The sequence below is a fragment of the Chiloscyllium plagiosum genome, unplaced genomic scaffold (assembly GCF_037043375.1).
Source record: "Chiloscyllium plagiosum isolate Xiang-an unplaced genomic scaffold, Cpla_swu_hap1 HiC_scaffold_15, whole genome shotgun sequence".
In the NCBI taxonomy this organism is placed as follows: domain Eukaryota; kingdom Metazoa; phylum Chordata; class Chondrichthyes; order Orectolobiformes; family Hemiscylliidae; genus Chiloscyllium; species Chiloscyllium plagiosum.
This window is the reverse complement of record NW_028270153.1, coordinates 23,616,571-23,688,659: the sequence shown is the minus strand read 5'-3', so window position 1 is coordinate 23,688,659 and position 72,089 is coordinate 23,616,571. Positions and strand designations below refer to the sequence as shown.

Here is a 72,089-nt window from a genome sequence, read left to right as displayed (position 1 = left end):
TCGCATAAGCCCTTCTTCAGGAGGGCTTATGCCCGAACCGTCGATTCTCCTGTTCCTTGGATGCTGCCTGACCTGCTGCGCTTTTCCAGCAACACATTTTCAGCCAAGATGTTACAGGCTCAATGGTACAACTCTGAGGGAAATACAGGAGAAAAATGACCTCAGGGTTCATGTGCAGGATTCTCTGAAGGCGGCCAGACAAGTTGAAATAGTTGTTAAGAAGGCTTATAGGATCCTTGGGTTATAAATAAAGGCAAAGAGTATAAAAGCGAGCAAGTCATAGAGATGTACAGCATGGAAACAGACCCTTCGGTCCAACTCGTCCATGCTGACCAGATATCCCAACTCAATCTAGTCCCACCTGCCAGCACCTGGCCCATATCCCTCCAAAGCCCTCCTATTCATATACCCATCCAGATGCCTTTGTCTGTGTGGAGTTTGCACATTCTCCCCGTTTCCTCCGGGTGCTCTGGTTTCCTCCAACAGTCCAAAAATGTGCAGGATAGGTGAACTGGCCATGCTAAATTGCCCGTAGTGTTAGGTGAAGGAGTAAATGTAGGGAATGGGTCTGGGTGGATTGCACTTCTGCGCGTCGGTGTGGACTTGTTGGGCCGAATGGCCTTTTTCCACACTGTAAGTAATCTAATCTAAGTAATCTAATCTAATCTAAATGTTGCAATTGTACCAGGCTCCACCACTTCCTCTGGCAGCTCATTCCATACACGTATCACCCTCTGCGCGAAAAAGTTGCCCCTTAGGTCTCTTTTATATCTTTCCCCTCTCACCCTAAAACTATGCCCTCTAGTCCTGGACTCCCACACCCCAGGAAAAATACATTGTCTATTTATCTTATCCATGCCCCTCATGATTTTATAAACCCGTATAAGGACACCCTTCAGCCTCCGATGCTCCAGAGAAAACAGCTCTCTAGCCTATTCAACCTCTCCCTATAGCTCAAATCCTCCAACCCTGGCAACACCCTTGTAGATCTTTTCTGAATCTTTTCAAGTTTCACATCTTTCCAATAGGAAGGAGACCAGAATTGCATGCAATATTCCAACAGTGGCCTAACCAATGTCCTGTACAGCCGCAACATGACCTCCCAACTCCTGCACTCAGTACTCTGACCAATAAAGGAAAGCATACCAAATGCCTTCTTCACTATCCTATCTACCTGTGACTCCACTTTCAAGGAGCTATGAACCTGCACTCCAAGGTCTCTTTGCTCATCAACACTCCCGAGGACCTTACCATTAAGTGTATAAGTCCTTCTAAGATTTACTTTCCCAAAATGCAGCAGCTCACATTTATCTAAATTAAACTCCATCTGCTACTTCTCAGCCCATTGGCCCATCTGGTCAAGAGCCTGTTATAATCCGAGGTAACTTTCTTCGCTGTTCACTGCACCTCCAATTTTTGGTGTCATCTGCAGACTTACTAACTATACCTCTTATGCTCACATCCAAATCATTTATATAAATAATGAAAGGTAGTGGACCCAGCACTGATCCTTGTGGCACTCCACTGGTCACAGGCCTCCAGTCTGAAAAACAACCCTCCACCACCACCCTCTGTCTTGTATCTTTCAGCCAGTTCTGTATTCAAATGGCTAGTTCTCCCTGTATTCCATGAGATCTAACCTTGCTAACCAGTCTCCGATGGGGACCCTTGTTGAATACCTTACGGAAGTCCATATAGATCACGTCCACTGTTCTTCCCTCATCAATCCTCTTTGTTGCTTCTTCAAAAAACATCAAGTTTGTGAGACATGATTTCCCACACACAAAGCCATATTGATTATCCCTAATCAGTCCTTGCCTTTCCAAATACATGTACATCCTGTCCCTCAGGATTCCCTCTTACAATTTGCCCACCATTGACGTCAGGCTCACTGGTCTATAGTTCCCTGGCTTGTTCTTACCATCTTTCTTATACTGTAGCACCACGTTAGCCAACCTCCAGTCTTCCGGCACCTCACCTGTGATTATCGATAATAAAAATATCTCAGCAAGAGGTCCAGCAATCACTTTCCTAGCTTCTAGGGCACACTTGATTAGGTCCTGGGGATTTATTCACTTTTATGTGTTTCAAGATATCCAGCACTTCCTCCTACAAATAATTAGTCAGGCCTGATTTGGAGTATTACGTTCAGATCTGGGCATATTATTTAAGCAAGGATAGTAAAGTCCTGGAGACAGTTAAAAGAAGATTTACTAGAATACCATTAAAGAGGGATTTTAGATACAAGGAAAGATGAGAGAGATTGGGCTTATTCTCCTTGAAGCAGAGAAGACTAAGAGGTGACCTTTATTGGGTGTTTTCTATAGACCTCAAATAGCGGCAGAGATGGATGTTACATCTGCACCATTCTTGGAAAGGTGCAGATGTAACAGAGTTGTTGTTATGGGTGACTTCAATTTCCCCAATATTGATAGCATCCCCTTAATGCTGATGGTCTGGATGGAGCTGCTTTTGTCAGGTGTGTCCAGAAAGGATTCCTGATTTAATATATAGGTAGGCCGACTAGGGTGGAGGCCATATTGGATTTGGTGCTAAGCAAAGAGCCAAGCCAGGTTTCAGATCTCTCGATGGGAAAGCATTTCGGTGACAGTGACCACAACTACCTCACCTTTACCATAGCCATGGAGAGGGATAAGAACAGACAGAATGGGAAGGTATTTAATTGGGGGAGGTGAAATTATACTGCTATTAGACAGGAGATGTGGAGTATAAATTAGGAACAATTATTCTATGGGAAATGCAAAACAGAAATGTGGAGGTTGTTTAAGGAACACTTTGTTGGATAACTTTGTTCCACTGGGACAGGTAAGGAATGGTAAGATGAAAGGAGCCTTGGATGACAAGAAAAGAGAAGATTCTCATCAAGAGGAAGAAGAAAATTTACTTAAGGTTGAGGAAGCAAGGATCTGGCACAGCTTTAGAGTATTTCTGGGTTGGTAGAAAATAACTCAAAAATGGACTGAGGCGAGCTAGGAGGGGGCATGAGAAAGCCTTGGTGGGAAGGATTAAGGAAATCCAAAAGGCGTTCTACACGTACGTGAGGACTAAGAGAATGATAAGGCAGAGGGGGAGACGATCAGGGATAGTGGAGGGAACTTGTGCCTGGAGTCAGGAGAGGTAGGGGAAGGTCTAAATAAGTTTTTTGCTACAATATTCACTAGAGAGAAGGACCTTGTTGACAGTGAGAACACCGTGGACCAGGCTAGTAGGCTTGAACAGAGTGATATTAAGAAGGTGGATGTGCTGGAAATTCTGGGAAGCAGCAAGAAGTTAAGTTCCCAAGGCCGGACCAGATATATCCAGGAAGTATATACGGGAAGTGATGAATGAGATTGCTGTGCCTCTGGAGATGACCTTTGCATCCTCACTCTCCACAATGGTAGTACCAGGTGATTGGAGGGATGCGAATATTGTTCCTTTGTTCAAGAAAGGGGATAGGAAATCCCTGGGATTTACAGACCAGTCAATCTTACGTCTGTGGTAAGCAAGGTACTGAAAAGAATTCTGAGAGATGGGATTTATGACTATTTGGAAAAACATAGTTTGTTTAAACATAGTCAGCATAGCTTTGCATCACAAGCCTTATTGAGATCTTTGAGGATGTGACAAGACAATTTGACAAAGGTTGAGCAAAGGATGTGGTGTATATGGATTTCAGTAAGGCATTTGATAAGATAAGTTCATTCAGGAAGTTAAGAGATATGAGATACAGGGAAATTTGACTGTCTGAATACAGAATTGGCTGGCCAAAAGAACAGCGAGTGGTAGTGGATGGAAAGTATTCCATCTGGAAGTCGGTGACCAGAGTGGCCCGCAGGGATCTATTCTTGAGCCTTTGCTCTTTGTAGTTTTCATAAATTACTTAGATGAAGCAGTGGAAGGATGGGTTAGTAAGTTTGCTGATGACACAAATGTCAATGGTGTTGTAAATAGTATTGAGGGCTGTTGCAGACTACAACAAGATACTGACAGGATGCAGAGCTGAGCTGAGAAGTGGCAGATGGAGTTGAACCTGGATAAATGCAAAGTGATTAATTTTGGAAGGTCAAATTTGAATGCTGAATACAGGGTTAAAGCCAAATACCTTGCAGTGTGGAGGAACAGCAGGATCTTGGGGCCAACATATATAGATCTCACAAAGCTACAACCCAAGTTTATAGGGCTATTAAGAAGGTGTATGGTGTTTTGGTTTTCATTAACAGGGAGATTAAGTTTAAGAGCCACGAGATTTTGCTGCAGCTGTATAAAACCCTGGTTAGACCACTTGGAATATTGTGTCCAGCTCTGGTCGCCTCATTATAGGAAGAATGTAGATGCTTTAGAGTGGGTGCAGAGGATATTTACCAGGATGCTGCCTGGATTGGAGGGCTGGTCTTATGAAGAGAGTTTGACTAAGCTAGGGCCTTTCACACTGGAGAGAAGGAAGAGAGATGACTTGACAGAGGTGTATAAGGTAATGAGAGACATAGATAGAGTAGATAGTCAGAGACTTTTCCCTAGGGCAGAGATGATTGTCACGAGGGAGAATAATTTTATGGTGATTGGAGGAAGGTGTAGGGAAAATGTCAGAGGTAGGTTCTTTATGCAGTGAGTGGTGGTTGTGTGGAATGCACTGCCAGTGGAGGTAGTAGAATCAGAGACATTAGGGATATTTAAGCAACTGCTAGACTAGCACATGGGCAGCAGTAAATTGAGGGTGTGTAGGTTAGGTTGATCTTAGATTAAGATAAATACTCAGCACAACATCATGGGCCAAAGTGCCTGTACTGTGCTGTACTGTCCTATGTTCTATGTAATTTAGGAGTTCAAAAGTAAAACCAAATTTGACAATGAACAAAAGATATTCTGATTCAACAAGTTAGTATATCAATAACTAAGGGTCACAATTTCAAGATTGCCAGCAAGAGAGCTAGGAGTGAGAGCAGGAGAAACTTTGTTACTCGGAGAGTTTTTAGTATTTGGAATGAGTTGTCTGGGATTGTCGCGGAGGTGGATTCCATAGGAGGTTTCAGAAAAGAGCTGGGTTTCTATTTGAAACTGATGAAGTTAAAGGACTACAGAGATAGGGCTGAAGAATGGGACTAGCTGGGAGCTCTTTTGGAAGCCAGTACAAACATGATGGATCAAATGGCCTCCTACTGTACTGTAAAACTCTTATGATTTATGTTAAGTTGACAACGTTTATAAAAGGAGAAAGTGAGGTCTGCAGATGCTGGAGATCAGAGATGGAAATGTGTTGCTGGAAAAGCGCAGCAGGTCAGGCAGCATCTAGGGAACAGGAGAATCGACGTTTCGGGCATTAGCCCTTCTTCAGGAATTCCTGAAGAAAGGCTAATGCCCGAAACGTCGATTCTCCTGTTCCCTAGATGCTGCCTGACCTGCTGCGCTTTTCCAGCAACACATTTCCATCGACGTTTATAAAAGTTCTATGGCAAGATTTACTCTCAGCAGTGTTTTCATCGTTGCCAGTTGGATCCAAGTTAAGAGCAATTTCTTTTTGCTATGGCTACATGCTGACTCATAACTCAATTTAAAATGCCAAGCTCATTTCATATTAGGCCCCTTGCTTGCAGTCTGACATAGGATTTCTGATTTAAGACTCTGTAGTTTGAGGAGCGGTTACATGCATTATAGACAATTATTCATTCACAATTACACAGACGCAGCAAGGGGACAGTCAATGATGGTCAATAAATGTCAGTCTTGCCAGGAACACTTAAACCCATTGAATTAATTTAAAAAATATTTCTGTCAGACTGTGTTTTGCACAGCTTCAAGTGATTCTTGCAGATTATTCCATTGAGATAGTCGATACCTTGTGAAATCAATGTTGTTAGCACTGTAGCAAATGAATTGTGAGGGTACACAATGTGGAAAACAGCAATGTGCTGCATTCTGGTAAGTTTAAATGTTCCAAAACTTATTTGATTAACTACAGAGAGAAGGTGAGTGTGTACAAGGGAGTAGAATGAGTGAGGAGGAAGGGTAGTTGAGCAGATAAAGGGCTAGGATGGATGCTGGAGTAGGAAGAGTATGGAGGTATAGTGGGTGAGGGGTAAGGTGCATTAGAAAAAGTGATAGGGACAGTGGAAGGTAGGGATGGTGGCAGAGTGGTAGTTGGGTGGATCAATTGGGTGAACTGATAGGATGGCAGATAGCTGAAGAGGTTGATAGCCTAAGGACAGTTGTGTGAAGTGGGTGGGAAAGGAGTAGTTGGGTCAGGCTGGTGGGGAAATGTGAGGGGGTCATTGGGGAGTTAAATGTTCAATGGATAAATTGGGAATGGGGACTAAGAAGATATTGGGATGTCAGTGTGAGTAATTTGGGGAATCACTTACAGTCATAGAGCCATAGAATCCGACAACATGGAGGCAGGCCCTTTGGCCCAAACTGGTCCAAGCGGCCATGTGTGTAGTTAATTAGGTGTGAGACTGAGTGAGGCAAGTGCTAAGTGTGTCATCACAATGCTGACTCGTGCCTTGTAAATGGCAGGTAGGAGACAGGACATGTGTTACCCACTGCAGAATTTAGCCTCAGAATGTAGCTATAACTTTGTGTATATGTATATGGCTGGGCTAGTTCTGTTTCTGGTAAATATCAACAGCCTAGAAAGTTGATAGTTAGAGATTCATGAATGGCAATGCCAATGAACATCAAGAGGTGATACTTAGATTCTCACTTATTTGAGATGGGCATTACCTTAACTTGCCATTTAACTGCTCAAGCCTGGATGTCGTCCATGTTTTGCTGCGTATAGACACAGACCTCATCAGTCTCGGAGATGTTGCAAATGATACTGATCATTGTGAAATACTGGAGACTATCCTCACTTAATATGGTGGACAGAAGGTTATTGATGAAGTAGCTGAAGTTGGTTGGCCCCAGGACACTATGGTGCAGAACACCTGCAGTGATGTTTTGGAACTGAGATAATTGACCTCCAACAACATCCTCCTTTGTGCTAGGTATGAATATAACAAGTTTCTCCCAGTTCTCATTGACTATAATTTTATCATAGTTCCTCAGTGCCACACTCAGATGTGATACAATGGTGATATTAAGAGCATGTCTCCTAACAGTGTACTGGCATACTGACTGCTAGACAGAACACAACATCCTCCTACATTGTTCATTGAATCAGGATTGAATCTCTGACTTGGTGGTAATGGTAGAGTGAGGCATATATTATGCCGTGAGGTTACAGACAGTAGTTGAATACAATTCTGCAGTTGCTGATGCCTCATGAATGCTCACTTTTGAGTTGGAAGATTGAAATCTGTCACATTTAGCACAATGTAGTGCCACTTAACAAACTTTCAATCTCAACCCAAAATTGAGTACAATAACTCATTGAAATTGCTGTTCAAATAAATGGTTAAAACAAAACATTTTGCATTTAAGATTTGAATTTTTGGGATGATCTAACGTAATCTGATAACAGTATCATCAGGATCTGAACAATTTGATATTGGATCAAAACCTTTGGTTAGTTTACAATTAGCAATGCTAATGGCCTCGAATATACAGTTAGAAAAGAGGTGAAGTGTTCACCTTTGACTCTGACAAAAGCTTCCCACAAAGATTTATTGTTCACTGTGGCATGGATTTCTCCTTGAATTTAGTGCCAAGCCTAGGGGCTCTCCAGACATTAATAAGAATACTACATCAGACAGTATATGATGCCAATTCCATTGAGGCATTATTGTAGACCATAAACCAGGATGAAAAATGTAAGAATCCTTCACTTTCAATTTCAAATTTTCAGAGTGAAATAAATTACTTATAGAGTCATAGAGATGTACAGCATGGAAACAAACCCTTTGGTCCAATGCTGACCAGATATCCCAACCCAATCTAGTCCCACCTGCCAGCACCTGGCCCATATCCCTCCAAACCCTTCCTATTCATATACCCATCCAAATGTCACTTAAATGTTGCAATTGTACCAGCCTCCACCACTTCCTCTGGCAGCTCATTCCATACACGTACCAAACTCAGCATGAATAAGCTGCCCATAGGTCTCTTTTGTATCTTTCCCCTCTCACCCTAAACCTATGCCCTCTAGTTATGGACTCCCCCCCCCCCCAGGGGAAAGACTTTGTCTATTTACTCAATCCATGCCCCTTATAATTTTGTAAACCTCTATAAGGTCACCCCTCAGCCTCCAATGCTCCAGGGAAAACATCCCAGCCTGTTCAGTCTCTCCCTATAGCTCAAATCCTCCAACCCTGGCAACATCCTTGTAAATCTTTTCTGAACCCTTTCAAGTTTCACAACATGTTTCCGATAGGATGGAAAACAGAATTGCATGCAATATTCCAACAGTGGCCTAACCAATTCCCTTTAAAGCCGCAACATGACCTCCCAACTCCTGTACTCAATACTCTGACCAATAAAAGAAAGCATACCAAACGCCTTCTTCACTACCCTATCTATCTGCGCCTCCACTTTCAAGGAGCTATGAACCTGCACTCCAAGGTCTCTTTGTTCAGCAACACTCCCTAGGACCTTACCACTAAGTGTATAAGTCCTGCTAAGATTTGCTTTCCCAAAATGCAGCACCTCGCATTTATCTGAATTAAACTCCATCTGCCACTAAGATAGAAGCTTAAATATCATAAACAAACTTTATTTAACAAAATACAAAGAGCTGCCGATGCTGTAAATCAGCAACAAAAACAGAAATTATTGTAAAAACTCACTTTGGATCCAGTGACCTTCTTTTGTTCTGAAAAAGGGTCGCTGGACTGAAACATTAACTCTGCTTTCTCTCCACAGATGCTGCCAGATCTGCAAAAATTTTCCAGCAACTTCTGTTTTAGTTTGTTAAAAAAAACTGGCCCAGAGCTTCTGAATGGATTTGGAACAATTCTGACCAATGCCAATCAGAGGAAAAGTGCTCTTTGACCTGCCACTGCTTTTTGCAAGCAGTATTTCAATGCTGGCCACTCGAGCAAAGCAAGCTGGGTAGGTCTCATTATGAAGGCACATTGTCCCAACATGATACTGGAGGAGCTGAGATGTCTCTTAAAAGCAGCAACAAGCAGCATAGAGTCATAAAGATGTACAGCACGAAAACAGACCTTTTGATCTAATGTGTCAATGCCAACCAGATATACTAAATTCATCTAGTCCCATTTTCCAACACTTGGCTCATATACCCCGAGACTCTTCCTATTCATATATCCATCCAGATGCCTTTTAAATGTTGTAATTGTACCAGCCTCCACCACTTTCTCTGGCAGCTCATTCCATAAATGCACTACGCTCTGCATGAGAAAGATGCCCTATAGGTCCCTATAAAATCTTTCCCATCTCACTTCAAACCTGTGCCCTCTAGTTTTGGACTCCCCTTTCCTGGGGAAAAGACCTTACCTATTCACCCTATCCATGCCTCATGATTTTATAAACCTCTAGAAGGTCACCCCTTAGCCTTTGATGCTCAGGCAAAATAGCCCCAGCCTACTCAGCCTCTCCCTATAGTTCAAACTGTCCAACCCTGGCAACATTATTGTAAGTCTTTTCTGAAAACTTTCAAGTTTCACAACATCTTTCCAATAGCAAGGTGACCATAACTGAATGCAACATTCCAAAAGTGGCTGAACCAATTTCCTGTACTGCTGCAACGTGTCCTCCCAACTCCTCTACAACTGCAAAGCTAGCAGCTTTCAATTTTTAAATAGTTATTTTTATTATACTTTCCTAGTTTCTTTTAGATGTTTTGTATTGCTATTCATATTGACTCACTGCTAATGTAATATTTCAAAAGTTTCTTCTTGACATTCAAGGACACTGTTGCTGATAATTCTAGGCATAGTTAGCCTGTCTTATTTCCCAGTTATAATTCTTAGTGAATGGGTGTGAGTGAATGAGGTATGTGGATAAAGTGTTGTGGGGGTTAGGTATATGGGTAAGGGGTTAGGGTGACATCTGGTAGTGTGGTTGTGGATAGGTGGTGGCCTGGAAACTGAAGCAGAGTGCATTGAATTGGGAAGACTTTTGAGCGATGGTGTCAGACAGAAAATTTTATAGTTAGCCAGGTGCTGGAACAGATTTCAATCCCTCTAGTGTTTCCTTGGTAACTAAATCGGGTAAATGAGTTGAAACTTTCAAGTGTCTCACTCTAATGCAGAGCTGGTGATGTCTTCAAAGCGTTCCAGACACCAGGTAATTGACATTGAACAATTTCTACAGTCAGGTGTGCAAGAACATCTGCATAGTGTTAATTGACATCTCCTGCCTACGCTGCTGCAACTATCTTTCTATTCGAAGATCTGAGTCATTACTCTGAAAATGTGATAATTTGTATCGCAGCAGTGAATTTGACATATCACAAATAGAAATGTAAAATTAGTTTTCAGGGTACTGTGACTAATTGTCAATTAATATGAACTAGTACATTATTAAAAATCTAATTGCACCTTATTCAACACACATGAATGACAGCATAAAAAAAGTGAGTTACCGTCAGTTTGGAGCTTTTCATTGATTGGGAAAATTTGAAATTCTGAAAGGTTTAGAATCATGGATTGAACATTTTGTATCTCTACATGTAACTACATATATGTGAACGCCAGAAGTTGCTACTCCAGTAGTTTAAGGAGAATAATGATTGTGAGTATTGATAACTTCACCATTACTATCTCAAAGTGCAGTCCAATTTTATGCAGAAGCTGAATGTGTGACTTTTTAAACTAAAGTGCATAATTCTGATGTCAATTTGCCTCACTTGAATAGTCCAAGTTAGCTAAGATTAAATTTCCTACATGGTGTGATACTACATGTGTTTCTACATGGTGTAATCGGCAAGTTACTTCAGGTAAGCATGCTTATAATAATTTGTTCAGGTTGCTTTATATAGGTTCTACCTGATATCAAAGTTATTTCAGTTGGGACTCTACAGATATTCTTTTTCTTATGCATTTTAGTACAAATAAAATCTAAGCCCCCAATCTCATCAAAATGTCTTGTAAAATAATTGGTCAATAACAGAAAAATAGTTTATATTGTAAGTTGCCTGTTCATCAATGCTTTGAGTCTCATTCCAGCATCAAAATGAATTGAGACAGTGAAGTAATGATCAAATTGATCAGTTTATTGCATAAGAAATGTGCAGTTAACAATATTCTTTAAATCGGTACACGCCCTAATTATTCTCATAATTTCTCTTCAATAATAAAAACTTCACTTTTCAGAAGTAGGAGAGGAGCAGCTATACATTTTGAAAACTAGTGTTGTATTTCAGTTCCCAAAGGATTATCCAGACAAACATAGTTCTTGAGAAGATATATGCACCTATAAGCAGCAATTATACTGGCTGTGCATAATTTGAACCCTTTAATCCCCAGGTTTCACAGCAATTGACAGAAACAAAACTCCCAGGGATTTCTGGCTTCTCAGCTGAACCAAATGAATTTCCAAATTTGAAACTTTACATCTCTCTTCAAAACTTACTGCAAGCTTAAAACTCATATTACTGGTAGCCAGTATTATAAGTAAAGCAATATATAAGTCAGAATTTTGTACAGTTATTTCTTGGGAACTGATTTGAATATCTTGTGAATTTAAAAGGTCAAATGAATCAGCAAATACAGACAGTAGAAATTCACATATTGAAGCCATAAAAAAAACACTAGCAGAGAGTATAACATTACATTTGAACAATGCTTATCACTATATGACAAATGAAACTTAGATTTGTCAGATAAACATCAATCTGAAAACATCAATAGACTGAACAACATCTGTATTCCTACACATTCATGGTACTGACAATTGTCAAATATGTTTTTCTTAAAAGATATAGTCACATCTTAAATGCAATCTATAGCACAGACAGTCCAAGAAGAATCCTAACCTAACACACACAGTTTAGAGAAGCCTTTACATTAGAAAGCCAACTTTCGGCTTTGGTTAATCACAACCTGAAAATTTCTTTGTAAACACAGGAAATGTATACGCAATTCCAAACACAAATATCCTGCTCACAAAAAGCTTTTTGAATGCTCCCAGAAAAGGAGACTTATGGAGAAGATTTACTGCATATAGCAAATACTTACCAGAAGATTTAAATGGTTCACTCCATTGCAGCAAAATTACTGTATTAACTTTACGCCAATGCAATGTAATGAGATAATTTCTATGACAGTGTTACTCTTTTCAGAAACTGTCTCAGGAATGTCATTTCTTCATTTGCAAAATGTATTAATTAACATGTACTTTTATGATTTATATTACCTCCTTCCAAAAGGAGAGACAATGTTATTTAATATACAGCCCCACTCTCAGGTTATTAATTGCTTGGTACAATAGATAGTGGGCATACACACTGATGTTTGCATGTTATAATCTACCCAGTATTGCAGGATCAAGCTTACATTCAAACACATAATATTACATCTTTTTTGACTTTATGTTGAATATAAGAGAGTAAAATAAAATAAATTCAGCAAATCCACATTTGAACAGAGTTACGATATAGAAAGCAACAGTTATCAAATGTCAAAAATTGCCTTTTACAACGGGCTCACATGTTAGTGGTTGACCTAATACCCCCAGTGGCCAGCAGCAATCACAGCGAATGAATTGAAGTGAATTACTGTCATATTATTAATAAGCTACATAACTACGATTACTTAAAATGTTCTTCTTGGGAACTTCAGATTGTTAACTCAATCTGATTCATATGAGTGTGTGTGCATGCACATATGTGTAAATACACTTGTACTTATGTGTGTGATTGCACATACACAGAGCAATGAGATTGCAGATTTTGTTCTTATTTTGGTTTTCGGGCTGAATTTGCTCATTTTTTGAGTGTTGGTTTGATGATATCTCTATGTTTCCATCATGGTTTGAATCACTTATTTTCGTCCTTTTTGCATCAACACAAAATGATGTCAGTAAGATCCAGGGAAGTACAGTGGTTAAATAAAAATGGAAAATGCTGTAAATACTCAAGTCAGGCAGCATCTGTGGAGAGAAAAACATAGTTAACGTTTCAGGTCTGTGACCTTTCATCAGAAAGGAGGAAAAATAGAAATGTAATAAGTTTTAAGCAAGGAAAACATTGGGAAGTTGGGGGTTGGCTGGTCCAAAGGGAAAGGTTGGATAAAAGGGAGTGTTTGTTCTCGGGTGCAAATTTGTAGAAATTCAACAACAAAAGGCTTCATGATGCAAAAGCCAAAGTGAATGGGAATGAGAAAGAAATACAGGGCTTGAGTTTACAATCTTCTTGGGACTGGGTTGGCAGATGTTTGGGGGAGACATGTGGAACTGGCTTAAAATTGTTCCCATGCTGGATACTCATTTCCCAGTGCCTAGCTTCCCATCTCTTTCCTTGCCACATTGTAACAATGACAGCAGACCAGTACGCTTGAGAATTAACCGAGTCCCTTATGTAGCCAATTAGTAGTCAGTTAAGGATTTCTCCCAATACGCCGGGATTTATTCACAGTTAATAGCCAATGAGAGGATATGCCTCCTTTACCTCCTGCAGCCATTAGAGGCCCCTTCTCGGTCTTTCCTCACCTCCTGTTCAGCTTGTCACACCTCTTTTGAAGTCTTGCCTGCCTCAATCCCTATTCTTCCCTTAGATCCTGGGTTCCATTGCAGAACACTTTAAATGGGATGGACTGTAGTCCCAGCGGTGCCCACTGCTCCTTGTAGTGCTTCTGGGACTAGAGAAATGGTGACTATTGGAGCTGTCAGAGATGTGATTTCCTGGCTATATGGAGGCAGAGATCAGTGTCAAGTCAATTAACTGCCCAGCAACCATTAAATAGAGTCATACAGCACAGAAACAGACCCTTTGGTCCAATCAGTCTGTGCTAAACATAATCCCAAACGGAAGTAGTCCCACCTGCCTGCTCCTGGCCTATATCCCTCCAAACCTTTCATATTCATATTCTTATCCCAAATGTCTTTTAAACATTATAATTGTACCCAAATCGACCACTTCCACAGGAAGCTCATTCCACATGTGCACCAACCTCTGTCTAAAACAATTATCCATTTTTAAAAACTCTCTACTCTCACCTTAAAAATGTGCCCCCTAGTCTTGAAATCACCCATCCTAGGGAAAAGACCCCTCCCATTAACTCGATCTATACTCCATATTATTTTATAAACTTCTATGATAAGGTCGCATCTCAACCTCTTACGCTCCAGTGAAAAAAGTCCCAGCCTATCTAGCCTTTCTTTATAACTCAAACCTTCCATACCCAGCAACATCCTGGTAAATCTCCTCTGAACTCGCTCCAGTTTATATTTCTCTTCTTGGTGATGTGGGTATCCCATACCTCTCCCTTCCTCCATTAAAACTCAGTCCCAAAGAACTACCTTGATGAGTTACGAATGCTTTTGCGGATCTTCTATCTGGTCATAATAAGTGAATGAAAAAAAAGTCAGTAAGAAAATAAAATACAGAAAAAAATGGAGGGAAACCTGTATTTGAATCCAGAGGATTAATAAGTAATTAATAATTAAAAGGTGAGGTGTTGCTCATTATAATGCATTGTATTTCATTGGAATACTGCAGCAGCCTAGGAATGCCAGAGTGGGAGTAAGGTTGAGAATCAAAATGACAAACAACTGGAATCACTGAACTATGCTTGCAGACTGAACAGAAGTGTTTTGAAAAGCAGTCACCCCATCATTTGGGTCTCCCCTACATGGAGAAGGCCACACTGTGAGCAGTAAACACAGCATTGTAAACTGATAAAAGCACAACTCATTCATTTTCTTACTGCAGCATCCACAGTATTTTGCTTTCGTGGTTGGAGCATTCATTTGTTGAATTTGGTGGCATGAGTTTGTTTGCAATTAATGCTCACTGAGCTTGATTTGTTCAACCTGGCTGTGTACTTAGGGTAAAATAAATAAGCTGTAAAAAGAGATGGAAGCCAGAGCTGACGCATGGAATGGACATTTTAAAGCACTTTAAATAAAACCTGTTACATATGCAAAATCATCTCAGCATTGATCCAAAATATGACATACAGCAACTTTTGAAGTACATTTGTTATTCTTCAGACACATCCTATCTTATTATTTATTTCAAAATTTGAGATCGCATGGTATATTTTATTTAGAGTGACAAACATAACAACAAAATAGATAAGAATAAAAAGGAAACAGAAAACTAAAACAAAATGGTAGCAGACTGTGCGACTACTTTGACTCTTGTTTCCTTCATAACAAGAGTCATCAAGAATTATTTTGTTAATTTTTATTAATTAGGTCAAAGGCTGATTATGAATTGAAATTGTATGTCAAACAGTTGGAGGGAAATAGAAATGAAAGATAGTTGTGAACTTTAAGTTAGAGTTGGAGTAACATTTTTTGGGGATAGTTTGAACCTTCCCAGTCTCCAAAAGGAAAGGGGCTACCTGACAGGTCCAGAAGCTGCCTGTCCCTCAGACATAATGCACAACAGGGCTGGGCTAAATTGATGGAGAATGGGACTTTTGCCCCTCAGTGGGAGGAAATCCCACCCTCTGAAGATGCTAGCTAATCCACATCAGAATGGGGTCATAGGCATGGCTGAGATTGCATACAGTTCCAGTAGTTGGTCCCAATGGAACCACGGATCAGTACATAAGGAGCATCGAGCACTGTGGGTTTGTTCGCCTTATGGCAGTCAGATCTCTTAAGGGCTTTATTTAGACCATCTTGGGTTGATGCATACTTTCAGGTTTCTAAGTTGTTTTGTGGCTCCCATGCCACTGATCCATTCCATAGGAGTAATTACTTTCCTTATTACTTTCTTCTTTTACAGCTCTTTCATCTTTTCTTCCAGGCTGGCCTTGAGGATTGCTAAACTTTCCTCATACTGAAACTTGACTCATAGATGCTGAGCGGCTTGCACTTTTGTCTACTTTGTGATAGTAGTCTCCCAGAAGGCATCCCAAACCTGTAAATTCATTGATGTACTCCTCAATAGAAATTAATGTTTGAAAATCTGTTTTAGCACATTGAGAGTTACCAGTCCAAGCTTTTGACCTATTTTGGTTGAGATGAGTGGCCTTTGATTGCCAACTATGTTCTACAAATCCAGACATTTGTTTACATTACTGCACTGGGCTTGCAGAGTAATCTGTCTTCTTGGGTTGAGTATGGTGCCATCATATAGCCTTAATATTACTTCTGAGGGCTTCATTTTTGGATCAACATGTTGAGCCAATTCTCACAAGTCTGCAAAGGCCATGATGCTGGACAATACATTGGTGTCTTCTGACCTGATTTTGTTGACCTGATGTTGTTCTTCTGCAGTCATCATTACAACAGACCTAAATCATATATCATCAATCAACCAGACTGGATGAACAATTGGTTGGGTTAGGTGGTTTAAGGTGATTTGTCAGTATTTGCCATTTTTTTTCTCCATTGGTCATCTGTATTTCTTTTTGACCATGTAAATACACATTTGTTTGTAAAAGGGTTCAACTTCTTCCAGTGAGAACACTATCTTCCTCATGCTAGGTATGCCCTTTTCTCCTTTGCATAATATCCCCCATGGTATTTCCATCCTGCCCTTTGTCCATGAATGTTCTGCCCTTTGGGCCTAGAGTATCTATCAGTATAATGCAAAGGCTAGTCTGTTGTGCCATGAATTTCCTCCAGCTGCTCACTTACAACCTCAGTACTTCTGCACATGTCAAGTACTTTCCTGAAAAAGATATTCCCCACTCTCAGTAGACATGGACTTACTGCAGGTTCTCTTATGCCCATTGCAATCCTGTCTTTAATTCATCCCAGATCAGAATGACTCTCTTCCAACTCACAGAGTGAGTCTAGGTGGCTGTACAGATTGATGCAGCTACCGGTAGCTCTGTTATACTTGGGGCAGATGGTGGTCACAGAAAGGTGTGGGTGGGGCATTGGTGTGGCTGTACACTCCTTTCACTGTTTTTGCCTGGATTCTGTTTTGTGTTAATGAGATCAACTATCTCTTTCAAACTTGGGGCTTAAGTTGAACATGTATTGTTCATAAATTACAGCCACTTGGGACTCTAAGTGTACCTTCAAGACTTTTGAGTCTGTTTCTTTATGCTTTTCAGAGGGACTGAGGATGGATACACTTTGGAACCGTATCTTCCCAACAGTGATAAGTGAGTAGCAATGTGTAAAAGTTACTCTGACTTGTTAAACAGATCTATTGCTATTTCACAATTTTGCCATTGTGCATGCAAAGGCTGCCAATTTTGCTTCATATTACTTTTCATTTAAACTGGAATTTAGAGGGGTAACATAGCAGCCTTTCTCCTTCCCCTGATTACATGTTTCAGCTGTAACCTGTTTTCTTGTTCTTTTGAGAAATTTATTTCAGATGCTTTCATGACTCTGAACGTTCTTGTCAGCTTTATTTTTACACTTGTTCAGCACTTAATTTCAGTTTCACTTCTGACACCGTGTTTGGTGTTCAGAACAAAGCAATCTGATCGGAATGATGGCTTTGATAAAGTGTCTCTAAGATAGCTGCCTGCAGAGTGTGTGCCTCATGGTTGAGGTCACATGAATCTGGCAGACCAGGAAGCGCTTATGTACATGATTATACTTCAATCCACACAGTTTGGCAGCCAATCTCCTGGGAAGGTAATCTCTACTTGCGTGACTTTACCAAGATACTCCATTTGGAATGAGGAGGGAGTTGACTTTTAAAGAAGGCCCAGGGATTAAAACCCTTTTTAAAACAAAAAAAATCCCTGAATAGGTTAATTTCGAAACAAAATTCTGAGTTAACATTAGGATGCAATTGACTTATGTGGAAGAATGGTCCATTGGATCAAATGTTTTGAAGAAGTCCACCCTTACGCTAATTCTTAGAATGAAATCTCATCAATTATAAATTTTGGTACAACTTATTTACATTACTGATGTTTAAATATTCTTACAGAAACAAAATTGCAATAAGTTATCTTTTAAAATATAAAGTCTGATTTCAAAGGAATATATTTTATCATTACTCATAAATTATATTATTAAATTATAATAAAATTATATAAAGATAGATTTATGGGTAGACACTAAAATGTACATCAAAGAGTATACTATTTATTCTTGGTAATTCATAAATGTAACTTTTGCAAAGCAATTTTCCTTCAGGATACAACTTTATATTTCAAGTTGCTTTCAGCCATAAATGCTATAATGCAACCATAATATAAAAGACGGATTACTATTCAAAAGTTACTCTTCAAATAGCTGCTTAGCAACTTCTGAAGTATAAAATGGTTGGTATTAGAGTTGCGTTGTGATAGCCTGCTTTGAAATGACACTCAAATTAAAACATGTTTTGGGTGGTGTGGTGGCTCAGTACTTAGAACTGCTGCTTCATAACACCAGGGTCCCAGGTTCAATTCCAGCCTTGGGTGACTATCTGTGTGGAGTATGCACATTCTCCCATGTCTGCATGGGTTTCCTCCCACTAATCCAAAGATGTGCAGGTCAGGGCAAATTGGCCATGCTAAACTGCCCACAGTGCTAGGTGCATCAGTCAGAGGGAAATGGGTCTGGGTGGGTTACTCTTTGGAGGGTTGGTGTGGACTTGTTAGGCTGAAGGACTTGTTTACACACTGTAGGGAATCTAATCTAAAAAAAATGCATTACATTTTTGCAAAACAAAAAAGTTTGTGATATAGAATTGTAAATATATGCATTTGTTTTCTTTTTACATGACAATACCTGTTTTGACATTAATCTTTTTAACAGCAAAGGAGGAATGAATAACTTATTTCAATGGCAGTTGTGAGAGCTTTCAGTTCTTAGGTAAGAGATATCAAGCTGGAATAATGGGCTATATTAGAGAACACTTTCATGTTTATAGAGTATTTAAAAAAAATTTTTTTAGGTTTAAATAGCTTTTTGGTGTCTGAACAAAGGTTATATTTTGAAGTATTAAGCATAGATCTGAATAAGCAAAATCATATATGATAAATGTGAATGTCAGGATTGGCAAAAGCTAATCTGTAACATTCAATCATTGAAGTACTATAATTACAGAGTCCCCTACATGCATATCACTGTAAGTAAAAAACAGCTGAATTAGGTTTTAAACAGTATCCTTCAGTATTTTCAGAATGGCAACTTGGTGCAGTTTGATTAATGCATTTGAATATGGATTTATCAGAAAAAAAAATAATCAGTCACTGTCTGTGAGCAATCAGACTTTAAATAACTCAAAATGAAATTGAGGAATTATATGCAATCGCTGGCTCATAATTGTGTACAGTGGTCAGCTTCTTAGCAGATTTTTCAAAAATAATCAGAAACTCTTAGTATCACTGCATGCAAAAAGTAATTTTCAGTGTCTAATGCCTGTTGTAAAGCATGACTGGTAGGAATTACGAATGATGATTAATTCATACTGGGGTGAGGGGCAGATTGGTTGGGGTGCATCTATCGTGTTATTTTATAAACCTACAAAAACATAACAGAAACTCAATTTGAAACTGGTTTGTACAAATATAATTTGTACTTGAAATCCTGTGCTCTTTTGTCTGATGCACTTAGGCTGAAAACAAAAACACAAGGAAATCTAACGGAAACACCAGGCCACCACCTGACAATCTTTGCAAAGCTCTATTGTGAACTTATTTTTTAAAAGTTTCAGAGAGCCACTATCATGATTGCCCCCCAAAATTCCTGATCGTAATCATTAATCTTTTTACTTCCTCCCCATTCTATTTCAGCAATTTGCATTAGAACCTGCTAATACATAGTTTCCCTGGTGGCATTACTGGCCAAAGTATGATTGCTGGAAATGCTGTTTGATTTTCTGCTAAGTGCAGGTGTCTTTGCCTTTTGTCGCCTGTGAAGACAGAAGGAGCTAAGCGTTGAGAGGAAATCCTGCCTGAAGTTTGCAGAGACCAGGTTGTACAGGATAGGGTTGACAGTGGAGCTGACGTAGAAGAGGACATTTGTCACCATGTAGAAGTAATGATAGAAATCGTAGAGAAAGCTAGAAGAAGTAATAATAGAGGTTAGGATTATAAAATGCAGCAGAATCAATCACAAACATACATTAAGAAATAAATGTGCTAGAAATACTCAGCGGGGTAGTCTAATCAAGAATATGCCATCCAACATTTTGTAACTACAAGAGTCATTAATATAAAGGCAAGTTGCTGGAGAATTTCTCAAATGTATTCCACAGAATCCATCCAAAATTGTTGTAATCGGGAAGATGTTAACTGCAAACCATCAAACTGCATTAACATAAGATTCTCTTATTAAGGTTGGAAAGAGATTTAAAAAAAAAATTAGATCTGGTAGCCCCCTTCTACAAGGTTAACTCCTGGGTAAAGCAATCAACCACAAGGAACAGGAAATTCTTGTCAAATTTCTTCATGGTCTTTAACAGATGCAAAGTATCATTGGATTCTAATCTATCACAAATTAATCAAGTAGTATTACATCAGTCATAGTTTCCCATTGAACATTTAATAATCTCTGCTTACTTTCAACATCAAGATTTCCTTCATTTATCCAAATGAGCCTCCCAAGGGTTTGAATTTCAGCTACTATTCCATCAGCCCTTTTCCATTTGTCTTGTCCATCTCTAGTTGTCCTTGAATGAGAGTCTGGCTTGATTATTTAAAGGGCAATTACTGGAGTCGCATGTAGGTCAGTTCAGGTAAAAATGACTGACTTCTTCCTTAAAGCATATTAGTGAACCAGATGGGGTCTTGTCAGCATTACTTTTTTTATACTCTGGATTTATTAATTGAACTCAACCAGTGCCATGATGGATGTTGAACCCACTTACCCTGGGCATTGGCTTGTCCCTTTGAATTATTAGTCGGGTGACATTACTGTTACAGCACTATCACCCCTTATTAGCTGATATTGCCAGTAATTGATGGTCCTTCTCTCCTTCAAATCTGCTGTACTTGCCCATCATCAAAAAATATCAAACTTGACCCTACTATCCTTGTAAATGACCAAACCCCACCAAAATACCATTCATCCTCTGAATTATTTGATCCTGTTGTTGCTTCTAAAATCCATTCTAAAAATTTGATATTTGAATCTCTTCAAGAACCAACCTTTCTGTACCTGCCACAGTAACAAAACAATTTTTATCATGGACATCGTATGTGACTTTGGCACTGGTAAACTATTTCTCCTGTTCTTCTCAGCTTATCGTAACATCTGTCATGGTTGACCACACCCTCCTCCTCCCATAATCCCCCTCCAATCAGCAGTTGAAGGCACTCTACTTGCAAAGTATCATTCTTACTTATCCAGTTCCAGTCAACAAATCACCTCCAATGGCTTCTCTTTCTGCTCTTGCACCTTATCTCTGGTATTCTGTCAGGATCTACAGGATAATCCTGTGATCCAATCTTCTCTGTATCAATAGTATACAGTCTATCAGTGGTAATATAAGACCATAAGAAATTGGAACTGCAGGAGGCTGTTCAGTCGCTCGAGCCTGTTTCACCATGCAATAGGATCATGGTTGATCCAAAATTCCTCACATCCACTTTCCTGACCTTTCCCCAAAACTCCTGAATTCCCCACTGATAGTGAATCTATCTATCCTAGCATTGAAAACACAGAAGGCCTTTGCTCCCACTGCTCCCTGTAGCAAGGAGTTCCAAAAACGCACAATCATCTGAGAGAAGACGACTATGGTCTCTGGTCCTAGATTCTCCCGTGAGGGGAAGTATCCTCTCAGCATTTACCCTATCAAGAATCCTGTATGTTTCAATGAAATCAGCTCTCATTCTTCTAAACTCCAGTGATTGGCATCACAACCTGTTTAGCCATTGATCAAAAGGCAAAGCATCTATACTGGGGATCATTCTCAGTAAACCTGCTCAGAACTGCCTTCAATGCAATGATATATTTCCTTAAATAAGGGGACCAAAACTTCTCTCAGTTCTCCAGATGTGGTCTCACCAACACCTTGTACAGCTGCAGTAAGCATTCCTTGCTCCTATACTCTGAACCCCTTGAAATATGGGTGAATATTCCATCAGCCTTCCTGATACCTGCTGCACCTATGTTCTAGCTTTCTATATTTCTTGCGCAAATAGTTATGAACTCTGTGAACTATTCATATCCCACTCAAAACCTACCTTTCCACCAATGTTTATGTTGTTTGCAAATTTGGCTGCAGTACATTTTCTTTCTTGCTCCATGCCATTAATGTATATTGTAAACTGTTGCAGTCCGAGCATTGATCCTTGTGGAACCAACTGAACAATCTGGTAAACGGCCCCTTATTCCAACTCACTGTTTTCTGCCCATCACCTAATACTACCTCCATCACTGTGGGTTTTTATCTAATGACAAACTTTAGTGAGGTACCCTGTTGAATGCCTCCTGGAAGTCCAATTCCAACACATCTACTGAGTTCTCCTTTATCTATTCTGGTTGACACTTCTTCCAAACCTCTAATAAATTAATCAGACATGATTTCCCATTCACAAAGTCATGCTTGATTAATTGTTGATTTTCCAAATATGCTGCTATTACTTAGTTAATAATTGAATCCATTACTTTTCCAATAATAGGTGTTAGATTAATTGGCTTATAGTTACCCGCTTTTTGCATCCCTCACTTTTGAAATGGAAGTGTCACATTGGCAGTCTTCCAATCCTTTAGCAATTCTCCAGATTCTAAGGATTTTTGAAGACTTATAACCATGCATACATAATCTCTGTAACTATTGCTTTTAGGATCCTAGGATGCAAGCAAATCAGGGCCAGGGTTATTAACGGCTTTTAACCCCATTAGTTTGTCTAATACTACTTCTGTAGTGTTGGTGATGGTGAACAACATCATCTCTCCTCTCCCTGTCAACTGTCGAAGGCTAAACCAGAAAATTCAACTTTGGTGTCATATTTGATGATGAGATGAGCTTCCTACCACCCATGTGTGTCAGCACAAGGACTATTTCTATCTCCATAACAACACCCTGCATTGTCCCTGCTTTATTCAGTCACTGCTGAAACCCACATCCATTCCTTTGTTAGTTGACTATTTCAATCCATTTCTGGTTGGTGTCTCACATTCTACCTTTACTTAGTTTGAAGTCCTAACTTCACCCATTAATGTATTGCACGCTGATCCACATTGTCCTCTGGTTTTAAACAATGCCTTGATTTTAAAATTATCATGCTTATCTTCAACTCTCTTCATGCCTTGTCCCTCTGTAGCTCTGTAAGTGTCTTGAGCTCCATAGCTCTCTGAAATATGTGCTCCTGTCTAATTCTAACATTTTGAGTATCCTGATTTCAATCACTTCACATAGGTGCCTGTACCTTCAGTTACCAAGGCCTAATGAACTTCAATTCCCTTCATAAAGCTCATCATCTCTTTTATTGGTGGCTCAGTGGTTAGCCTTGCTGCCTCACAGTCCCAGGACCCAAGTTTGATTCCAATCTCAGCTGGCTGACTGTGTGGAATTTGTACATTCTCCCTGTGTTTGCATGGGTTCCCTCTGGGTGCTCTGGTTTCATCCCACAGTCCAAAGATGTGCAGACTAGGTGGATTAACCATGGGAAATGCAGGGTTACAGGGATAGGGTGGAGCTGGGTGGGATTCTTTTTGAAGGATTGGTGTGTACCCAATAGAACAAATGACTTGCTGAAACACTGTAGGGATTCAATGATTGCTGTCTTTTTCCCTTTAAGACACTCTGTAGAACCTGTCTCTTTAACCAAGATTTTAGTCATCTGACCCAACATCCCTTTTTTATGGCTCAGTGTCAAATTTTATTTGAAAACATTGTTGTAAAGCAAATTGACAATTTGAAACTATATTATAGGTACTATGTAAATATAACTTGTTGATAACTCAGAAGAAGTTCATCAGAAAAATTCAAAGAGCTGTCATAAAAGGAAAAATGACAATTTAGATCATTTTCTATTTGTTGGTTAATTTTCCATCTATGTGAATGAATATTGCTCGGATAAGCATAGCTCAAAAGTCAGCATTGGATCCACCTTTGGTTTTTCTGTATATATGCATACTTTTAAAATATCAATGATTGCAAAGATATAAAAAGGTAAGAAAAAACACTGAGAACTGCAAAAGACTTCAGGCAAATGGACTGATATGGACAGGGATGGCAAATGCAACTTAATGTCAATGAGCATTTGGGAAATACATATTGCACAAGAGAACATATTTAAGGGAAAAGTACTGAACAATATGAACGAACAGCAAGTCCTAGTGGCTTAAATGCTGTAACAGTGGGGAGGGGCATGTTGTGGTATTGTGGTGACGGTGCCGGGGTGATGGTGATGGTGATCCTAACAATTTGGGGATATGAGTTTGTTATGAAGATGTGGGCGTACTATACCTTTAAGAGAGTTAAAAGCTCACCTGACAGCACCTAGCATTCCAAACAAGATATAATTTAACCTTTTGGTTGATAAATAATATCATCATTATCTGAAAGATGGAATCCTAAGGCGGAAATGGAGACCACAGCAGGTTAGTGCAGAGGAGAAATGGGCTGAAGTGCACCAGACTGTGTTGCTGATAGCGTACAGACAGGAGGTGTTACGGGTAGCATATGAACTACCTGTAGGAGGTCACCTAGGGGTACAAAAGACTCAAGCTAAGAAACAAAAATATTTTTATTGGCCTGAAATGTGCAAGGATGTGGTTAACTTTTGCTGTACATGTCATATGTGCCAAATGGTAGGTAAGCCACAGGCAGTAATGAAACCAGCACCTTTGTTGTCAATTCCCACATTTGGAGAAGTTTTCATGTGGATTATAATTGATTATGTAGATCCCCTCCCAAGAACCAAACATGGGAACCAGTACTTGTTAACCACAATGAATGTGTCTACCAAATTTCTGGAGCCAATTCCATTATGGAGTATCAAGGCGAAAAGGATAGTAGAGGAGTTAGTAGCTTTCTTCACACAGTATGGGCTACCCAGAGAGATTCAGTTGGACCAAGGTTCAAATTTTACTGCTCGGCTGTCTAAGGAGGTTATGGATAGCTTAAGTATACAGCATTTTGAATCCAGTACGTATCAATCCCAGGGAGTGTTAGAAAGGTAGCATCGACCTTGAAGACCATGTTGAGAGCATACTGCCAGGATTACCCGAATGATTGGGATAAAGGTATCCCATTCGTATTTTTACCATTAGAGATGCCCCAAATGAATCTATTCAGTTCACTCCCATTGAGTTAATACTCAGGCATGAAGTGAGAGGCACTTTTAAATTAATTAAAGAGAACTTGACAGGACCAAAGTCAGAGATCTCACACTTAGATTACATTTCGGAGGTGAGGGAGAGATTAAATCGAGTAGGTGAGTTAGCTAAACAGCACCTAAAGAGGACACAGTATAGAATGAACCAGGTGGCAGATAAAACCTCTGAGACTCTAAAGTTTTTCTGATGGGATGATGTGTTAGTACTATTACCAGTGATAGGAGATTCCTTCAAAGCCAGGTTTAGTGGTCCCTATCAAATGGAGAAAAAATCGAGTCTGGTGAACTTTCTAGTAAAGATGCCAGATAGAAAAAAAAAAGGTATTAGGAATGTCATGTGAACATGTTGAAAATGTATTATACTAGAGAGAAAGAATTGGAGAAACAGATGTTCATTACTGCCCCGCCGAGTAAGGAATCAGATCCAGATAATGTGGATTTTGAGGTGCCTCAAAATAGACTTTAAAAATGAAGAAGTCCTTGAGGAGTGGGATAGGTTAGTATGCTATCTGTCTCAGGAGCATAGAACGCAGTTGAAAGGTTTATTACTCTAGTATAAGGACATATGTAAGAATCAGATGGAGAGGATTAACGCTATTGTACATGAAGTAGACGTAGAGAATATGACTCCAATAAAACAACACCCCTCTCGGCTTAATCCTTTCAAAGCCAGACAGGTCCAAATGGAGGTGGAGGCCATGCTCAATGAGGACATCATCGAACCAAGCTAGAGAAAGTGGAGTTCGCCGATCGTCTTAGTTCCCAAAACAGACAGGACTCAACGATTCTGCGTAGATTATTGGAAGGTCAACGTAGCTACAAAATCGGACTCATATCCAATTCCTAAATTGGAGGACTGTATCAAGAAAGTCAGACAAGCCAGTTACATCACCAAGTTGGACTTAATGCATGGTTACTGGCAGGTACCTTTATCAGAGACAGCAAACCAAATTTCTGTGTTTGTACCCCAAATTGGCTATGTCAGTTTAAAGTGATGACCTTTGGAATGAAGAACGCACCTGCCATATTTCAAAGACTCATGAACAGAGTTGCGGCTGGGTTAACAAACTGCTCAGTCCCTTTGGACAATGTAGTGATCTTTAGTAAGTACTGGAAAGATCACGTTGTACAGTTGGCAGAGCTCTTTAAATGACCACGAGAAGTAAAACGGGTGATAAACCTAAATAAAACTGAATTCATGAAAGCAAAGGTGACATCCTTGGAACATAACATCGATCATGGAGGGTTGACCCCATGGAACGCAAAGACAAAATCAATCGAGGAATTTCCACGACCAACCTTGAAGAAAGAGGTGCTTTGATTCTTAGGATTCAGTGGATTCTAATGGCACCGTTAAACGATTTGCTGAAGAACACAAAAATTTAGTTGACAGAACTATTCCAGGAGGCATTCCAACATTTGAAATTGATATTAGCCACCAAACCAGTTTTAAGCTACTCTAAACTTTTCAAAACCTATTAAAGTTGCCATCGATGCTAGTGACATAGGAGTTGGAGCTGTACTCCTACAGGAAGATGAGGAGGGGATTGAACTGCCAGGTGGTTTCTTTTTAAAGAAGATCAACATCCACCAGAGGAAATACACCACAATTGAAAATGAGCCATTGAGGTTGGTACTGGACTTACAACATTTTAATGGGTATGTCACAAACAATGCATCTGAGACAGTGGTGTACACAGATCACAATCTGCTTACATTCTTAGAAATCTTTAAAGACAAGAATGTGAGACTATTTCATTGGAGTCTTATATTACAGCTTTTAATTTAAAAATCATACTTGTTGCGGATCAGAAAAATGTAATTGCAAATGCTTTGTGGCGGATTTAACTGATAAAGTTTAGATGAGATTTGTCTTTATTTAATGTTATACACAGTTATATGGGAAGAAGTTAAGGTGAACTTAGATTAAAGTTATCAATATGTTAGGATAATGTGTTTAAAGAATAGAAAAAAAAGAAGCCATCTTTTCATTATGATGGTTCATTTTTTCTTAAAGAGGTAAGTGTTATGAAGATGTGGGTGTACTGTACCTTTAAGAGAGTTAAAAGCTCACAGAATTACCTAACAGCATCAAGTGTTCTGAACAAGATATACTGTGACCTTTGTGTCAAACAGCTAGATTAGCTGGGCTGCCTGGAGACGACAAAACAAATTTGAATTCGACCAATCAGTTTAAATTATACCCCCAAAAAAAACTCCAATCAAGTTTGAATTTAGTGTATTGACAATATTAAATGCCAATGACACAGTCCGATGCTTTGGGGGTATAACACTGGGAAAAATTGAACAGTTGGGAGAGAATTGCCAAAAGACCAGCAGATGTAAGCTGCTAGTCAGAACTCTCTGAGAGGTATCTGTCTAGAGAAGTTTGCACAGAGAAACACATCAACACCGACCTGGAGAACAAATCTACAGGTAAAGGAAAAAGATTTGACCACTGACTGATTTTGAAATTTGAATTTTTGGTAAATCTTAATTGGGGGTTTTATCAGACTAGTATTATAGAAGGGAAAGTAAAAGATAGGTTAGAGGAAGGAGTTGTAAATAGTTGTTAGTTAATTATTCTCTGTTAAACTTTAAGAAATAAATTTAATTTTAAATAGTTCTTGGCTCTCGAATTTTCACAGATTACAGCATGGGATAAATCTTTTCGGTGTTGCCGGTTTAAAATAAGCAGGAGGGTTAATCCGTGTCGTAACAAGTTCAAATCCCACCATGACAGATGGTAAAGTTTGAATTCAATAAAAACTTGACATTTCGAAATTTATTGTTACTTGTATTTTTGAAAATACAATAAAATGTGTATAAGTTACCACAAAAACAGCTCAATTTAATTACATAAATTATATATTAAGAAATGAGATAAAGACAAACATAATTTTTTGTTCATTCCACGGCCTCTTGCTTTCGTGAACCAGCCACCGCCGAAGACGAGGGCCTGCCCGACCACCAAGGATAGCGGGGCTGAGGCAACTGCTGAGGACAGAGGCCTTCTCCAACTTCTGAGGATGGGGTCCTTTCTAACTGATGAAGACAGGGTCCTCTCAAAACTGCCAAGAACTGGGGCTCTGTCAAAATTGTCAAGAACTGGGGGGCTCGTCAAAACTACCAAGGACTGGAGCCTGTCAAAACTATTTAGGACCAAGGCCTGTCTAAAATACTGAGGACTGGTGGCCTATTAAAACTGCAAAGGACCGAGCAACCTGTCAAAACTGCCAAGTACTAGGCCGATTGAAACTGCCAAGGATCAGGGGCTGTCCAATCAAAACACCTCAGCCGCAGAAAGAAGAAAACGTGAATTGGATATGAAAGTTGAAATAAAGAAATGATAATAAGAAATAATAAAAAAAGAATATGGTAATCAGCTGAAAGGGAGTGGATGGGGCCAGGAGCCCGAACATACCTAACCCACTATTTCCTCCAGCTTGCTCTATCATAGTGATTGTATAACCACTATTGTTAAAAACTCATCTGGTTCACTAATATTTTCAAGGAAGAAAATCTGTCAACATCAACCAGTCTGGCCTACATAAGATTCCAAACCCACAGCAATATGGTTGACTGTTAGCTGCACTCTGGAAAATTAGGCCTGGGCAATAAATACTGGTTTAGTCAGTGACATTTGCATCCAATAAACATCTTAAAAAAAAAAGAGTGCTCTTATACAATTTTTAAAATGAAGAAGGAATGATGAAATTTTATACAAAACATATAAGCGAGGTCACATTGCTGCTGCAAGTGTTAAGTGTCCCATTGTAAAAACAAACAATGATGCTGTAGAGACCTTCAATCTGGATTTATCATTATTATGCAAGGAATGAGACAATATGGTTTTAAGAATAGCACAGGACGACTTTCACTGGATAAAGCTAAGCAGAGATTTAAAGGCTGTTTGAGTTATGAAGGTCATTGATAGAATGTATATTAAAAGTCAATTTTTCCTGATTGTGAGTCAACAACAATGATTCATCAATTTAAAATGAATAACAAATGAAAGAAACCCTTCTCAAAACCTAATGGAAGATCAGAAATATTTTGAAAATTATAATTCCCATCAATGTTACAGATTGCCTTGAAAAGTATCATCCTTGCCAGGCAGCACAATTGTACATGATTGGATGCAAGGAAAGCCCAATCAACTTTTCTAAAGCGTAAAAGGACTATTTATGTTTTTTAAATTATTTCTGCATTTCCTTGTAGCCACAATACATCTGCTTTCACTATCATCCAGAATTTCTGACAGGCAGATAAATGGTTGAAGAAGCAGGAGTCAACTCCCGCAGGGGCATGTTGAGTCCCAGGGCTGGGGAGGGGGTGCAGTTGTTGGGTCTTGGGGATGCAGACTGAGTGTTTGGTCCAATGGTAGGGGAGGGAAGGTTAGGTTAAATCCTGAGGGAGTATTGTATCAAATAGCAGGGTGCTTCAGGTCCCAGGAATCAGAAGAAATGTTCAGACTGGTGGAAGGGCAAGCAGGGGTGGGTCAGTGAAAGGAAGCTGGGTAGTGGGGAGGGAAGGGTACAGGCCATGATGATTTTGATCCGTCAGTTTCTGGAAAGGATGTCTAGTCTAGGCCTGGGAGTTGTAATGGCACAGGGAACATTAGGTAGAGTATGTGAGGTAAGTATGTAATCAGTTGAATTGTTGTAGGTGTAATATATTTGGATTTCCATAAGGCATTTGATAAAGTTCCTCATAAAAATTATTGCATAACATTGGAATTCACAGTATTGGGCATAGTGCATTAACATAGATTGAGGATTGGTTGCCAAACAGAAGACAGAGTTGGGATTAATGAATCTTTTACAGGTTGGAAAGATCAAACTAACTGAGTACCACAGAGATTAGTTCTAGGGACTCAATTATTTACTATCTGCATTAGTAGCTTAGAGGAAAGGACAGAGTATAATGTATCCAACTTTGTTGATGACATAAAAATATGAGGAAGTACACGTTGTGATGGAGATGTAAAGAAAATGGAAGGGAATACAGATATGTCGTGTGAGTAGGCAAAATCTGTCAGACAGAGTTTAATATAGAAAAATGTAGTCATATTTTATTAGGAAGAATCAAGAGACAGAATATTATTCAAATGGAGAGACTGGAAAAGGTGCAGCTCAGATGGCTCTGGGTCATTTTTTGTGCATGAAACACTAAAAGCTAGCACGTAATTGCAGAAATTAATTAAGATGGCAAATGCAATTTTGGCCATTATTGCCAGGTATTAGTTTAAAAATGGGGAAGTCTCATTGCAACTGTACAGAATGTCAGTGAAGTTGCATCTGAAGTACTTTGTACAGTTTTGATGCCCATATTTAAGAAAGGATATATTGGCAGTGGAGGAATTTCAAAAGTGAATCACCAAAAGCTGATTCCTGGGATGAAGTGGTTGACTTCTTAAGAAGAAGGAGTGTTTATCTTATTGAAATAGACCAGACACTAAGGAGGTTTGACCGGGTAAATGTTGAAAAGATGTTTCCACTAGTAATCTTGAAATAGGGTCATAGAAGTGGAGGAATTTCTTCTCCCAATGGGCACTGAATGTCAGGAATCTTTGATCCCAAAGGGACATGGAAGCTAGATCACTGAAAGTATGTAAAGAGGAGGTAGCTCAATCTTTTAAAATATTGAAAAGTTAGGGATAATGCAAAACTGACAAGAAAGTGGATTTGAAGCCTTGAGCTGACAGTCATGACCTTTTGGAATGATGGGGAAGGCTTGAGGGGTTGCTCCTATGTTTAAAGTTCTTATGTTCTTGTTGTGTCCCATTCAGATTCTTTCATCTTTAATTCTGTGGTTACAAAAGCTAAACATGATAAGTTATATACAGAAGAAAAAATATTATCAAAACTGTCAGTGACAGCAAAATGATACATCAGTCCGAGCAGTCAACCATGCCTGAGATCTCCAGTCAGATTTTTTCTCCTGATATAAATTGGAAATTGCCTTCCATTAATTCAGTTAGCAGACTATTCAGAACATTGTCAAAGGTGCCTAATTATGTGAATAAAAATTGCATTGAACTCTTTACCAATTTCCTTTGGACCTTCTAAGTATATTTTACAGAATACAGGACTGAGCTGCCAAAAATGAAATAAATTGAATCCTGTCAAAACAGAGACTGTTCTGACAAAATGTAACACACTTCCAAAAAATAATTTCACATCAGAATAATCAGAGAAAGAAATGGCTATTTTCTCAATTTACGCTCAACGCTTTAGCATCCTAACTTTCCCAGCCTGTCTCAAATTTTATTTAGATCTCTTAAGGTGCTTTTTCACAATAACAAAAACATTACCTGTAGATCAGATTATAGTTATCCCAAGACAGTTAACAGGAGTTTTATACTACTAAAGCTTATGAGGTACTTCCAGTTTGCAAATATTTTTGACAAGCACAATGTAGATTTTTCCTATTACCTACTAAACATCCAGAAATGACCAGAATTGATTGAGCACAGACTTCCTTCCTATCAGTTACATCTAAAACCCATGCAGAATAGGAGCATTTTGCACACAGTTGCTGAAAAGAGTTGAATTATGGTATCTTGTAACATAATTGCTTAAATACATATAAATATATTTTTGATGCTGCCTAGCTTCTTCCAGCCTCCTGCTTGGCTACCTTGGATTCCAGCATCTGCAGTTTTTTTGTCTCTAAACAAATATAAAGTGTGCTTAATGGAAGGTACCAAGCCAAGAGTTATATGTTTTGTAAATCTACGATTTGCAAACCTAGAAATGTCAATAGAGTCAGACATTAGATCATGTTTTATAGTTTGTGATTAAAGGAGACTGTGCTATACTTTTGAGCACAACTTAATAAAAAACCATTTACTTGTTTATTGTTTATCATTATAATATTATCAGTACAATATTTTAAATTGGTACACATCATCTCATATATCCATATATATGAGACTAAACTCTCTTTTTTTCTCTTAAAGATAAAGCCAAAACACCTGATAGTTGAAAGTTGTGTGCAGTTAATGATTTGATTGAGGGAATCATTCATTTCTCCAAATTCATACAAGTGGAAACTACAGAAGGTGGTCATTTGGCCAACCATATCCATCTTAATTCTTGTCATATAGTTGTGCTCCCTGATATATGTTTCCATTTTTGAACATTGTCTTTCATGTAGGAAAGTGAAAATTTTATGGATCTGAATTTTAGAAATTTAACTCATTTGAATCAATATAGAAACACTAGTGTTTTGCTCAGTTCATTCATTTATAAATTGGTAATTTGCTGTATAAATCATAATGAAGATATATTAATTAACAGAATGCTGTTTTGATTTTTAATTCAATGTACACCATGAACATTGTCATCAAACTAGAACCTTAGTCAGTCATTAAGCACTCACTCTGTCCAGAGGTGTTTAGGGACATAACAGAACATAAGTCGGCGTATGTGATATGGAAGCCAGCAGACAACAAAGGCAATGACCACAGCCCCTGCCAAAAAAAAAACAGATTTATTAATCTTACTGTATATATTTGTTCAAAGTATCTGTATTGCAACACTTCTTGAATTAATTTTTAGTGAGAGAATGACGAAAACTGAAGAATTCTGACACAATAAAAGTTATTTGTGAAAAGATATTGTTTACAGATCCTTACAAGTAACAGCAGTATTGCAAACAAAGCAATATCAAAAATAGGAACAGAAATAGGCCATTTGATCCATTGAGCCCACTGTGCTTTTAACAAATCATGGCTTATTCCCTCTCTCTCCCCATGCCCCTTAACGTGATTAGCCTACTATGGTAAAGAATTCCACAGGTTCACTATTACCTGAATGAAGAAATATCTATTCATCCCGATGGACGCCTGGGCCTGTCACTCTGAAAATGACCCATTTATTTCTCTGCTCTGTCTCCTGTCTGCTAACCAATTCTCAGTCCATGCCAATACATTATCAGCAATCCCACACACTTTGATTTTGCACAATAACTTTTATGGGACTTCATTCCAAGCTTTCTAAAGATCTAAATACACTATGCACTCTGGCAGTTATGTCCTCAAAAAAGTCTGGTAGGTTTGTCAAACATTATTTCCCTTCCATAAGTCCATACTGATTTTGTATAATACAATTGGTACTTTCTTCAAAGTGTCCTGTTATCTCATTTTATAATAGACTCCAGCATTTTCCTTATTACTGATGTTAGTCTAACCAGATTGCAATTCCTTGTTTTCTTCCTCCCTCCTTTTTTAAAAAAGTCGGGTTATATTTGCTACTCTCCAATTTGTTGGAACAGTTCCAGAATCTTCAGACTTTTGGATGATGACAACCAATGCTTTCAGTATTTCCATGGCAAGCTCCTTTAGTAACCAAGAAGTAGATTGACCCAGGGATTTACCAGCTTTTAATTACATTAATTTTCACATCTTTGTTTTGTTAATGCGAATTTCCTTTAATTCCTCCTTCTCAAACTCTGGCAAATGTTTCATGTCTTCTTCTGTGAAGACAGAAAAAAAGTAGTTGCTCAATTTTCTGCCATTTCCTTCTCTATTATTAATTCTCCTCTTTCAGATTGAAAGGGCCTATAATTGTCTCCACTAATATTTTTCATTTTACATATCCACAGAAGCTCATACAGTCTCCTTTTGTTTTCCATACAAATTTAATCACATCCCCTTCCTTACCCTCTTCAATCAACCTGTCAGACATCCTTTTTCCTGAATTCTAAACCACTCCCAGTTGTCAGGCTTCATACTTTCTTGAGTGACCTGATATGACTTCTGTTTGGATCTAATACTAATCCTTACATTATCCGTTGTTGGACTATTTACGGTGTTGCATTGTTTATCTCAAAGGAATATGAAACTGCTGCAATGAATGCATTCACTCCTTAAATAGTAAACATTGGCCTGTCCACTAACATGCCTTTTTCTGAAATTATCCAGCCCATTTCAGTTAAGTCACCCTTTTATACTTCATAGTTTCCTTTGTCTAGATTTAGAATCCTATTTTTGGATTGGGCCACTTCACTTTCTATCTTTATGAAGAATTTTTTCATGTTCTGTTGTTATGGTTGCTGGAGGTCAATCATCTCACCTCTAGGCTGTTTATACATGAGTTCCTCAGGGTAGTGTCCTAGGCTCAACTATCTTCACCGGTTTCATCAATGGAGCTTCTCTCCATTATAAGGTCAGAAATGGGGATGTTTGCTGATAATGATGTTCAACACCATTTAAGGCTCCTTAGATACTGAAGTAGTCCATATCCAAATGCAACAAGACCTAGATAATATGCAGGCTTGGACTAACAAGTGGCAAGTAACATTTATGCTATACAAGTACCATCTCCTACAAGAGAGAGTCTAACCATTGCCTCTCAACATTCAATGACATTATCATCACTTATTCCTTCATTATCAACATCTGGGTATAACATTTACCAGGAATTGAAGTGGATTAGCCATTTGAATCGTTTGGCTACAAGGACAGATTAGAGAATAGGAATCCTGCAGTGAGTAACTCACCTCCTGACTCCTCAAAGCCTAGCCACTATCTACAAGGCTCAAGTCAGGAGTGTGATGGAATACTCTCCACTTCCCTGGAGGGGTGTAGCTCCAACAACATTCAAGATGCTTGACATTATAACTCCACCTTCAAGTTCCCCTCCAAACCACTCACCATCCTGACTTGGAAATATATCGCTATACCTTCACTGTTGCTGGGTCAAAATCCTGGGCATTGTGGGTCAACCCACAGCAGGTGGACTGCAGCAGTTCAAGAAGGCAGCTCATCACCACTTTCCCAAGGCCAACTAGGGACAGGCAATAAATGCTAGCCAGCCAGCAATACCCACATCCCACAAATAAATACAAAGAAAAAAAAAACAGGTTGAAGCAGCCTGCTTGATTGATACGATATCCACAAACATTTACCCTCTTCACCACTGATGAACAGTGGCAGCATTGTGCACAAGATACACTTTTGAAATTCACCAAAGCTCCTTGCACAGAACTTTCCAAACTGAACTACTGCCTTCTAGAAAGTTTAAGGTGAAAAATATATGGGAACACCACCACCTACAGGTTCCCTTCCCAGCCATTCACCATCCTAACTTGGACATATATTGCCGTTCCTCCAGTGTTTATAGCATTGTGGGTCTACACACTGCAAACAGACTGCAGCAGTTCAAGGGAGCAACTCACCATCATCTTCTCAAGAGCAATTAGGGATAGATAATAAATGCTGCCGCATCCACTGAAGCCAACATCCCGCGAATGAATAAAAATAAAATTCAGACCAGCATTCTTAGTGAATGAATTAAATAGTCTGCTCCTGTTTCTAATTCTTCTGTGTTTTTTTTTAAAAATTCAGTACTTGGTCCTGAAGATCAATTTTAGTTTACAAATTAATAAGTGGCGTCTTGCTGTCCTTGACAACATTGCTCCCATTTTCAGAAAGGACGTGGTCATTTTATTGATTTTGCGTCAGTTGTATTGCAATATGCCAATAAGATGAGATTTGTTTGAATTTGTATGATCATATCTTTGCAGAGGTGGAGATCTTGGACATGGCATTGAATATAAAACAGCTGTTCTTTAGGCAGCTTGTGCTAATGTTATTGCAATTTAATTACTATCTCCAAAACCTTTTGGATTCTCTATTTTGAAGTGGTAGCTGCTTTGTGGTATGATATTTCTTCTATAATGAGAGATTCCTATCATTTTCTGAAAATGAAAGATGTCCATCTTTTGGATGTGATGTTAAACCAAGCTGCAGATGTTCTTCAAGATAGCTGTAAAAGGAACCATATGCTTTTTTCCAAGAAGAGCAAAGCAACTTAAGATAGAAGTGAGGATTAATTCCTTGTCTCAAAGGGTAGTGAATCTGTGGAACTTTTTACTGCAAAGGGCTGTGAAGTTAAGTATACTTAGTGCGCAGAAAGATAAATTTTTAATGTTTAAGGGATTCAGGGGAAAGAATAGAATTGACTACATTGGAGTGATTTATTGTCACTTGTGTTTTTTTTACCAATAACTATAGTGAAAAATGTTTACATCACCATATTCAGCTGCCATTTAAACTCCTATTATGCGAAATGTGAATCTTTGTCAAGACCAATGGAAGTGATAGGCAGCTTCACACACCATCTTGAGCAAGCTATAGACCTTGAGAATGTTTATTTCAAGCTGGCAATTTACACCAATTCTAAGACAAAACACAACATTAAAGTTATTTGCAAACCAAGGAATTTTCTTTAAATCTAATCTTGATGTGAGTATTGATGTCAAACATGGCCCCAACAGAAGGTAAATGTTTAGTTAGATCTCCTCATAGCTGTGACAAAATAAAAATTACTGTTTATACTCTGATTGTGAGTACAACTTTAGTACAGTGAAGTCCCTGTTACCAGATCTCAAGCGTTTCCCATGCAACGGGCATCCCAGATTCAAAATGGGAATTGAACTTTGATTTTTTTCTAAACTGCATGGCTCAGATGCATGCCTGATCAAAGATCTTAACCATTCATAGTTATTCTTTCAGCTGCCAAGGCTCTGAAAATCACCTCTTTAAATTTTGGTGCATTTCTACGTCTCTTGTTTCCTTTAAGTCAGACCTTAAAACCTACCCATTGTAACAAGCTTTGGCCAACTGCCCTCATATCACTTTATGAAGCTAAATGGCAATTTTTGTTAACAGGACTCCTGCATAGTACCTTGGAATGTCTTACTACTTTAAAGTGCTCTATAAATAAAGTTTCAACGCTTGTTGCAAGTATTTTGTAACAGAAATCATGACAAGAGATTTGCTCAAGAGTGAGAATATTTTATGCAGTTTTACATACAATATGGATGCTCAGTAAAAAGGGGCTGAATTTCAAAATCAATGTAGGACTCTACTTTGATGGAGCAAAATGGAGAGCACACTTGGAAGAAGAAGATATCACAAAAGGTAGCTACTCTCTAGCCAAGTGCATGATGTCTCAGGGGGTTGGGGCCAGCCAATGGTGATGGTGGGGCCATGGTGGTTTCTGGGCTGAAGAAATATCCTCCATCTTCCCCAGAACTGGAAAGCATCATTGTGACAGGAAGACTCCAATACCCCATCCTACCTTTCTGCACTGTTTTGCAGTGCCCTACACCCACACCTCCCAGAGAGCTGGTGAAATCCTTTTCTCGGAATGCTTATCAGGAGGTTAAAAGCTGTGCTTCTCATGATGTTCTGAATATTGAACTGAAAGAACGGACAGCCACAGACTACAGCAAATTCCCAATTCTTGCTGCTGGCAGGCAAAGCTCATCATCAGGAGGGCAAAGATGTGCAGGTTAGGTCACCTAGCCATGCTAAGTTGACCATAGTGTGCAGGCTAGATGGGTTAGCCATGAGGAATGCAGAGTTACAGGGGTAGGGGGTGGGTCTGAGTGGGATGCTCTTCAGAGGGTCAATGTGGACTCGATGGGCCAAACGGTGTGTTTCTGTATTATAGGGATTCTATGTATTCTATGGATATAGCTGACATAGAAGGCTGAGCTTGACAGCAACACTGCAATGGAATAGATCATTCTGCCCCTGGAGCCTGCTCCACCACTCATTCATGTTCCAACTAATGTGTGCCTCAAATCAATCTGTCTCTTCTCTACCATATCCTTTGATACTCCTAACCTATCAATATCTAAGACAGTTCTAAAAACACACAATTCATAAACTGCATAGCCTGGGGACTGTTCCAAGACATCACTCACGGGTTGTGATCAGCTGCTGGTTTTCTCTTCCGACAACTGGCTCTGTTTTGAATTGAAAGGTACGGACATACAAATGTCTCTCCTCATCTGCTGCAGTCATGCGACCTCTACTGCGCAGCGCATGCACACTTTAGGCAGATATCTTAAACAATTTGAGTAAAATCCCCATGTTGTACATACTGCTGGGTTGTATGTTCAAAATACTGCCAGAAGTGGCACTGAGGTAAGCATTGCAGAACTGTAAGAAAGCACAAGTACCGATAGGGAGATGGAGCTATGTCCAGAGTTGTGGGCTGCCAATACAGAAACAAAAAGGCCAATCACTGTTAAAACAATGGAAGAAGGCAGGTAGCTGATCAAGAAGAGGTGAATGTACCACATACACAGATCACCCATTAACCTTTGTCTGCCAGAAGCATTATTGGGAATTTGCCATAGTCTGTGGCTGTCCATTCTTTCAGTTGAATACGGAGAACATCATGGGAAGGACAGCTTTTAACCTCCTGATAAACATTCCGAGAAATGGATTTTACTAGCTCTCTGGGAGGTGTGGGTGTGGGCACTGTAAAACAGTGCATGAAGGCAGGATGGGGTATTGGAGTCTTCCTGCCACAATGACACTTACTAGTTCTGAGGAAGATGGAGGATATTCCTTCAGCCCAGAGACCACCATGACCCCACCATCACCATTGACTGGCCCCAACCCATTAACCTTCATCATGATGAAGAGCTTATGCTTAAAATATCGACTGTCCTGCTCCTCGGATGCTGCTTAACTGGCTGTGCTTTTCCAGCACCACAGTCTTCGACTCTGATCTCCAGCATTCGCCGTTCTCACTTTCTCCTCACCCATTAACCATCCACCATCAGACTCCAAGTTCAACAGCAAAACCACACCAGAAACAGAACAACAACTGGTACCTTAGCAACAAGTAACACAAAGAGCAACACTTCCTGGGAAATACCCAGATGAACAGTCAATGACAATGACATACATGTACCATAAAGAGATCCATAAGATTAAAGGGCTGTATGAAATGCATACGTGTAAGCTGATGGTAATAATGATCTGCTTCGGCCGAGACTAGTCATATGTAAATTTACTTTTTGGGGAAGTTAAAATGCATATGATGACATGCAATTTTTTGTGTAAAACATTTGAATTGGCATGTAATCATGTATAAATATTGTTGCTAGTGACTTCATGTGACCTCTGCCATGAAGTATGGACACTGCATTCAGATACCTTAAACCCACTTGAATAATGACCTTGTGTTGAACAACTGCTCTGCTGTTCACTTGAAACAGGCTGAGCTGTGAACTGGGGTAGCTGCTGCGTAGGAGGAGACTGAACAGTATTCTGTTAACGACACATCTGCTTTCCATTTCCCTTCTGGGTTCTCTACTCGATTATGGACTTTCCCATACTGGCTGCTTACTGAAAGATTAGTGAGTCCATTTTTCTGTAAATGATCACTCATAATGGTGTGAGATCCATCAATTTTTTAAAAAAACCTGTACGGTATTTCTTGCTACCCTGATATTTCTTCCTTTGAGAAATGGCTGGAACGTAGGAGGTATGTTAATCTCTACATCTAACATTATTACTACACAATGGAAATTGTGCATCAAAGTGGTTAAGACTGATCCTGCAAATTTTACTCTACTCAGAAGTGAAAACCCCACCAAAGAACCAAATACCAATGAACTGTCTGATCTAGCAATGGCCAGATCAAAGCTTGTCATGATGGAGATGATCACTCCATGATCTAATATTGAAGTACATTCTTAGAGAGGATAACATGTCAATTTATTTTCGAGTTAAACCAGATAACATTGAACAACTTTAAATTTCATTGCTTTAACAGGTGTTGCAAAATATATGGAACAGACTGCTTAGAGAGGTAGTACAGTACAGACCAATAATCTTAACATGAGTGTTACAGGATATATATTCATCAAAGAGAACAATTGAGTCAAATAAGATCCCTTAGGTGGTCACAGTGGTATTTTCTGACCTCATATACTCCTACGGTTCTATCATTAACTACTAGAGAAAACCGAGCAATGTAAATTGATACAAATTTAATGTAAGTTCCAGTCCTGATCAAATCCCTTGAAGCCTAATGGTGTTTTCTTTTAGTTCAAAATTGTAGTAGTAGAGTCTTGTTCCTGCTGAGGACACAAATTCAATTAATTGTAGGTATTTGAAATAAAATCTAATTTAATAATAAGGCAAATCTTTTAAACATTTGCAATTCAGAAAATGAGCTCTATAGGCTTTCTGGAATGATAAAAGAAAACAAAAGAACTATGGATGCTGGAAATCAGAAACAAAAACAGAAATTGCTGGAAAATCTCAGCAAGTCTGGCAGCGTCTGTGGACAGAAATCCAACTTTATGTTTCAGGTCCAGTGACCCCTCTTCAGTATTTATGGACTTCCAATAGTTCCACAATTTCCTACATTTTGAGACTCACATTTCTACTTTTTTCCCGTAGGTGGTAGCAAGTATAGATAGTCATCTCTGCAGAGACAGAGCTAAAATGAGAGGGATTTAGGCTACTATCTTACATGTCCCAATGACTATTAAATGACACAGCAGTAATCACTTCACAATAGAAAGTGTAGGATGACTAAATGATGCAAAACAACTTGTTTGCAGCAGTGACTTAAATACATATGCTCGTGGTATGAAACATTGTGCATTATCATGATGTGAATCTTCTGTCATGATATTGCATGTTATCTGACTTACTGTGAGGAACACTGTAGGGCATAAGCTAGCTATTCCTAAAAGCTTCAGCCAGGATAAAATGTCACATCAGAATTATTACGATTCCAACCGTTTGGACAAGACAACAGGGGTAGTCTAAACATCATTCATGGCCCTGCAAGTATTTTTAAACATCAATGACATATGATTCACTCAGGTTTCAAATATCTGAGCAACCCTAGTGATCACACTGTTTGTTCTTTCTGTATCTTCCGAATACAAAGCAACAATGCAAACAGTCCAAAAAGCTACTGATGAAAGGATTCCCATGGCTAAAGTATCTACGATGCTTCAATTTTAATCCATTTTGAACTTAGATCAAGAGAGAATGCAACAATCCGTAGTATTATGACATGACCTTTCTTCATATCTGAATCATATACACAAAGAATTAGAGAAATGAATGTCAGACTGTTGTAGGCTAGCATGGATGTCAAAATGTTCCTTATTCTTGTCATCCTATTTCTCATGCATTAAACCCTTATTTGGAAATTCAAGCATCCCATTGAATATTGTAGTCAGCAAAACCACACACACTCAGCACTTTCAATGTAGTAAAAAGGGGCATTATCAATTAAGGGCTGTGGGTATAACATAAATCATTGATTAGAGAATGAATGGATTGAATCCAACAAATGACCAGCAGTGTATTGATATTCATTGTCCAAGCCTATACCTGAACAGTAGATACATGGATGAATCAATGGAAAATGACATTGCAATGGAATTGAATTCATACATTATTTAACGTCATAGGATAGAAGGGTAGTGAAGTGAATTGAATAGAATGAAAGTGTTACCTTCACAAAGTGATTTAATAGACAGGGAGCATAGCAAGAAGTGACTGACAATAACAATACCGTCTCTTATATCCACAAGTAGGGGAAAAGATGTAAAAACATTTCCCAAGTTTGGGAAGTGTGCCAAAATAAGTTCAACAACAATGACAACAACAAACATAATGGCAACATTTATTTAGATAAAATGTTCCAAGGTACTTAAGAGCATTATCAAACCAAATCTGACACAGCTACACTTGGAAATAATAGAGTAGATGACAAAGATTTCATCAATTCTTTGAATGGACAATTCACCTGTTGTTATTCTCTAAACATTTCCCCATGACTGTGCATATTCATCCTTTTCAGATAAAAATCTAATTTCCTTATAAGTGTTTCAATTGAACCTGCCTCCACCACATTCGCAAGCTGTGTATTCTAGTCTTTAAGCACTTCCTGCGTGAAAACGATTTCCCTCATGTCACTTTTGCTTCCTTTACCAATTAATTTAAATCAGTGTTCTCTCATTTTTGATCCTGTGATATGTTGGAACAGTTTCTACTTAGCTACTCTGTGGACGAACATTAAAAATACCAGAATGTTCAAAATACCAGAATTGGAAGAGTGCAGACATTTCAGAGGGAAAAACTGGATAAGATTACAGTCAAGGGAGGAACCAGCCCGTGGCAAAGTTGAATTATAATATATTTAACTTTGAAATTGAGGTGTTGCTTGACTAGTGACCAACACTGAGCTGAAAATGTGTTGCTGGAAAAGCGCAGCAGGTCAGGCAGCATCCAGGGAACAGGAGAATCGACGTTTCGGGCATAAGCCCTTCTTCAGGATTCCTGAAGAAGGGCTTATGCCCAAAACGTCGATTCTCTTGTTCCCTGGATGCTGCCTGACCTGCTGCGCTTTTCCAGCAACTCATTTTCAGCTCTGATCTCCAGCATCTGCAGACCTCACTTTCTCCTCAAAGATAGTGACCAACACCTAAATTAATGGATGAATGCGACATAATGCAAGTTAGAATATGGGAACAGAGTTTTGGATGACTTCAAATTTGCTCAGAATATAAAAATAGGAAGCTGCCAGATATGTCTTTGAATATTCAACTCACAAAGGTGCAGATAACAATTTCTGCATCAGATGAGCTGAGGAGTGGAGTCAAGCAAGGTCATGGAAGTGGAAGTAGATGGGCTTGTTAATGGTATGACGGTACAGTCAGAAGCTTATCTCAGTGACACATATAACACAAAAGCTTTGAAAGGCTGGTTCCACCTCAGACCATTGTCAATAATGAAAGAACCAAGATTGTGGCAATCAGTGAAGACAATTGCCCATCCAATTCCCGATACCATAAAAGCAATGTGACAATTTATGGACAATGAAGGGGTCAAGCCAGGCGGGGTGGTGATGAGGTTACAAACTCCAGTGTTTAAAGACTTTGACTCAATAATTTGGCAATGGAGATGGTTGGTTACCAACATCTTGCAGATCAAAATTTGCTTGTTTGTACTTTTTGATTCTTTGATTAGCACAGAAGGCAGCTTTCAATGTCAGACATAATTGTTTTGTGATGTGGAATCAAGTTGAAATACCTCGTTATTACCTACTGTGCAGGCATTCATTTAAACAATGCAGGGCCAAGTTTGGTTACAGGAATGCTGCATTTATATTATCTTTCTTTTATTCACTTGTGGGATATGGCCACCACTGACTGGTCAGAATTTATTGCCCATCCCTAGTTTCCCCAGAAAAGATGGTGGTGAGTTGACTTCTCTAATTGCTACAGTTTACATACTCCTATAGGGTAAGAATGCCAGGATTTTGACTTGGCGATAGTGAAGAAACGGCAATACATTTCCAAGTCAGGATGGTGAGTTGGTTGAAGTGCATCTTGTAGATAGTATATGCTGCTGATATTGAGCGTTAGTTGTGGAGGGAATGGATGTTTGTGGATGTGCCAATCAAGCGGGCTACTTTGTCCTGCAATGTGTCAAGCCTCTTGAGAGTTGTCGGAACTGCTTCCATCCACGAAAATGGGGAATATTCCATCACACTTCTTGTAGATGATGGACAAGCTTTGGGGAATCAGGAAATGAGTCACTCACCAGCCTTTGACCTGCTCTTGTAGCCACTATATTTATGTGGAAGTCCAGTTAAGTTTCTAGTCAATGTTTATTGTTAGTAGGACATTCATTGATTGCAACACCATTGAATGTCAGGGGATGGTGTTAGATTGTCTCTAATTGGAGATGGTCATTGCCTGCCATTTAGGTGACATGAATGTTACTTGCCACTTGTCAGCCCAAGCCTGGATATTGTCCAGCTATTGTTGTATTTGAACATGGACTGCTTCAGTATCTGAGGCGTCACGAATATGGTTGAACATTGTGCAATCATCGGCAAACATCTCCTCTTCTGACCTTATGATGAAGGGAAGGTCATTGATGAAGTAGTTAAAGATGGTTGGGCTGAGGACACTACCCTGAGGAACTCCTGCAGAGATGTCCTGGAGCTGAGATGACTGACTTCCAGCAATCACAATCGTCTTCCTATATGCCATGTATGGCTCCAACAAATGGAGAGTTTTCTCCCTGATATCCATTGATTCTAGTTTTGCTCAGGCTCCTTGATGCCATGTTCAGTTGAATGTGGTCTTGATGTCAAAGGCAGTCACTCTTACCTCACCTCTGGAATTCAGCTCTTTTGTCTATGTTTGAATCAAGGCTGTAATGAGGTCAGGAGCTGAGTAGCCCTGATGGAGCACAAACTGGGCATCATTAAGAGGGTTATTGCTGAGCAAGTGTTGCTGGATAGCACTGTTGATGACACCTTCCATTACTTTACTGATGATCGAGAGTATTCTGATGGGGTTTTAATTGGCCAAGTTGGATTTGCCCTGCTGTTTATGTACAGGACATAACTGGGCAATTTTCCACATTGTCAGGTAGATGCCAGTGTTGTTATTGACAATTGTTGAAAAGTATGACTTTTTTCTCATGTTCAATGAGAAGTTTTCACACAGTACTGGTATTAGTAACACATCTGCCAATTTTTGAATTTTGAACTGTAATGAAAGAGACAATGTACTTACATACAAAACACAAGCAGAAAAAGACCATTTAGCTCCATAAGACTATTCGCCATTCAATAAGGATGTGGCTGATCTGTATTTTGAATTCCATGTTTTCCATCTATCTCAAATAGCCTTAGCTTCCCTTGCTTAACAAAAATCTATCCATTTCTGTCTTAAAAATATTCAACAAACAGCCTCTGCTGGCTTTTGTGGCACAGAGTTCCAAAGTCACCCAATCCTCAGAGAAAAAGTATTCTCCTCATCTCTGTCTTAAGAGTGAAAACCCTAATTTCAAAACAGCGCCCTCTAGTCCTAGACTGACCCACAAAAAGAAATATCCTTCCCACGTCCACCTTGTAATGACCATTCACGATTTTATGCACTTCAATCAAGTCAGCCTTTACTGGAACAAGCCTGTCCAATTTATTGTTATAATTCAACTCATTTCTTCCAGGTATTAATATAGTAAACCTCTTTATAACTACCTCCAATGTATTTACATACTTCCATAAATATGGAAACCAAAACTGCACACAGTATTCAAGATGTGGTCTCACCAATGCCCTCTAGGCATTGAAGAATAACATCATTACTTTTATGTTCAATTCCTCTCGTAAAAAGGACAGCTCCTCATCACTCTTCTTTATCACCTGCTTTACCTACACATAAAGATCTTAAGTCTAATGCACTGGAACACCTAAATCCCTCTGCATCTTAAAATTCCACAATCAGTCTCCATAAGTAATACCCTGCTTTGTCGTTCTTCTTGGCAAAATGAACAACTTCACAATTTCCCACATTATATTCCATCTGCCAGATTTTTGCCCACTCACTATTTATATAAACTATCTGGAATTTTCTCAGGGTGATGAAAGTTGGTTCAGCAGCCGGTGGGCGGCACGGTGGCACAGTGGTTAGCACTGCTGCCTCGCAGCGCCAGAGACCCGGGTTCAATTCCCGACTCAGGCGACTGACTGTGTGGAGTTTGCACGTTCTCCCCGTGTCTGCGTGGGTTTCCTCCGGGTGCTCCGGTTTCCTCCCACAGTCCAAAGATGTGCAGGTTAGGTGAATTGGCCATGCTAAATTGCCCGTAGTGTTAGGTAAGGGGTAATTGTAGGGGTATGGGTGGGTTTCGCTTCGGCGGGTCGGTGTGGACTTGTTGGGCCGAAGGGCCTGTTTCCACACTGTAATCTAATCTAATCTAATCTAATCAATTTATACAAAATGCCGTCAGGCTGGCATCACAGAATGCTGCCATTTCTTTTCATCTTTGCCAGAATGAATAAGGAGTGAAATGGACGAGATCCTATATCCCTGAGGTGCGAAGGCAATTGCAATCATTAAGGTAATAGCCTTTTGGTGTGTACAGTCATTCCTTAGCCTTATCTCACAAGTCATGTACGTGGGAGTAATCCATCTCTGAGGACAATCGGGGTTTAGGCAGCCAAAGGGTGCCTGTCACCTTCCTAGCTCCTCATGATCCAGTAGGGGGTTGGGGAAATCAAGAACATCCTTCACTTCCAAAGGCCAATTGAAGCTTTTGACCGGTTAATTAAGGACCTCTTTCTGCCATGGCCACTGCTGTACCTCTGACTATCCGACAGCATTTAGAGGCAAGATATTCTTCCTCAAAGGGACAAATATCCAAGCATCAGGCAGTTAATTGCCTGATAAGCACAAAATTGTATTGCAACTCCCAGAACTAGCCATGACAGAACTAACACGGCTTTCCGGACTGCTGTCATGGACAACATCATTGCCATTAAATTCAAAGCCATCAGTTCAGAGGAGGTGAGTGCACAGTGGGAAGTCATGGAGGTGTGAAATTAAGATGAACTCATCAATAAAGGGAGTAAAAATAGTAAGTCTTCCGTCAGCCATAGACAGAGTTTTATGTTGGCACATGGCTATTGCTGCTGATTCGGTTCGGATAAGCAGCCTCCAGTCCTTTCCTTCAGGAGACAAGCAAGCTGGATGACTAAATGGAGCTATATGAGATATTGCATCTGGGAATAACAGTGAATGCAGAATAAATAGTAGGATAGTAATAAATACAGAGGAACCAAGAGGCCTTAGATCCATACCCATAGATGTTTTAATGTGGGTATACAGACAGCGCGTGGCTGGGCATGGATGCATATAGGATGCCTATTTGTGTTGTCTGATGCATAACATACGAGAGCTGAGAGATTATGCTGGAATTGTGTAAAACATTGGTTAGGTTACTGCAGGATTACCGCCTGCAGTTCTGGTCACTGCACTGCAGGAAAAATGTGACTACACTAGAGAGAGCACAGAGATGATTCATATGGACATTGCCTGGACTAGAGACTTTTTACTCTGAGTACAGGTTGGATTAAATTATCCACACTGGTGGTCTTTGGAACTGTGTGTCTCAAAGGGTGTTCAAGGCAGAAATCCTCAGGCATTTAAAAATATGAGGAAGGCTGTGGCAATAGAGGGAGGGCCAGCAGCTGCAAAGAAGATGAGCTGCAGCATATACAATGTAGCCACATGTTGCTGGAAGTAACAGAGGAGATTGAACACAAGGCAGGTCATAAAAGAAGGCACTGGACTCAGCTGAAGGCCTACAAGGTGAAAGGTTAGCTTTGCCGACATCTCTCAACACAGTGCCTTTATCGGCAGTGAATCTCATGCAGGAGGTCTGTGGCCTCTGTGTCATCTTGCAAGAAGACCTGAGGCCAGTGACAGTGAGTTAAGTACCTTTTACCAATACAGCAGACAGTGTAATTGTGGCTATGGTCATTTTCACTTCCAGATGATGAATCTGCAGGATTTCACAATCTGCAATCATGACTGAACCAAACATGCAGTAATGATTCCTTTGTACACAACGGAAAGGAACTATATCAGATTTGAAATGGTTGCTGTCAGTTAACCCCAGCAGATTGTTGATGTCGCCTCCTGAAGTGAAGGGCTATATTTTGTGGCAATCAAGGCTTACTTGAAACCACCAGCTATACAGTCTAACTGCTTCGTTCATTAAAGGTGCCACTGTAAGCTGTCACAAATTTATTGCTGGCAGGTTCTTATCCATTAATTTGTATTATTCTGTATGTAGACTGATGCCATCGTCATATTAATTGGACACAGCCACTCCTAAATATATATGCAATAGCATTACTATGCAAAGACCTTGCAAATGCCCTCGTGCCATCATTTTGGACCTGTGCAAGTGGAAGTATTGAATCTTATTAAAGGAATATTTCCCTCTTCTGAAGAAGAACCATAGCAGGCATTCAGTTCTGAAGAAGAGTCACATCAGACTTCAAATGTTTACTCTGTTTCTCCCCGACAGATGCTACCAGATCTGAAGAGGTTCTCCATCATTGTATATGCTTGCTTCAGATTTCAACTGTATTTTCCTTTTACACTCATTTGTTGTTCCTTCCTTTGCATTTGGGAAGTGACAGAAACATTTCTGATGGCAAGCAAGTCTACTGTCACTTATAGATGCAGCAATGAAGTGACGGAGTTATCATTGATGGCTTGGAAGGATATCATCACATAAAAATTAACTGCGTCACAACTGGAGATGGTGCCGTCTCATTGGTAAATATTGGTCAGGCTTCAATAAAGAATAGAAACTCTTTATGAGGCCCCCAGATGAACGGTGAATCTCAGCTAACATTCCCAAACAGTAATGCTAGGCCTGCGGAGATTTTATTTATCTCAGTAACTGGCTGAACATTCCAATCTTCCTTTCTCTTCACCTTTACCACTTGTCTGCTCCAACCTCCAATGCCTAAAATGTTGTATTCTGGCTAAGAGAGCATTTCTCCTGATCCATAGCTTTTAAATTTTTTTATTAAAAATGGGAATAGGCTTCGACTGTTAATGCAACTCATAGGTTTGTGATTCCCTCCCTCTTTAGGTCATGATATTTCCTCTATGCTGATGCAGCTGACAGTTTATAAAATTGAGTTAACAACGATGGTATATATTCTAATTTGATTTTGCTCTCTGCTTTTACAGAGCCAGTTTGAACCTTTATTTAGTTCCATATTGGCAAAAGCTTGTTCTGACAGATGTCATAATTGAAGCAGAAAATCAGTGAGAACTTGGTAATACTGTGTGTCTCAGACTCATGGCTGGATCTGAGGTAGGCACCAACCTCTGTTGGAAATACAATGGTTGGTCAACAGAATATTGCAAGGAAACTATCAGTGACATTTGTGTGTGTGGCTCACAGCTCACATCAAATTAGATACAAACAGTCTCCACTGGTCACGTAATGTCAGAGTGATATGGATGAAGACAGTTTTTGCACAATAAAGTTCTTTACCAAAGGATGCATTATTCATAACATAAGTAAATAATGTAAGGTTGATACATACGGAGAACTTTAACTCCATGTCGGAGAGACTGGACACGGCTTGGCTCCACTGAAATGCTTAGCATGGTTTGCCTTCCCTCAATTGTGCACACCTGGCCATCTTGAGCTGCTTGTTTGAACATCGCTATTAGCTGATTGGCGATGATTGTATTCAGGACTGAAATGATTACCATGGGTATAACAAAGGAGAGAAATGCATTCACCTACAAATAAGACAAATGGGTGTAATTAGAAAATAGAAAAATAAGGCTGTAATAATCAGCAATATAGCTTTGAAATGACCCTGAAAATTGATGGGCTGTGTTCCAAACTGTTACAATAACAGCTTATATTTATATAGTGTCTTTAGCATAATGAAACTATTCAAAGTGGTTTATAGGAGCATTTTAAAACAAAATATGACACCAAAACACATAAGGAGGTATTAAGGTCAGATCATCAAGAACTAATTCAAACAGCTATGTTTTAAGAAAAATGCTAAACAACAAAAGCAAGGTAATGAGGTGGAAAGGTGTAGGAAGATGACTGAAGGCACAGCCACTGTTAAAAGTGATGTGTCTTTCATACTTGTCACAGATTGCTCACAAAAGGCACTTGCAGCAGAGGTACAGATCATATGACAATGACAAACTATCTAAATACTTAAAGCAACAACTGTATTTCTCCAAATGTTCCCAACCATTCTCCTAGACTTTTCACAGAAAAAAAGTACAAACATTGCACACGCTATAATTTGCAGTTGCAAGTGACATATGTTGCTCAGCGTACTTGACCACAAGGAAAATGATCATTTGTTAACAGAATCACATGTCTCATCAGTTCAACTTCTGGACAGTCTCTGCATATGCATTGTACATTCATAGTTTATAGAACATCTTCTAACATGCACTTCCATTCACTGTTCATCTGGTATCTGCTATTCCTAAGATGATGTTCCTTCTTCAGGAAGTTTTGCTCCCATGCAAAGTGCTGTTGCCACAGTAATTGTTGTTACTGATCTATTTTTGTTGCTGGGGATGGGTGGACCTTTGGAACTGATCGTTCTGTACTCTGTGCCATTGGGGAGATCACAGCTTCCTAATCCACTGCCTACAGTGAACAAACAGCTTTGCCAGTCGTACATAGGTGTCTGCAGTTATGGTGGTATATTCAGTAGTTCATGTTAAATGGATATGATTGAGGTGACAACCACTCAACACATGGCCCAGGTTCCCTTTTGGCTGACTTCTGATGAGAACAATGAATGTTTACACTAAGTGGCTCTCCAGTGTTCAGCTCTGGTGATGACTTGGCTGGTTAATCAAAGCAATCAAAGTTCTGTTATTTCACCTTGATTGGAATGATAATAGGTTTGAGCAGCATTTGAAAGAGAAATCACATTTAACAAAACTGGGGAAACGTCAATTTTCCTGCTCCTCGGATGCTGCCTGACCTGCTGTGCTTTTTCAGCACCACTCTAATCTTGACTCTAATCTTCGGCATCTGCAGTCCTCACTTTCGCCTTTTCAAGAAGGCATGTGACTTAATCCAAATTATTATCAAGGCTCTTGTGAGAAACTACTTAAGTTTTTAACTAAAATAAGTTTTTCAACAAGCTGTTTTTCACCAGTGATGAATGTGCAGAAAGGAATGTGGTCTGAAAGGAAACACTTGTGACCTCACTAGTTGAGTAAGAAACTCTAAAGTGAAAATAGGAGTGATACTGTTTTGGGGTTCAGTGTCTGTAAAGTATATTGCTGGAGAAAGAGCTGAATCTTTCACTTAACTGTTTATGATAGCATCTTCCAATATTATCATTCCTCCATGTACTGTTCTTTTCCCTTTGTATAATAAACTTATTTTATTTTATTAAAGATGCATTGGAACCCTCTTGTCTATATATTCAGCAACTGAACACCATTGTAAATAAATAACAAAAATAAAACTATTTGGTCTATAAGAATAAGCTTCATGCTGGGATTTGACTTGTCCAGTATTACCATCAACAGGGATCATAACATCACCCAAAAAAGGATACAGATGTTGTTGAGGGAACTTAAGGAAGGATCACCAGGTTGGGAGGATAGGATCAACTTATGAGACAAAGATGAAAAGGCTGCACCTATACTATCTAAAGTTTTGAAAAAATGAGAGGAAATCTCATTAAAGATATAAAATTCTTACAGGGCTCCATAATGTAAGTGCAGGAAGGATGGATAAGGGTGGGAGGGGTCTAGGACTAAAGGGACACAGTCTTAGTACAAGGTTTAGGCCACTTAAAACATAAACAGAAAAGATGTGAGCAGGAACAGGCTATTCAGTCCCTCAAGTCCATACTACCATTGTATGAGATCATAGTTGATCTGCCCAGGCCTCAATTTCTCTTTCATGCCACCTTTCAGTACAATGTTTTATGTCTGGCATCTTAACATCGCAGGTTAGTGATCTGCTGACAAATGTGAACAATTTGTAAAGATAACTATTTAAAATGACCTTAACTTCATGTATTGCTTGTGATTCTTTTCTTAAATGTTTTGTTTTAAGCTATCCTATACTCTTTTGAGCATTGTCAATGTTACAAATATTCTGCCAAAGCTCACAAACAGGAATCAGATTTCAAATTCTTCCCTTAGGATGATATGAAGCTCTTCCATATACTTGGCAGCGAAGTAAAACACTTCAGTCCGTAATCCAGTATGGGATAACAGTACATTTGAAACACAAATCTGGAGTTAAATCAGCACCAGCCACACTGTGACTAAGGGCAGTCAAGCAGCACGCCAACAGAAGCTGAAATTCAGAATTTTTGATACTACCAACTAAGGTAATTGCGTGAGAATTGGCTCTAAATATTAACCCATAGCAATTGTATTGAGAAAAGATAATGCTTTCCTGAAGTGTCATTTCATATGATGTTAATTGTTTGGGTGGGTATAGGTCAGCAGGTACGGATGAATGGAACAAGTATATCAAGTGCTGTTAATTAGCTTTTCACATCATACTGAGCTCTCCAACAGAGCTCACATCTTCATCAGATCACAGCCAGACTTCAGGGTAAAATTAGGAAACCATTCTTTGCAATACTTTTGCATAGCTGTTTTGGCATTATAAAGGTCTAGGTTCAATCTGAGTAAAGGAGGATAATGAAAGAGACATGCAATATATAATCCATTATGTTATGCTGAACTTTTGCAAATAGCTGTTCAATTCAGACCTTTAGGAATGAACCCCAGAAAGGGTACAAAGATTTACTAGACTGACATTATAAGAATATAAGAACATAAGCAATAGGAGGAAGAGTAGGCTGCATGAGCCCTTAAACCTGTCCTTCCATTCAATAAGATTATAGCTGATCTCCCCCAGGCTCCAACTCCCCTTTCTTACAGCTCCTCATAGCACTCAAGTCCCCCACCTTTCAAAAATCTGCCTCCTCTTTAAATACTTTGCAGCCTAACCTCCACAACTCTTTGGGGCAGAGCATTACAGACGATCATAAGCCTCTGGGAAAATTGTTTTCCATCTCAGTTCAAAATGAGTGTCCTCATGTTCTGTAATAATATCCCCCAATGCGAAATTCCCCCATTAGTATAAACATCTTTTCAACATTTACCTTGTCAAGGCCCCTCAGAATCTTATATGTTTGAAAAAGAAACCACGCCTCATTCCTCTAAACTCTAACAAATGAAAGTCTAACCTGTTTAGGAGTCATGATCAGTCAACTCCGTCATCCCAAGAATCAGTCGAGTGTATCTCTTTTGAACTACTTCTAATGCCAGTACAGCCATATTTTTCCTTAAATAGATGAACCAAAACTACACACAGTACTCCAGGTGTGCCCTACAAACACCCAATACAGGTTCACAAAGACCTCCTTATTTTTAAACTCCAATTCCCAAGTAATAAAGGCCAAATTCCAACAGGAATGAAGGGTTTCAGTAATGTCGAGGGAAAAGAAAAATTAGCCTTGTTCTTCCTTAACCAGATAATTTTCAGGGAAATTTAATAGAGGTTTTGAAATCAAAAGAGTTTTTGGTAAACTAAGCATTTGAAAACTCTTTTCAGGTGATAAATGGTCAATTACCTTGAAGATATAGATTTGAGATACAAAAGAAAACCAAATGTTCTGGAAATATTTAACAGGTCGAGCAGTATGCGTAGTTCTGAAGTGTGAGTCATTGGTTAAAAAAATCAATTATCTATCAAATTGATCCTTCATGTGTGAGAGTTGGAGGTCCTGCTTGGTATGTGAATCCTTAGAACTAATCATCTGTTGTGAAGCTATCTGCTGTGAATCTATCATATACAGACTCCAACATCTGCAGCTGCATGTCTGAAGGCCCTTGGAGATTGTGAATTCACCAGTAAGCAACGCTTCAACAACAGCTACAGGAACAGAAATTGCTACAAAAGCTCAGCAGGTCTGGCAGCATCTGTGTAGAGAAATCAGGCTTAACGTTTTGGGTCCAATGATCTTTCCTTAGACCCTTCCTCTGTTTGTTGTGTGAGGTCCCTTTAAGGTTGACAGGGAATGTGTGTGTGAGCCTCTGAAAGGGAATGTTGGTTGCGTGTACCATAGGCAGCACATTCCCAGTTCTGCATGGCTATGCAACCATGTAATTTATAGACACCTTCCACATTCAAGTTGGCATGTTTTGCATTAGTATATTTACAACAAAGAGGCACTAATTAGTAGAGGCACTAATTAGTAGTATGAAAATTCAGTATTGCTAAATGAAGATGTTTAGTTGAAATTTTTTGCCTTGCATTCTTCAGGAGAATTCAATACATTATATTGAATATTAGACAGCAGAAGTAGTAGGCCATTCAGTCCATCATGTCCTCTACACCATTCAGTACAATCATGATCTGATTATCTTCAGTCCATTTCCCTGCTCTATCCTCATAACACTTAATTTCCTGAATCATTATGTCATCCTTGAGTATACATAATAAACCAATCTCGACAGCCCTCTTTAGTAAAGAATTCCACAGATTCACCACCTTCTAAGAAAAAAAAGTTCTCCTAATCTCTGTCTTAAATGTTAAAAATCACAGAACACCAGGTTATTTTTAATTTTGTCCACCCTAGTCCAACACCGGCACCTCTACTTCCTATCTCAAATGGACATCTCCTTAGTCTGAGATTAGCCATCTGGTTCTCTCCTAGTTTCTACTTCCACTAGAAGAAACCTCTCTGCACCTACCTTGTCAACCCCCTAAGAATCTTGCATGTTTCAATAAAATCTCCTCTCATTCTGTTAAACTCCAATGAATACAAAATCAACATACTCAATCTCTCCTCATTAGAAAATCTCTCCATACTTGAGATCCTTCTCAGACTGCCTCCAATGCCAGTCAATCATTCCTTGGATTAGGAGACCAAAACAGTTCACTGTATTCCGGGTTTGGTCTGACCAGTACTTTGTATAATCTTAGCGAGAGCCTCTGTATTTTTCTACTTACATAGTGTTATACATTAGAGGCAACAAGACATGTCGATAAGGTGGTAAGATAGCATTCAGGATATTCTGTTTACTAGTTGATGCAGAAAATATAAAAACAGGGTGCCTATGGTAAAACTAAGTAAAATGCTAGTTGGACCACAGTTCAGAATACTGAGCCACTGTGTTATTGGAAGCATATGACTGCACTAGCGAAGATAGCATTAGAGATTTATAAGGGTACTTCTAGTAATGGGAAATTTCAGCTTTGTGGAGAAATTGATTAGACTGGGTTATGTTTCTTGGAGTCGGAAAGATAGCGGGGCAGAATTTAATTGAAGTATATAAAATTAGGTAGAGTGGTTAGTAAGGATCTATTTCCCTTTGCAAAGAGGTCAATGACAAAGGACCATAGATTTAAAAGAATTGGCAATGAATGAGAGAGAATTTGAGTAAAATGTATTTTTCTCACTCAAAGGGTGATGGAATGCACTCACTGAAAGATGGAGGTGGTGAAATATTATATAAAATTATCTCTATACTTCAATTTCCAAAATATGCAGGACTAGGTTACAGAACCAAGAATTCAAAAATGTATTGGGCTGGACAACTATTTATCAAGTGAACATACATGATGGGCTGAATGTCTTGCTTCTGTTTCATAACTTTTCTGTTTCTATATTTCCTGCATTCTTACCTCTGTCAGGAGAAAGGACCAAAAAATGAATCGAAAGTCAGAGCAGCTTTGAGCTACAAATTTAAAAGTCGTTCTGGAAATGGAAATCAATTCTCACTGCAGTGGCAATTGTTAGATGGCTACCTGACCTCAGAAAATGTATAATCTCCATCCAAGTTGTGAGTCAATGTAATTTTAAATAATGCCAATTGGTGGTAAGAATGTGACCTCATACTTAATCATTTCTGTGTCATCAATTATTGTAACTGGAATAAATTAAAGCATTATTTCATATTTGTGATGGAGCATGAATTTAATATGAGCAATAAGGTTGGCTTACAATGTATTTGTGCACAGATCCATACACTGAGTGCAGTTTAAAACCATAAATTAGCTTTAAGAATGTTATCATAGAAAAATATATGGTCAAAACAAGCTCTTCTCTCTGTTAGTTTAACAGCAGTGCCAATCCATTTACTAGAAATGTGCTAATGACTCCATTAACAAAATGGTGTCAGGAATATGATATGACTTTGTTAAATATTCATAGCACTGCTCTTTGTTTATAATATCATAGTCTGAATTCTGTAGCCTGTTCTAATGTAGAGACAAGCTACACTCAGTCTGTAGTTGTATCAATGATACACAATAGATCAATATGTTGGGAGTCTGTGCAATGAGTCAATATAGATAGCACAGGCATTGCTATTCTAATTATGGGAAATTACAATATACTAATTTCTAAGTTGTGAAGGTTGGTAGGATATAGTACTTGAAGTAAGAAGTATTGCTGTAATTAATATCTGCACCAATTTTAGGGAACTCATAATAAACCAATAAACTCAGCCTTTTAATTTAATGAACTTTATTTAATTTAGTTTATTGACATGGCAAACTGGTCCAAAAGGTAAAGTCACATGGTATCAGAGATGAGCTGGCAAGATGAATAGAATTGGCTTAGTCATAGGAGACACAGAGGAGCAGTGGAAGGATGATTTTCAGAACGGAGAGTTGTAGCCAATGATGTTCCACAGGGATCAGTGCTGGGACCTCTGCTGTTCATGCTACATAAATGATTTGTAGGAAAATGTAGCTGGTCTAATTACTAAGTTTGTGGACAATACAAAGATTGATGGAGTTGCAGATAGTGAGGAGGATTGTCAGAGAATAAAGCAGAATATAGATCAATTGGCGGCATGGGCAGAAAAATGGCAGATGGAGTTTAGTCCAGACAAATGTGAGGTGATACATTTTGAAAGGTCACGTACAGGTGTAAGTTATACAGTGAATAGCAGAACCCTTAGGAGTGTTGATATGCAGAGCGATCTGGGTGTGCAGGTCCATAGATCACTGAAGGCAGATAGACAAGGTAGTTAAAAAGGCCTACTGGCATGTTTGCTTTCATTGGAAGAGGCATTGAATATAACAATAGGCAAGTTGCACTGCAGCTTTGTAGAACTTTAGGCCACGCTTAGAATATTGCATACAGTTCTGGTCATCATACTATTAGAAGGGTGTGGATGCTTTGGAGAGGGTACAGAAAAGGCTTACCAAGGTGTTGCCTGGTATGGGGGATTTTAGCTGTGAAGGAAGGTTGGATAGACTGGGTTTGCTTTCACTGGAAGGCAGGAGGTTAAGGGGTGACCTGACAGAAGTTTATAAGATTGTGAATAGCATGGATAGTGTTTTCCAATGTGGAGGGGTAAATTACTCCTAACACAGGTTCAAGGTGCAAGTAGGGAAGTTTAAAAGAGATGTGCAAAGCATGTTTTTCACATAAAGAGTGATGAGTGCCTGGAACACGCTGCCAGAGGAGGGAGTGGAAGCAGACACGATAGCAGTATTCAAGAAACATCTGGACATAGACATGAATAGGAAGGGAATAAAGGGATGTAGATACTGTAAGTGAAGACAGTTTTAGTGTGAAGAGCAAAATGTGCCAGTGCAGGCTAGGATGACCAAAGGACCTGTTCCTGTGTCGTATTACGCTTTGTTCTTTTTGATTTAGGCTTTTAGATTACTTATAGTGTGGAAACAGGCCCTTCTGCCCAACAAGTCCACACCGACCCTCCGAAGAGCAACCCACCCAGACCCATTCCCCTACATTTACCCCTTCACCTAACATTAGGGGCAACTTAGCATGGCCAATTCGCCTAACCTGCACATTTTTGGACTGTGGGAGGAAACCAGAGCACCCGGAGGAAACCCACGCAGACACGGGGAGAATGTGCAAACTCCACACAGACAGTTGCCTGAGGCAGGAATTAAACCCAGGTCTCTGGCACTGTTTCTGGAAGTTTAAGAAGTATAAATTGGTAACGGAATTAAATTGGTACATCAAACATGCATGATCAGTGCAGAAACAGCAGCAGTCTACAAAACAAATTGACAAACTGAGAACTAATATCCACACACAGAAATTGTTGATCTGTTAATGAGATGCTTATGTGTAAGTGAACCTTGAGGTTTACATTTTATGAAGAAGTTCCATTTACCCCCCTTGTAGGCAGACCTATTGAAATTTGTTATCATCCATTTTGTCATTTAATCTCTCATGCTTTCTACTTTATAACAGACTCTCTCTTTATGTTTTGTCCTTTTCCTTTTCCCACCTCTGTACTTTGTGAATCCCATTACATCTCCAAACTTTTCAAGTTCTGATAAAAGGTCATTGAACAGAAACATCAGCTGTTTTGCTGTTTCTTCCAGCTCAGAAGCTGGCTGACCTGCTGAGTATTTTCAGCAGTTTGTTTTTATTTCAGATTTACAACATGCATGCTATTTTTCTATATTACTTTCAAATGTCTGCCTGCAATGATATTTAAAAACAAGAGCTTACTCTGCACAAATGGTACTACAACTTGCAGTATAACACAACAGCCAAGATGAATATAAAATACATTGCTACAAAGAATAACTATCTTCAAAAGGAACCTGAGTGTCATATATATTAGACTGGATGCAAATGGTATTATCATTGTTCATGATATCAGATGAGCTTTCCTTTTGGGTTACAGTCTTGTAATACAACCATCTTAAATGTTATGTCACATTCCCTATAGAGATTGATTATAATTTTAAAAGGGAAGAATTTTTCAATGACTAATGAAAATAATCAGATGACAAGATTTTATATTAAAACTTTTATTGTAGCAAACAAAATAAAATCAATAGAGATCAAACATTTCTTAGCAGCAATAAATATACCAAACTGAAACTCTGCTCAACATTATATGTTTTGTAAGGGGGCCATAAATTAGTGCTATCAGTGATTTTTTTTTTTTGCCTTTGCTATTTCCAACTTATTTCATTCTGATTCCACCTCGTGATCTTCTGAGGTTAAGCCCTTTTGCACCAAGGTTCTAATCACATTTTTTATTACCAAGGCTACTCCTCTTTTGCCATTAGGTTGAGTACCACTATATAATCAGGCAAGTTACATCAACAAATTGACTTTTATCAAAATACTTGCATTGGAGATGAACTTTCAAGGAATTCATTATGCCAAAATTATTCAATCTTCAGGAATTAAAACTTTTAAACAGCTTTAAGATACAGTGTCTAGTCAATTACAATTTTCTTAGTTCAAATGTCCCCACATGTCATACTGAAGGCTATACAAAGCTATACCTGAACTATTCTGTCCAGTTCTGGTTACCATGGCATCAGGAGAGCACAAACTTTAAAGGTAGTATGCAGAACAGCAATAAGATTGATCCCCTGTGGTACAGCGATGAGTTATAAGGAATAATGACAAAACGGAGTTTTCTTGCTTCAGGAAACACACAAGAGATATGTTAAGTATTTAATATGTACCTCATGTACAGGACAGGGAAACCTGCAGACCAATATTTTCAGAATCACTTAAGCAATGGGAAAAGAAAATGCAGATCATTGAGGCCAATTTTACAGCAAAAGTCATCTAGTTTTTCTTTACACAGAGGGTGATGTTGTCCAGAAGACTGGTTGAAAACAGATTATTGGAATCATAGAAAAAACAGGCAATGTATTGGAAGGATGATAGATTTGATGTTACACGTGGCTGAAAGACTAGGGCCAAATCTTCTTTCGAGACATTAGTTGACAAAAAGTCTTTGTAATGCACAATTTCGTGTACAGACTTTGATCTTCCACTAACTGAAATGTCAGGTCTCTGTGGCACTGTGGAACGCTTTGGGTAAACAAATCCCTTTCAATAACATACAACAGTTTCTCATAATATTGTCCCCAGGAACTATGTCAGCATTTTTGTGATTACAATAAACAAGATACTTGATGCCCAATTTCATAATTTATAAACTAAGATCAACTCTAAGAGTGGCTTAGTAGTCTATCCATATCTTGAGCAACTGATGAGTACACAAGTATTTAAACACCAATATTTATATCATCAGGAGAGTTCTTCAGCAACAGCCAGACTTTTAACAAATATCATAATGCATCTAAAGAATACAGAATTGCAGCAACAGCCAAAATCCAGCAACAAGCATGTCGGTGGTTGTTAATCCCTTTAGTTAATCCTTTTTCCTTCCGGGAGCAACGGGAGACAGAGCGGAGGTGACGATGGAAACCAGGAGGTTGTCTGGAAGGTAAGGACTTAGTATATATTTGGGCAGCGGCTAAACGTGAGATACTACATGTGTAGTGTCTCCCTCCCCCACCCTCCTCAAACCAGAAGAAAAGGACTCTGTAAGGGAAGTTTTTTTTCTTTTCTTTCATATATTTAAGTGCATTGTTTGGTTTTCTTGCTTCAGGAAACACACAAGAGATATGTTAAGTATTTAATATGTACCTCATGTACAGGACAGGGAAACCTGCAGACCAATATTTTCAGAATCACTTAAGCAACGGGATTTCATTAGATGATATAAAGCTAAGGCTTACAATAGCAGGGGACCTCAGACCCATGGCTTGTGTCTCTTGCTTGATGTGGGAGCTCAGGGACGTGGCTGACATCCCTGACTCTTACACTTGCAAGGAGTGTGTCCAGCTGCAGCTGTTGTTTTACCGCATGACAGCTCTGGAGCTGCAGATGGACTCACTGTGGAGCATCCGTGATACTGACGAGGTCGTGGATAGCACATTTAGTGAACTGGTCACACCGCAGGTTAGGATGGCTGAGGGAAACAGTGAATGGGTGACCAAAAGGCAGAGAAAGAGTAGGAAAGCAGTGCAAGTGTCCCCTGTGGTCATCTCTCTCCAAAACAGGTATAGTGTTTTGTATACTGTTGGGGGTGATGGCTCACCAGGGGAAGGCAGCAGTTGCCAGGATCATGGCACCGTGGTAGGCACTGCTGTTCAGAAGGGAAGGAAAAAGACTCATAGGGGATAGTCATAGGGGATTCTATTGTAATGGGAGTAGATAGGTGGTTCTGTGGTTGAAAATGTGACTCCCGGATGGAATTTTGCCTCCCAGGTACTCGAGTCAGGGATGTCACCAATCGGCTGCAGAGCATTCTGAAAGGGGAGGGTGAACAGCCAGTTGTCGTTGTGCACATAGTAAAAAACTAGATGAGGTCCTGAAAGCTAAATTCAGGGAACTAGGAGAAAAGTTAAAGAGGAGGATCTCAAAGGTAGTGATCTCAGGATTGCTACCAGTGCCACATGCTAGCCAGGATAGAAATGAAAGAATAGACAGGATGAACACGTGGCTTGAAGGAAGGTGTATGAGGGAGGGGTTCAGGTACTGGGGAAGGTGGGACTAACCAGACTGGAATGAATGTCCTTGGGGAAATTTTTGCTACTGCTGTTGGGGAGGTTTAAAGTAATGTGGCAGGGGGCTGGGAATCAGAGGAGAAGACTAGTAGACAGTGAGATGGAAACTAGAGTCTGTAAGGATCATGAGGTTAGTATTACCAAGAGGAAGAGTAGGCAGAGAGCAGATGAAAACAAAAGAAGTAATGGCCTGAAGTGCATATAGTTTTAATGCAAGGAGGATAGTGAATATAGTCATAGAGATGTACAGCACTGAAACAGACCCTTCGGTCCAACCCGTCCATGTTGACCAAATATCCCTATCCAATCTAGTCCCACTTGCCAGCACCCGGCTCATATCCCTCCAAACCCTTCCTATTCATATACACATCCAAATGCCTCTTAAATGTTGCAATTGTACCAGCCTTCACCACATCCTCTGGCAGCTCATTCCATACATGTACCATGGTCTGCGTGAGAAAGTTGCCCCTTAGGTCTCTTTTATATCTTTCCCCTCTCACCCTAAACCTATGCCCTCTAGTTCTGGACTCCCCGACCCCAGGGAAAAGACTTTGCCTATTTACCCTATCCATGCCACTCATAATTTTGTAAACCTCTATCAGGTCACCCCTCAGCCTCTGACGCTCCAGGAAAAACAGCCCCAGCCTGTTCAGCCTCTCCCTATAGCTCAAATCCTCCAACCCTGGCAACATCCTTGTAAATCATTTCTGAACCCTTTCAAGTTTCACAACATCTTTCCGATGAGAAGGAGACCAGAATTGCACGCAATATTCCAATAGTGGCCTAACAACATGACCTCCCAACTCCTGTACTCAATACTCTGACCAATAAAGGAAAGCATACCAAACGCCTTCTTCACTATCCTATCTACCTGCAACTCCACTTTCAAGGAGCTGTGAACCTGCACTCCAAGGTCTCTTTGTTCAGCAATACTCCCTAGCACCTTACAATTAAGTGTATAAGTCCTGCTAAGATTTGCTTTCCTAAAATGCAGCACCTCGCATTTATCTGAATTAAACTCCATCTGCCACTTCTCAGCCCATTAGCCCATCTGGTCCAGATCTTGTTGTAATCTGAGGGAACCCTCTTCACTGTCCACTACACCTCCAATTTTGGTGTCATCTGCAAACTTACTAACTGTACATCTTATGCTCGTATCCAAATAATTTATAAATGACAAAACGTAGAGGACCCAGCACCGATCCTTGTGGCACTCCACTGGTCTCAGGCCTCCAGTCTGAAAAGCAACCCTCCACCACCACCCTCTGTCTTCTACCTTTGAGCCAGCTTTGTATCCAAATGGCTAGTTCTTCCTGTATTCCATGAGATCTAACCTTGCTAACCAGTCTCCCATGAGGAACCTTGTCGAACGCCTTTCTGAAGTCCACATAGATCACATCTACTTCTCTGCCCTCATCAATCTTCCTTGTTACTTCCTCAAAAAACTCAATCAAGTTTGTGAGACATGATTTCCCACACACAAAGCCATGTTGACTATCCCTAATCAGTCCTTGCCTTTCCAAATACATGTATATCCTGTCCCTCAGGATTCCCTCCAGCAACTTGCCCACCACCGAGGTCAAGCTCACCGGCCTATATTTCCCTGGCTTGTTCTTACCATCCTTCTTAAACAGTAGCACCATGTTTGCCAACCTCCAGTCTTCTGGCACATCACCTGTGACTATCAATGATACAAATATCTCAGCAAGAGGCAGATGAACTTCGGGCTTAGATTGGTGCCTGGGAGTGTGACATTATTGCGATCACAGAGACTTGGTTGAAGGAAGGGCATGATTGGCAACTAAATGTTCCAGGATATAGATGCTTCAGACAAGACAGGGAGGGAAGTAAACGGGGGGAGAAATTGTATTGCTAGTCAGGGATGATATCACGGCTGTGCTGAAGGAGGACACTGTGGAGGGCTTGAGCAGTGAGGCATTGTGGGTAGAGCTGAGAAATAAGAAGGGTGCAGTTACATTGTTGGGGCTGTATTACAGGCTTCCCAGCAGTGAGTGTGAGGTAGAAGAACAAATAGGTAAACAGATTATGGAAAGATGTAGAGGCAACAGGGTGGTGGTGATGAGAGATTTTAATTTTCCCAACATTGACTGGGATACACTTAGTATCAGAGGTCTGGATGGGCAGAATTTGTAAGGAGAGACCAGGAAAGTTTTCTAGAGCAGTACGTCAATAGTCCGAGGGAAGGAGTCAAATTGGACCTGGTGTTGGGGAATGAGCCAGGCCAGGTCGTAGAAGTTGCAGTGGGGGATGTCTTTGGGATTAGTGACCACAATTCTGTAAGTCTTAGAATACTCGTAAACAAAGACGAGAGTGGTCCTAAGGGAAGAGAACTAAACTGGGCCAAGGCTAATGATATCAAAATTAGGCAGGAGCTGGGAAATGTGAATTGGGAACAGCTATTGGAAGGGAAGTCCACATTTAATGTGTGGGAGACTTTCAAAGATAGTTTGAAGGTAGTGCAGGATAGGATGTCCCTTTGAAAACAAGGAATAGGAAAGGTAAGATTCGTGAACCGTGGAGGACAGGCGAAATCGTGCAACTAGCCAAGAGGAAAAGGGAAGCGTATGTAAGGTCCAAGCAGCTAAGAACAGAACAGGCCTTGGCGCAATATCAGGAAAGTAGGACTATACTTAAGCACGGAATCAAACAGGTTAAAAGGGGTCATGAAATAATTTTAGCGAGCAGAATTAAGGAGAATCCCAAGGCATTTTATGCATATATAAGAAGCAAGAGGGTAACTAGAGAAAGGGTTGGTCCACTAAAGGATCAGGAAGGAAAGTTGTGTGTCGAACCTGAGGAAATGGGTGAGATTCTCAATGATTACTTGTGTTCACTGAGGAGAGGGACGTGATGAATGTTGAGATTAGAGATTGAAGTTTGTTTACTCTGGATCATGTTGACATAAGGAGGGAGGATGTGTTGGGTAGGCTAAAGGATATTAAGGTGGATAAATCCCCAAGACCTGATAGGAATTATCCCAGGTTGCTGAAGGAGATAAGAGAGGAAATAGTTGGGGCCCTGACAGATATCTTTGTAGCATCCTTAAACACAGCTGAAGTGCCGGAGGACTGGAGGGTTGCTAATGTTGTCCCCCTGTACAAGAAGGGTAATAGGGACATTCCAGGTAACTATAGACCAGTGAGCCTGAAGTCAGCGGTGGGAGAGTTGCCGAGTAGGTAGTAAGGATAAAATCTATTTATATTTGGAAAAGAATAGGCTTATCAGTGATGGGCAACATGGTTTTGTGTGGGAGAGATCGTGCCTTACCAACTTAATAGAGGCCTTTGAGCAAGTGACCAAGTTGGAAGATGAATGAAGGGCTGTAGATGTCATGTACATGGACTTTAGTAAGACGTTTGATAAGGTTCTCCAAGGTAAACTAATGGAGAAAGTGAAGTCACATGGTGTGCAGGGTGTCCTAGCTAGGTGGATAAAGAACTGGTTGAGCAACAGGAGACAGAGAGTAGCAGTTGGGAGTTTCTCAAAATGGAGAAAGGTGACCAGTGGTGTTCCACAGTGATCAGTGCTGGTGCCATTGTTGTTTGTATTATACATAAATGATCTGGAAGAGGACATTGCTGGTCTGACCAGTAAGTTTACAGATGACAAGAAGGTTGATAGAGTAGCAGAAAGCATAGGGGACTGTCAAAGAATACAGGAGAATATAGATAGACTGGAGAGTTGGGCGGAGAAGTGGCAGATGGAGTTCAATCCAGGTAAATGTGAGGTGATGCATTTTGGTAAATCTAGTTTTAGAGCGAACTATACTGTAAACGGAAGAGCCTTGGGTAAAGTTGATGAGCAAAGAGAGATCTGGGAGTTCAGGTCCATTGTACCCTGAAGATGGCTGCACAGGTGGATAGAGTGGTCAAGAAGGCATTTGGTAGGCTTGCCTTCATCGGATGGAATATTGAGTATAAGAGCTGGCAGGTCATGTTAAAATGGTAAAAGACTTTGGTTCAGCCGCATTTAGAGAGTTGAGTAGGTTAGGACTGTTTTCATTAGAAAAAAGGAAGTTGAGGGGGGACTTGATTGAGGTTTACAAAATCATGAAGGGTATGGACAGGGTGGATAGAGATAAGCTTTTTCTCAGGGTGAGGGATTCAATAACGAGAGGTCTGGCATTCAAGGTGAGAGGTGAAAAGTTTAAGGGGCATACAAATGGAAACTACTTTACACAGAGGGTGATAGGTGCCTGGAATGCATTGCCAGCAGAAGTAGTAGAGGCAGGTACGGTAGATTCATTTAAGGTGCGTCTGAACAGATGTATGAGTAGGTGGGGAGCAGAGGAATTAGATGCTTAGGAATTGGTTTAGACAGTGGATTTGGATCAGCTCAGGCTTGGAGGGCCGAAGAGCATGTTCCTGGGCTGTACATTTTCTTTGTTCTTATAATCCTGATCACTTTAGATAATGCTGGTGGGGATGGAGGTTTCACAATACCAAATGAACACATCAGAATGAGACTTTGAGAGCACAGTCTGGAAAATGGCAGCTCTGGTGCCAAATCAGCATTGCACTTTGACTAACGTCATGATTTATCTTCTGTGCATATTTCTGGTAGATGTTGGCTGTGTCATTTATTAAAGTGACATCTGGCGTTTTTATGTCAGAAGGGTACACACGCATTACTAATATCACTTTGGCACATTAAAGAACCTGAGAGTGCCTGAACAATCGACATCACATTTTCATCCCTTCCACATCTTGGTGAGTACACCATCACATCATGCACAAAACATCTCAGCTTTCTCCATAGTGACATCATGTGTCTTCTCAAAATGCCATGGCCAACCTACACATGTGGTGAATGTCAGCTGTCTGCTTACCCACCAGCCAAGTGCAATCCCCTACAAGCAGCAAGCTGGCAATATTACAGGAGGCATGACTAAATGATCTACTTCAGCACAGATTCATGTGCACTGTGCAAGCAACTTGATAAAGAGATGTTAAAATAAACAGTTAAATGGAACTACTGAATTTTGGGCAGCATCCATTTAATAAAAGTGCAGCATCTGTTGCATTTGCCTTCTTTGTTCCAAAGAATCAAAGCTCTACACAAAATTAGAGTAAATTCCCTATAGTGTGGAAACAGGCCCTTTGGCTCAACCAGTCCATACCGACCTTCCGAAGAATAACCCACCCAGACCCATTTCCCCTCTGACTAATGCACCTAATACTATGGGCAATTTAGCATGGCCAATTCACCTGACCTGCACATCTTTGGACTGCAGGAGGACACCCACGCAGACACAGGGAGAATGTGCAAACTCCACACAGTCACCTGAGGCTGGAATTGAACATGGGACCCTGGTGCTGTGAGGCAGCAGTGCTAACCACTGAGCCACCGTGCCACCCTAAATTAAATTTAGGTCGAGAGATCTTTCATCAGGACCACATTGAAAGCTGGAATAACTCCTGCTTTTGATAGACGTATCTTTAAGGAAATCACTAATCATCAAAGAAAGACAATTCGGGAACCAACAGGTTAGATTAGATTACTTACAGTGTGGAAACAGGCCCTTCGGCCCAACAAGTCCACATGCAATTCTGTACTGCAAAAGTGCTCATCTATCTCTATGTACCTGACATGAATATGAGAAATGTATAAGGAAGAAAGGAATTCTGTGTCCATGTAACCAGCAAAAGAGAGAAACTCCAGAAATAAAAATGGAAAGGATAGCCTTGGAATTCTTGGCAATGAGAAATATCTGACTACTTTCAACCAGATTGTCAAAGCCGTTAACTTCTCCATTTCATATTATTGTTGGGGAAACTGCACTCTTTGGGGTAGTTTTTGCTTTACATCCTCAACAGGCAGTAATCCAGTTGAGTGATTGTCTGCCCTTTGTAGAATGCTGTTCATTCCACTTCATGTTGAAACAACAAACATCAAAGACCAACATGCTAGAAAGGCATAATAGAACAAACTGTTCAGTTATTCATGTAACCTCTCATACTCATGCTTTTCACAAGTTTTCATAATTAGCTGTGCAGATTGTATTCCTGAAGAGAGGTTGATTCAGCAAGCTCGGTTAGTTAAACATTTGATTCCAATAAAATATCTTGAAGTAATCGCTACAAAAATAGCATAATTTATGAATACACTTTTATGAAAGATTCTCTGGTAGAAATGTAAGGACTTGTATTCTGATGCATACTTTCCAAAGGCACATAATTACTTTATTAAGAATTACTTTGTAAGCTATGATTTATTCCTGTTACTGAGTATAGGAAGCAAATTTTGATTCATTTTAAAGATAACAGTCAGAAATAAGGATAAATCATGGCAAAAAAACCAACATCTATTCCTTTCTCTTTGAAGTTAACTATTTCAAAGTATCATACAATTCAACTTTTCAATACTAAATTGCGACCATATAATTGCAACAAAGTACTGCAGATCCTGGAAATTTGATTTTGTTATAAAATTCTGGTAAAACTCAGTCGGTCAAGCAGCATTTGTATAGAAATTGAGTTAACGTTTTAGGTCGAGTGATCTTTCATCAGGACCACATTGAAAGCTGGAATAACTCCTGCTTTCGATAGACGTGTCTTTAAGGAAATCACTAAACATCAAAGAAAGACAATTCGGGAACCAACGCCAAATTAGATTACTTACAGTGTGGAAACAGGCTCTTCAGCCCAACAAGTTCACACCGACCTGCCGAAGCGCAACCCACCCATTTCCCTACATTTACCCCTTTACCTAACACTACGGGTAATTTAGCATCGCCAATTCACCTGACCTGCATATCTTTGGACTGTGGGAGGAAACCGGAGCAAACCCACACAGACACGGGGAGAATGTGCAAACTCCACACAGTCAATCACCTGAGTCGGGAATTGAACCCGGGTCTCAATTGAATAAAGATTGGTGCACTTTGTGTCTTTCACTGTGTCTCACACCTGCACACACACACCATGGGTGCTGGGGATAAAATAAGCACTACCGCACTTAGGTGGTAGTGTGGGGGTTAAAATTAAAAAAAAGGAAAAAAAGAAGAAAAAAAAATTAAAAATAAACAGAAGGTTCTTCCTGGTGGTGGAAATTGAATAAAAAAGGAAAAAAAAAAGGTAAAAGAAAAAAAATTGAACCCGGGTCTCTAGCGCTGTGAGGCAGCAGTGCTAACCACTGTGCCACCGTGCCGCCCACTAAATCAACGCCAAAGTAGGGAAAGCGGAAAAGATCACAGGGAGTTCAACTGGTTCGCTCTGAGTTATACTGGCGGTCAGTGCCGGCGTGTACACTACCAGCTGCTCACCTGGATGACTGTTTTGACAGTCGATTCCTCCACAATAGTGGTACAGATCAAATCATTTGGGTCAGGGACGTTGGTGGCGTATTTTTCACCCATGGTGAATATCATCGGAATGGCCAGCAGGAATGAGAGCAGCCAGATCATGGAGATGAGCTTCTTGGTGCGGCTGGTGGACATCAGGGTCTTGGCTTTGAACGGGTGACAGATAGCCAGGTAGCGCTCGATACTCAGGCTGGCGATGTTGAACGCCGTGGCATAGGTACAGGCGTCCCGGAGGAAATAGTAACCCCGGCAGACGGCGTCTCCGAAAGCCCAGGGGTGGTGCACCCAGATGAAGTTGTAGAGCTCGATGGGCATGCACAGGAACAGGGTGAGGAGGTCCGAGAAAGCTAGGCTAGCCAGGTGGTAGTGCACGGTGCTCTGTAAGTTCTGCAAAGTCTTCTTCCTGACCAGGGTGTGCATAGTGATCGAGTTTCCCATCGAGCCCAGGAAGAAGAGGCCGAGGTACAGCAGAGTGATGACCACCTTGGAGTAGATGTCAGTATTCACGTCCAGGTCGCTGCCCCCGGCTCCTGGCTCCTCCTGGCTCACATTTCTGTTGCCAAATCCAGGCGGAAGGACACCGTGCTTCTCCAAAGTGGAGTTTAACTGAAGGCTCATTTTCAGTCTGTGTGTGTGTGTGAGAGAGAGAGAGAGACTGGGCTGCAGTCCGGGAGCTGAGTGAGTGCTCAGTCTGATGCCAGGGCTGCTGGCGAATGGAGCAGGGGCTTTTATAGCTCGCTTGCCCCTCGAGTACCTTCCTCGGAAGGTGACGCACTGAGCGGAGGAGCTGCTCCAGAAGAAACGACCAAATGGCTCAGACGCTGCGCTATCAAAGCAGAGAACATGAGCTGGAATTTATATTGGTTCCACGCTCTAACCGACTTGGATGGGGCAGCTACACCAGACGAGGAATCAATCTGGAAAGTGCGGACTATCTGATCTTGGGTTTGATGTGGGAGCCTTCCCCGGGGTAAAAAACAAGCAAGGGTATCTTTGTTTAAGCACAGAAGCCCTGATGACACTGCTCCCGTGTGTGTATCCAGTTCCCCAGCGCTGGTAAAATCCCTCTCAAACATTCCCCACAGCGCGGTCTGCTTTATCAGATCTTGTTTCGGATTTTTGGTTTCCGAAATGTTTTTGCTTCGTAGTTTAAGCGGATTCCGAGGGGGGACCGGTGCTGACCATATGTCTCAGGGCTTCGAACCGGGGGGGTTCGCTGGCTGGGGGGAAGGAGGTGTCTGGAAATTCCGCCAACCTCAACAATTTCCCCCTGCCTCTCGGCGAGCTGGCATTTCGGGCAGACGGACTTATTGCAAGTTGCTCCCGAGATCACAGAGGTGCGTTCGGAACTTGGGAGTCTCCCAGATTCTGAGGTTCCTGTGAAATAGACACCAGGTTCGGGGAGGTGTAGCTGGTTTTACACTGACAGAGAATCCTCTGGCGGAGATAACCTGAAACGGTTTGTAAGTGGCCAGCAGCTTCTGTGCCTAGAATCGGTTTCGTATTGAGGCGAGGGGAAAATCCTGCGAGTGATGAAGGGTTTACCTTCCGCCTTGTGAAATAAATAGTTAGCCCCTCGGTTTACTTTCTCTCAAATGTGGGCAAGACACCAATAAATCCTTTCAAACACTGCCCATCCCTTCTGGGCGGAAGTGTAATTTTCTTCTGCTGGGGTTTTGAGAGCAGCTAACGGGAGGTACGTTTTAATAATGCCTCCATCCGCCCTCCCGATTCTGTGGAAATCGAGGTGAGAAACGGTCATGGGGATTAGAAAACTGAGTTGGAGATTTTTTAAAAAGAGACGAATGAAGATTAAGGTTGGGAATCGTACAGATGAAAGTTCATCTTTATTTTCCAGATACTGACACCACCCCGAATAGTTCGTCTACAATAAAGGTATTTAATCGCTTTATAGCCTGCAAAAAAAAATCTTAGACACCGATTTCACCGCGAGTTAACTCCTTCCCAAATTTTGGAACACACATTTGCCCAGACAAATCACAGAAGAGTATGAAGGAGCGAATTACTGCAGAGGCACAGGGATGTGCAATTCGTTTGAACGCCGCTGTATTAATGTTCAATTTCTGACACAATTTTCTCGCAATCCCCCTGGATGGAGATAAACGCTTTCCTTTCTGAGAAAATAAATAACTTCAAGTTTGAGGAGTTTCTCTGTAGGTGGGGGTTGGGGGAGGGGGTGGAGGAGGAGTGAGTGGGAGCGGGAATCAGTCAGCAGAAAGGACAAGGAATTACCAAGATCGAAGTAAGACCCTGGGTTGCTGGAACTCGGAAATACAAACAGAAAATACTGGACGGACTCCAGAGATCTGGGAACTTCTGCAGAGAGCAGCGGTCTCTCTCTCTCTCCCCAGAAAGATTCAAGGGGCATTCACAGCATCTCCTGTGCGGAATGAATTCACTAGCTAACGGTTCAAATTTCCATCGAACTGAATGGGGAAGAAAGCTTTTTTGTTAGTTAGTTAGGCTAAGAGTTTTGATTTATTATTTGACAGGTTGTATTTGCTGCATGTTTAGACAAGGGAAACTATAAAGATTCTTAAGTGCTGAAGTGTTGCAAGAGGCAGTTCTTTCCTGATCTTAAAATTATAGATCAGAGAATGGTTGCAATCTGAATAAAGGTCACTTCACCCATCATGTCCAATCTGATGTCACTCTTTGAAGGAGCCAGAACCTTGTGCCATTTTTGTCCCCTGCCCTTCTCTCTGGAGCCTTGAAATCAGTTCTTGACAACTTTTGCTGAACCTGCCTATACAATGCTGTCAGTAAGTAACCACTGGCTGGTGTGAAATAGTTATTCCTCATGTTCATAGAATGATCGGCGAGAATCCCTACAGTGTGGAAACAAATCATTCAGCTCAACATGGCTACACTGACATGGAAAGGGCATCCCACCCAGACCCACCCCTCCTATCCTTTACCTGTAACCCTACATTTCCCATGGTGAATGCACCGAATCTACTCTTCCCTGGATACCAGTGGCAATTTAGCATGGTCAATGCACCCAATTTGCACATCTTTGGACTGGGGGAGAAAACCACAGGAAGAACATGCAAATTCCACACAGACAGTTGCGCGAGGGTTGGAATCAAACTTCGATCCCTGCTGCTGTGAGGTCGCAGTGCTAACCACTGAGCCACGATGCCACCCTGTTGCCATTGCCTCTTTTGCCAATGATCTTAAATCTGTAATTAAAAACAGAAAGTGTTGAAGAAACTCAGCTGGTTTGGCAGTGTCAGTGGAGGGAGAAAAATAACTTTCTGTTTTCATTCAGATTTGCAGCACCTACAGTATTTTGCTTTTATTTTAAATCTGTGCTTTCTGGTTCTCGATCCTTCCACCAACGGGTATAATGTCTTCAAAGTTTGGGGGAAGATTTGTAGCTCGGGTGCTCGCTGTTGTGGTTCTTTGGCCGAGCTGAGAATTTATGTTGCAGACGTTTCGTCCCCTGTCTAGGTGACATCCTCAGTGCTTGGGAGCCTCATGTGAAGCACTTCTGTGATGTTTCCTCCAGCATTTATAGTGATTTGTACCTGCTGCTTCCGGTTGTCAGTTCCAGCTGTCCACTGCAGTGGTCAGTATATTGGGTCCAGGTCGATGTTGATTGAATCTGTGGATGAGTGCCATGCCTCTAGGAATTCCCTGGCTGTTCTCTGGTTGGCTTGTCCTATAATAGTAGTGTTGTCCCAGTTGAACTCATGTTGCTTGTCATAATTTCTCCCTACCTATTATATCCAGATTCATCATGATTTTGAACATCTCTGTCAAACTGCTTTTCAATGTTCTCTTCTCAATCTATCTTCATGGTTGAAATCCCTTCCCTTAGGAACCATTCACTTGAAGTATTTTGGCACCAGCTGGGTATCTGTTATGGAGGATTTCACCAAATCTTCAGCATATATTCTAAAAAAACCTGATTTTTCATCAGAAATAGAATTTGCTGTAAATATTAATCCAAGCACGACAGTTTTAAAGACACAATTGTAATCACACTAAACATTTTGGAAACAGA

At 40.1% G+C, this 72,089-nt stretch overlaps 1 protein-coding gene across 1 annotated transcript; it reads right to left on the bottom strand.

Annotated features, from left to right (window-relative positions):
• Positions 1-19,710: 19,710 nt before the first annotated feature.
• On the bottom strand, positions 19,711-68,742 carry ntsr1 (neurotensin receptor 1 (high affinity)). The gene is made up of 4 exons (XM_043710614.2): positions 68,021-68,742; positions 48,926-49,127; positions 32,595-32,685; positions 19,711-19,981 (listed from the first exon to the last, which is right to left on the bottom strand). Exons 1-4 carry the CDS (start codon positions 68,675-68,677, stop codon positions 19,732-19,734), a joined length of 1,200 nt encoding a protein of 399 aa, XP_043566549.1. The 5' UTR covers positions 68,678-68,742; the 3' UTR covers positions 19,711-19,731.
• Between the last annotated feature and the right edge of the window lie 3,347 nt (positions 68,743-72,089).

Bases quoted from the DNA above. Each gene is read 5' to 3' on its own strand.
- ntsr1 (XM_043710614.2), bottom strand. From the start codon at position 68,677: ATGAGCCTTCAGTTAAACTCCACTTTGGAGAAGCACGGTGTCCTTCCG. The intron at 49,128-68,020 runs GTGAGCAGCTGG...TCTTATTTGTAG, and splicing joins CTGTCAAAACAGTCATCCAG to GTGAATGCATTTCTCTCCTT. The intron at 19,982-32,594 runs GTGAGTGCTTAA...TACTTCTTCTAG, and splicing joins CCTAAACACCTCTGGACAGA to CTTTCTCTACGATTTCTATC.